At 34.8% G+C, this 72,089-nt stretch overlaps 3 protein-coding genes across 3 annotated transcripts; all 3 read left to right on the forward strand.

Moving 5' to 3' along the window:
- The first annotated feature begins 20,036 nt into the window (after positions 1-20,036).
- On the forward strand, positions 20,037-28,865 carry METAP1_2 (Methionine aminopeptidase 1). Its single transcript, XM_051219459.1, has 5 exons — positions 20,037-20,276; positions 21,792-21,878; positions 24,628-24,798; positions 26,391-26,494; positions 28,460-28,865. The coding sequence occupies exons 1-5, from the start codon at positions 20,075-20,077 to the stop codon at positions 28,598-28,600; spliced, it is 705 nt and encodes a 234-aa protein (XP_051065552.1). The 5' UTR covers positions 20,037-20,074; the 3' UTR covers positions 28,601-28,865.
- Positions 28,866-42,139: 13,274 nt separating this feature from the next.
- Positions 42,140-49,393, forward strand: METAP1_1 (Methionine aminopeptidase 1). Its single transcript, XM_051216920.1, has 5 exons — positions 42,140-42,416; positions 43,931-44,017; positions 45,697-45,867; positions 46,651-46,754; positions 48,722-49,393. The coding sequence occupies exons 1-5, from the start codon at positions 42,215-42,217 to the stop codon at positions 48,866-48,868; spliced, it is 711 nt and encodes a 236-aa protein (XP_051065553.1). The 5' UTR covers positions 42,140-42,214; the 3' UTR covers positions 48,869-49,393.
- A 3,360-nt stretch (positions 49,394-52,753) lies between these two features.
- MS3_00008586 (uncharacterized protein) lies at positions 52,754-60,535 on the forward strand (the record flags this gene model as incomplete). Its single annotated transcript, XM_012944932.1, has 5 exons — positions 52,754-52,880; positions 54,512-54,734; positions 56,841-57,066; positions 59,002-59,506; positions 60,465-60,535. 5 exons carry the CDS (start codon positions 52,754-52,756, stop codon positions 60,533-60,535), a joined length of 1,152 nt encoding a protein of 383 aa, XP_012800386.1.
- Between the last annotated feature and the right edge of the window lie 11,554 nt (positions 60,536-72,089).

Here is a 72,089-nt window from a genome sequence, read left to right on the forward strand (position 1 = left end):
TTAGTGTGCGTATACTTCAAAGATAATCACCAACCGCAGAAATCATATTACCTTATGTACTTTCAAACAGGTCTCAAAATTATCCCAACATGTGAATCGTCATGATAAAATAATGTCATTGAAGATTCTTCCTATATCATGCACCATCACGATAGCATCGTTTTCGTTACTTGAAGGATGGACGTTATCGGACATAGTATGGCTAAACTCAATTCAAATCTCACGACGTCTTGATTTAACCGCTACTGCAAAACTTTACGGATTGTCGAGGTGACGCATCAATCATTTTACGATGATTTGACCTTCAAGTGCTCAGCAACCTCCTTCAGTGGGCGATACCCCTGAAGCGTTACAGTTTGTGTGCAAATGTCCTTTGGTGAGAGACATTGGTTCCCCGTGTATTTAGATGCATGGTAGATTAGTCGATGTATATTTAAGCAAAAAGTAGATAATTCAGTGTGTACTTAGGCGAGAAGTGAGTAATTCGGCGACATTTCAAACGAAACGTAGAGAAGGGGGGATTTTGCCTAATTTCCCCATGGCAGGCCAAGGAGACTTTTTGCGCGTCCCCCATTTATCCCTTCCTATTAGCATTTGTTCCCTCTTCGTTTTCTTGGGAAGGCTCACACTTTATTGACTATGTAATATATGATACGTAGGAACTCGATCTCTCAACTTCAGAGCGAATTTCTCCAATTTAGGGGAGGCTCCATCAACAATTTTAGAGACATTCTATGGAAGACGTAGTTAGACACCTAGCAGTCCCTTTTTGTCTACATATCTCATGAGGTTCCTCACCATATTTGCAGACTTCAAGGTAACCTAAGGAATTTGAGCTAGTTTAGAGGAAAAACGCTTTTGTGATCTTAATGAAAACCCCATGATGCACCGTATGCTGAGATTGGAAAGTAACTGATATATGTTGACATTAACCGTGAACCTTCATTGTTCGTAAACACATTATGTAGACCTAACCATCATCCTAATTTACTTTGATATTTCTACATAAAGTGTATCTTGTCTATCAGGTTTATAAATGTCAACAGTACCTTTTTAAAAGTTTCTAACATGCTTATATCCTATTTAGAAACGAGTTCCTGGTTTCACATCCTCACTCTCCTCCACTTCAAAAATTATAATACCCTTCCAAATAAACTCAGTTCTGTCTCATTAAGTTCAAACATGCTATAGTGTATCATATATTTGTCCATAATCAGTTGTCTACTCGTACTTCGAAATCTTTTCTTAAAATTTTCATGGAAAAGTATTATCTCTACTCACGTTTTTGACAGACTGTAAGTTCCAAGTGTAGGATCTGTGCAGACATCGCTGTACTAGTCTTTGAGCCCTTATCGTTTTATTCAATGTTTAGAACAGCAGTTGTCCTTGTGGTTTGCTTTTTTCTTAGAGTATTAGTGCTCAAATTCAATGATGGTTACTAATTCGTTCCAGAAACTGCAAAAAGGCACGTATGTACGACAAACGTGTGGGTAGAACTAAAGGTAAAACAGAACTGATCAATAATTGTACTCACAAGGGCTAGGCAATATCTCATGTTTGCACGAACCTTGGTAAGCATAATGTGGATCCGCTTAATGGGAAGTTCTTGGTATTCCAGTTCTCACAACCGTTTGACACCTACTTGAAACAATTTGGCAAGTTACTATCTAAAATCTCACCAAATATATATATATATATATATATATATATATATATATATATATATATAAGGGTCTCTTCCCCTTACATTCAAGTCAGCTTTATCATACGTATACCATTTTCTTTGTTCAAAAAATTTGTCTTCTAATAATTATTAGCACCACTTGGGGAATCCAGACAATATAGTTCGGTTAAACTAAGGGGCTAGAGTACACTACCTGAGTCTGTAAAACTAGATCTACGGGCACGCTAAATAAACTCATGTGGGAATAAAGGTTTCTGTGTAGTTGCCTGGGCGGAGTTATTCTCCAGTTTTATCTAAGATCCTATCCAGTCATTAACGTAATTGGCAAAACTAGGTTGATAATCGAGAGAGTTGCGGATACATTTTACTAGTTATTTGGTAGATAACAATCACATGATTACTCTTGTCATTAAGTTGGAGAAAGACTTGACATACAGTCAACAAACCTAGTATTGTTCACGCTCAAACTCAAGTAAAAAATATTGTCATTTCACCTATGGTGTAACGTTGTATGCGCACAGCGCTTTTGTGTATAAATTAATAGTACCATGTATTTTAATGTTTTCAGTATCACATTGAAATAGTGCATAGTACAAATAAAATGGAAAACATTTGTATAACTCCATCATGTGGCAAACCGTCTAATCTAAAGTGCCCTGTGTGTCGTGATTTGGGGATTGAAACATCATTCTTCTGTTCACAAGTATTTGTCAAGAAATAACAATATTTTCATGTGTTAATTTCGAGGAATGTTTCAAACAGTTTTGGAAAACACATAAAACAATACACGTTGTCGGTGCCGGTGAGTAAACAATAATTCAAAGCTTACCTCATTACAGAAGATACGTGCGAAGATGTTCGTTTCAACGGATATAAATTTACAGGTCAATTACGACCTGCTAAAAAAGTAATATTGTTTGCTTCTATACACAATGCTTCCAGACACCTAAACGAGAAGTGAAGAGTTCCATTGAATTCCCAGACTACGCCATCACAGGTATTTGAAGACTGTTTGTTTACTTTTATCTTAATCATGTAGGGATACCCGTTTCAGAACGCCAAGCGAAAAGTTCTCATAGTATTGTTGCTTTGGACGACGATGAAATTGAATGCATGCGTGTTACAGGAAAGGTAATTCGCTATTTAAAATGGAAACATATCCCAGTAAAATTTCAGTGCTGAGTTGCCTAATACAATGTATGCGTCTCAACTAACTTTATGATACTACAAAAAGTTGAGCTCCAATTTTACTAAGAATTTGTCAATTGTTAGATTTCTGTTTCGAGAATGTAGTTTTGCTTGTTTTTGTATTTTTATGATATTACCGGTTATTCATAAAAAGCCAACCTATTCATCAAGTGCGGGTTCGTATGGTCGATCTTAAGACACACTGCGTGAGGCAGTAATACTCTCAGACTGTCTAAGCTGAAGCTAATGAACCGGGCTAATGAAATCTCTGGCATAGTAGTTGAAGTTCAAACCCCCTAATCAGTGAACCGCACAGAATATTATATTCATCAACACACTATCATCCCACTGTTGTTTTTTATTAATCCCAATGTTTTCTAAAAAATTCTTGCTACAAGTGTTCTGGGAATCGACCAATTACCATGCATTTTACTTGGTAGTATACAAATGTAAATTTATGTCATATTTTTCACTGTTGTCATTAGTCTACTATATTTATACTATCTATTTTCATTTTTATGAAAAAATCATAAATCGGTGTATACTTAGGGTGCGAAAAATTGTTTGCTTAACAGATTACACTTCGTAATAATTCATGGTTTGGTTTCTAAATGTCTATATGTATCCATAGGTATCCAAAAATTAAAAATGGTCAGCTAGACGTTTTGTTTGATTGTACAGATCAAACTCAGTTTTTGTTGAAATAAATGGTGCCAGAATGGTTTTATATATGTTGTAAATATAGACATTAAGTAATTCTTTCATTCACCGTAATTTAGATACCTAATAAGAAATATATGTACTCGTTGAATATAAATTACAGTTACCAGTTGTTGCTTAGTACTCGATGTTCTACTATCCACTGAGGTAATATTTGACTAACACATGTATCGCATTTCAATTTTTCATCTGACGAAACAGTAAGCAATTAATATATGTATATTCATCAAACAATACGTTGAGAATTGTGCAACTTATCTGTTGATGTTCAATTAACAGTTTTTATGTAGTTGTCAGCTGATCATATTTCGTTGCAGTACTTTTGCGTTCTCGATAATAATAAAGTGTGATCTACACTTGCGTTTCAGAAAAAATTATCCACAGTTTGAAATTAGTTCTGAATATTCTTTTTTACTCAGTTTTTACAAATTAATGGTTCCCTTAGTTGACGTCTTATATTATTTTCAAGCTTGCCCGTGAAGTCTTAGAAGAAGCAGTAAAAGCTGTCAAAGTTGGTGTAACGACTGATGAAATCGATCGAGTTGTACATGAGGTAAGAAGTTAATTATAGTTTTGTACTCTTGGTGAACCATCACTTGTGAGGTTTTCACCCTTTTCATTTTCGTTTAATTTTATTACAGACATCCTTTTGAAGATAATACTCTCAGAAATCGTTCTCTAACCAGGAGATTTACTTGTTGACTTAGAATATGCAAATAATTTAGTTCTGTTCGATGATGACCATAAAAAATGCAGTCTCGTGATCTCCATGAGCATCAATCCAAGCACATTTTGAATATGCTTCTCTTTCTCCAACTCCCAAATGTTACTTTAGACCCTAGTTGTATCAAGGTATATGCACAGTTGTTTTTAACGGTTGCAAAATAATCTTTTAGGGATGTCCACCATTAGATAGATTTATTTGTCTTCAGAATAGTCTTTATTACCTGTGTGTGCTGTATATCTAAGACCCGTAATCAAAATCTTAGCAGTTTACTATATATTCACTTCAACTATCGATTCAAGAAATTTATTTTATATCCACTTACCCGAGAACCCTATAACATCAGCATCCGGTTTTGCAAACACTTGTTCCATTGAGCTCGTATAGAGGTACCACTAATTGACTGGATCCAAAATAAAGGTTGTAATTTGCTATTAAATTAGAAAGCCTCATCAAATCGAGAAGAAATTAAGTTTCCGTAAATTTCTTGAGATATACCAGTCAGGAAATTTTACGAATCTTGAGTAAGGACTAGAAACTCTGGTCTGGGCATACTTATCAGTTGGAACCAAAAGCTGCATCTAGCGGCTGCGTGAGGCTCTTTTTTTTCTCGCTCAAGCTACTGACAGCAAAACATGTAGTGTCTGTGGAACGATTCGATGTTGGCACATCAATTAGTAACCTCCAAACACTTCTTGAACGCTTGGTATAGCATTTCAAGGGACAATCTAACCAACCTGTTGCCCTAGTAATGTTGTTCATACTGTTCTGGGCTTGTGATTACTGATTTATCTAATGAGGTCGACTTCCGTAAGAAATTAAAGCCTTTAGAGCCTCACAAGTCACGTGACCCAGAATACTTACTTCAGTTTTTTTTTATGGTGGTGGCAAACTTTTGGCAAATAGACCAATTGGTTTGTTTGGGAGAATTTGGAAAACAAAGGGTGTTCCATCTTGGATTGGGGCAATTGTCATTCTCATCTTTGAAAGTGCCCTACGTAATATATACGAAAACTACCGAGCCATATATTTACTTTCGATTGCTTCCAAACTAGAGGCTTCCATCATACTCCACAGGTTACACAGAACCCGTGGAAGGTTCACTTTGGTCAGATTTATTTCTTTTCTGGTCATGGATGTATTAATCGCATCCTCAATCCCTATCCCTCTGTTGGCCAACACTCGTTGTATTCCCTGATATCAGGGCCGCCCTCAGTTAATTGAGTAGTGCTGCGCTTTAAGGCTGTGCGTGGCTCTGTACACAACAAACGCTTCAGGTAGAGTAAGGACGTATAACCGCCTCCCTCCATTGTTTCGGTCTAGTAGTATGGTTGAAGAGGGTTACGTAGTCCCACGATTCCTGCCCAAGTTTTCTGTCGACATTATTCCTGGCTGTAAAGGAAGCGCGTTATAGTGATGGTGGTCTGGATCTGTTATTTGGGAAAAGACTTCGACCTCGAGTTCGTAGATGACATTTTCCAACTGTGCAATGATAATGTGTCCAAATCGCACCTAATTAGTTGACCATTAGTGATCGTATATATATAAGCTATATCTTATGCTTTCAAAATACAAAACACTGTTGCAAGATTGCCTGGAGATCGTGCCTACACCTATTCTTTATTGTGAACCACTAAAAGTAACGGAAAAATCCTTGTATCCGGTTTGCTGTCAGTACTAATGATGGCGTGGCTAATAAAACCAAACTGTGTAGTGAAGGCCAAGACGGCTTATGTCAATATATATTGATTTATTCTATCATTGATATTGAGGATCAAATTTTGTCATGTCTTTATCGGCACATGTGGATATCCTACGGATTGCTTTTATGTGGCTATATTATTTTAGGTTTTATAGAATAGATAGATTTTGGCTGGTTCCTGAGGGCTATGATTCTCTTTTCGTCCCGTCAGTTGGGTTAATGTTCATACTGAAACTCGAACCCAATACCTCTCGTTTTGAACGTCCAATGCACTATCCACTGAAATGTTACAGCTACATCCAGCTGATCAAACACCCAACTTGGATTTGACTGCTAGTCACAACTCATCTGTTCTTTATCGTCCTAATTTCACTTTTAAGACTGTATTGGCTAATTATTCTGTTCTCGCATTTTAAGGCATGCATTGAACGTGAATGTTATCCTTCTCCACTAAACTATTTCAATTTTCCGAAGTCATGTTGCACGTAAGTCTGCAAAATTATTGTAATCCTAGTTTCTCGTTTGCTTTATTTTTTCAAGAATATTGGATACTTTGAATAGATAAACATATAGAATAAAATGTTTCAAACATCAAACCAAGTCATAGGATGTAATATTATTTGCTTAAAAATTATATCACGTTTTGGACTAACAATTTCGATTATATCACCAATTTTAACTAAAAAAAAAACTTTCAAAATCCTCAAGAATAACAACCAAAATCTTTAATGAATCAGTGTTATTCACCATATTATTGTGTTTTATAGTGTAGGTGTTTTGAAATCATTCATTTTTGGATTCTTAGCATTTTACGTAGTGAATACATGATTTATGCTATTTGTATTATTTCCAGCAGATAGAATAGTATTATTATTTTCTAAGTGTCTGTTCAAACGTGTATTCATTCAAAAAGGATTTCAACCAGTTTCATCAAATTCTAATGATAATGATACTTTTACAATTGATTGATCATTGAGCAGTGACCACTGTCATATATGTCAAATCCTTAGTGTTGATCGTATTTTATCGATGAAGTTGTCGTTTGACTACTAGTGACTCAACATCACACGCACTATTTTAATAGATAGGGTGGTAGCCGACGAGAAACCGTAAACCTAAGTTTCGTGCTATTTAGCACTTGTGAACAAGATTTGCCTGTAATCCTGAAGCGAATGATGCTCTCTGGTGTATTTCGACCTTGTGTCACCCTACAGCAGATCAATGGCGGCTAGAATTGATCTGTGTCAATGTCTCTGATTTTGAATCTGGGTGACTCGAGATCGGATTCGTCAGGCCTCTGACGAGTGTCACGTGGTACGATAATGATACTAACTTGGTCACTTCAGTATACCTTTTTGTGTAACTATTCATCGGGTATCCGAGATTTTTGCTTCCTTCGTATGAAAATCTTCAACATTCACATATACATTCATACATACCTACAACAGCTATTATTCTGTTTTATTTTTATTATCAATATTTCAGATCGGTTAACGAAGTGATCTGTCATGGAATACCAGATATGCGACCTTTGCGAAATGGCGATATTCTGAATAGTAAGTTTTTAAAAGTCGCACAAATTACTTGCTCAATAGGTTTTTATTGTGGTTTTTATCTGGATATACCTTCTGTAATCCTCTATTCGCTGTTAATATCAATATGTTTACTATATTTGGATTGTTTACCAATAGTGCTATTCTTACTAGGAATATCAGTTCTTTGAAGCTTGTGTAGGCACCTTACAAACGAATACCAATTAACATGAAATTTAGACTCCATGGGCTTCCACCCGATTATCCTAAGCCATTTAACACCAGATATACTGCATTATGATCTTAAAGTTGAGTTAAACTTGTTGCCATATCTTAACTTAAGCGACAGGTTTCAAGCAAGCACTAAGATTTAGATTATATATGTAATATCAGCAACAGTAAAAAAGATTAAGTATGAACACAAGGATACGAGATGAAAGAATGGATTTGTGGCAGAAAAGTACAAGACAAATTTGAAACTCATGGACTACAGTCAATCAGATCAACGGACTGATTGCCTTAACTAATTAAGATACAATTAGATAACTGAGACTGCCATGGACTTTAATATCAACTATCCCATTTATTCTTAATTAAATCTAAATATTCATGATACTTCTTTCTGCTTAAACGTTTATAACAATAGTTTCAATAAAATTCCCGTGTTCTCCCATTGGAGCAGTATAATTTTAATTGTTTTCAAATCATCTTTGGTTTATGTGAATCACACTTGAAATAATTCATGACTCTAGGAACGTGTGGGTTTATGCATAGAAATGTTTTATTTATTCCCACAATGGTTTCATGAATTCACATGAACTTTGACAGCTATAAACATCAGGAATTTTATTCGGTTGTCAAAATACAGTAAAATTGCTTAAGCTACAATTCGAACGCTCATTTTAGCATTTTTGTATATCTCACCAACATATCGTTCATGCTAATTCGTAAGTAACAACCTCTTGTTAGCCGAATGATCAAGTTTCTCATAATATTTCACCCCCGAATTTCGATTGACTTACTATTGTACTTGAATGATTTTGCCATGACTCAGTCTACTGCACTTCATCTTATCTATTCAGATAGTTTACATTCAAGAGTATACGTAGAGCAATGTTCATTTATCATTTTTCGATGTGTGACAAGATATTTTTTGTTGGCTTTTTGTTATAATGGTTGGTTTTACTTCGTTTATATATATGCACGAATGGGATGTTAATTTACCTTAGACGAGTATCTACACTAGATCCCCTTCCAGTGTCTATTCTACAGGACTTCAACACAACTCAGGTCAAGAACACGTGTTTAGCCTGATTAGAACGTAAATATATTTCCACACCAAAACCCGACACGATCCAACAGCAATGAACAACCAATAATAATAATTATAAGGATAGGGGTATATAACTCATCTAACACCTGTCAGACTATCTACATGTCTGACTAAGCAGACACCTAATCATTATCATTCTCGCCCATACATCACTTTTTCTCATCAAAATAATTTCTGATGTCCCTTTTCTCTTGACTGTAATGTTTCCTCTAATCTGTTCCTAACCTTATCAAAAGTTCTAAGACATATTTTAAACATGCTCAATCTTATGGAAACTAACTACATGATTAAGTTATACGTAAAACCTGCATATGAGGCACTAATATTGCTAAGATATGTGAAATACATTATAAACCTCAATTCATTAGGTGCTTACGATATCTACGGTGTTCATATACTATTAACGAAGAATGCTTACTAAAATGGATATATATATATATATACTACAACATATGAAAAGCTGTAACAGCTAGTATTTGAGTGGAAACTCCGAAATAGCAATGAAGGGGATCGAAAATGGGAACTGTTACAGTAAGATAAATGTCCAACGAATACACTAGTAACTTGCAAGTATTAGTAAGATGCGATTACGATGAACAATTGGGATGTTATCAATTTGTGTAAATGCTTAGACATATTTCACAATTGATATGTATAATTTAATAGTTGAACTTGTGAGTCAATTAAACTAGATCACTATGGAAAACTTGGAAGCACTGATAATAATACGCATAATACGATATTCACTGAAAAGTTATTATAATTGGAACTGATTACTGAATATTAGTCAGTAGTTATTTATGTTTATTCGAGAACAAATATTGGTACAAGTGGGCACCAAATACATATGCGCCCCACAATAATGATGAGGTTATGAAGAGATAATTAATGTAAACTGTGTATAATGAAAAGAACAACAACGAACAGAAACTAGTGTATGAGAGTGAAATAATAATAATAATAATAATGGGAGAAACAGTTCAGTTAACAAAAATAAAACCAGAAAAAATTCCAGTTAACGAAGTTACGTTCACTTTTATGAAGGGTTACAGCAGAATCTCCTCTCGCTTCTATTCTGAGCCATGTCTGATAATGTCTTAAGCCATCGTGTTGTACCATCTCTAGGATCCCAACCAGGGAGTCGTGAAGGACCAACAGCTTTCTTTCATATCACGACACCAAGTGTGCTGACCACCTCTCCGTTTTTTCCAACCGTTCCCAGTGTCAGAAAATAATGCATGATGTGGAATTCTCTGAGATGACATTCGTAGAACATGTGCAAGCCACTGAAGTCGGTGTTTCAAGATGGTGATACCAGTTGTATTGTCGTCACTGTGTCTGAACACACGATGCCGAACCTCCGTACTAACATAATGTTAACATTTTTGGAGACAATAAGGGTCGAAAAAGGTCTCCTGATATCCTCAATTCGTAGAGGCCAGATCTCACAGGCAAACAGTAAATCTGTCACCGATGTTAGTAAACTTCTTAAACACACCCCTCTTCAATAGACAATCCCAGAGAACGAATCGAAGGCAGCCCTGATGTCAAGAGACACTACGATTGTTGGCCTTTGATAAGTATGACAGTGTTCTAACATTTGGCGGAGAGTGAAGATATGATCAATACATCTTCGACCAGAACGAAAACCAGCCTGCTCCTCGCGAGTCAATCTTTCTCAGGTTTTGAACAACCTACGAAGTATGACGGAAGCCAATAGCTTGAATGCAATCGGAAGTAGACTTATCCCCGATAGTTGTTACAGGAACGACGTGAACCCTTTTTAAAAATAGGGACAACTATCAACTCATTCCACGATATCGGAACACTTCTATTCCCAGACAATTTTTAACAACTCGGTCAGTTCCTTAACCAGAAGATCGCCACCACCTTTAAAAATGGCTCGAGGTAACTCGTCTGGGTCTGATGATACGTAACGCTTCAGGAGTTGGAGTTCCTTGTGGATTTGCATTCGTTAGGTGGATCAGTCATCACAGGCCACGGGAGGTAGGACAGTCTGATCGATGTCGCCGGGGTAGATGACCAGTTGAATTGCTCTTGGAAAAACTGGTCGTCGTCCAAGACGTTGGTGAATCTTATTGATCGGCATTCCATCAGCTTCACAGATTGTGTAGCTCACACCAGACTTCTTGCTGCCAGTGATCCGGGTGAGTTGAAAGAGCTTCCGTCTGTTACCAGATGCCGTGGCTGCTTCTAATTCATTGGCACGTTCCGACCACCAGGCTTCTCGGTCCCTACACAAGCTGTATCAAATTTTATTACGCAACACTTCGTTTGTGATCAAACTCGCGGTCACCTGTAGTAGACCAACGGGCTTCAATGAGTTGTAGGGAGCCTTTAGAAACCCAGTGTTTATAAGTGGGACGTTTTGCGAAGTCACAAGCGACTTTACTAACCATTTTCATTGAGTCGTGCAGTTGCAGGCAATGCCCATTTATACTTTTCGGTGGGTTGATAGCTAGTCTTGAACGTAGCTCGGTTTGATATTTAGTTGCAACCAAAGCTGCAGCCAATTTGCTTACATCGATCCGTTTAGGGCGGTGATTATGTTGGCCACTGAAACGTTAGATCAGGTTAGCTCAAACAAGGTCATGGTCAGAGTTCGGGTAAATACTCCAGAAGAAGTGGTAATCTTGTACACAGCCACACCAGCCGTAACTGATCACAAGAAGTAATCTGAGTCCAGATTCGCGATACAGAAGCAGGATGCCAAGTAGCACATCGGCGATGACTGTACCAATAATTAGTGCTAACCTGAAACAGGTTTTCTGCACAAAGTTGCAGTACACGGTCACCGTTATCCGACCTGCTACCAACAAGTCCCCACCGGCCACCTAGACGAATCTCCTGTGCTATTTGTTTCCTCAGGACCCTATATCCACCATTGATTTGGATTCAGGGTTCCTCAATTCCTCTCGATGGATCCTCCATACTCACCAACCCAATCAAGACGTCAGACATTCTCGTTATGAGGACTCTGTATACACGAAGCCATGGTATACGCGAGTAGTGTTATATAATATACAGCAATAATGTAAAAAAAGTTAGAGAATGCCAACAAACTAAATACTTTAGGCGTGTTTGATTTGCTATCTTATATGTATTTAGAACACTGCACTTGTTACATCTAATTCCTTAGACACAGTTTTATTGTTTCTCTCTGGGTATCACATTCTTGTCTTTCATTAATATCGAACTGTGTGCATCATTTGTGCGATGTAAATTCATATTACGTTTGTTTCAAATACTTTCAATTTTTTCTCTTGGACTCCAGACATAAAATTGGCTAGCAGTTTGTTTATGATCCCAATAATGAGTACTATGATGAAAAGATTAAATTAAATTTAGTAATGATACAGAATTACTCAAGATTTTCTATAAGTACATTTGAAATGAATGCAGAACGAAATCGAAACACCTACCAAGTATATTTTCATTAACAATCAATGGTCGCCTTGTACCGTAAAGAGACCAGGAGAAAATGCAGTAATTTGAAGTACATTTCATACCAAACAGCTCACAACCACATTATAAACAAAATCAACATTTAAATATGATTGAACTATTGTGCTCTTTTAGTGATATATATGTATAATTACTGGATAGCCTATCTTAGTAAAATTATGTAATCAAATCTTGACAAAAATTTGTATTCAAGATGTTTATTTTAATCTATAAAAACTCTTCTTTTTAGTTGATATTACCACATACCACAATGGATTTCATGGTGATGTGAATGAGACAGTGTTTGTAGGTCAACCAGATGATCGTTCAGTTAATCTAGTGAAAAATGCTTACAAATGTTTGGTTAGATCTATGGATGCTGGTAGGTTTATTGATTTTTTGCTATAGTCACCTTAATTACACATTGCTTGGTTATATATAGAAAAAAAGTCTTTTGATTTCTTTGTTAATATTAAATAGGTTCAAGCACCAAGATAAATAAATCATAAATTTGTAGTATCCCAATGAGTAGAAAAATTAGATTTCTGACGTTTCGTGACTCAGTGTAAACCACTTCTTCAGAGAATAAATAACCAAATCAAAATTATCCAAGTTTAAATAGTACAATGGAACAACAAGAATATTATTCTTGTTTGGTTTGGACATGTATTACGTATACCCATCCACTGAGTACCTTGAATGGTATAGAAATAGTTTGGAAGAAAGCTAGGGGTGGGCAAACCAGTGGCACTAGTCTACGAAGACATTGACTGTTGAACTGAGTCATTTAGACTGCCTGGTTAAGGCCTACGTGGTTATCATATTCAGTGGTTAGAGGCTTTGGGCGACATGTTTCAGAATCCTTCGCATTGGCGCGGGTACTTTGACTTTTTGTCTTCCCTCAGATCCTAAGTTTCTAAATTTTCTATGATCTTTTTGTGGTTCAGTAATTTATATTTTTTCTAACTTTATTTGGGATATCCAACTTTCCCTATTACCATTGATACTGTTACTAACTATACTAATCCAGGATTTGCCGTGACAGTTTCATCTCGTTGTGCTGATGGAATATAGCAACTTGAACCAATGTACACATGTACCAGGTTCTAACTTTCGTATAACTGAATAACTGATTGAATAGAATGTAGTCAGTAGATCGAAATTTTTGTGTTGGAGTGTAGTTTGTCATTCAGTTAGTAACTAGATTTGTACGCAAATTCATCTACTCGAAGCATGTTAACAGGGTGTTTTAAATACTGAGGTATTGATTTTCCAAAGAGTATGGTAAATATCTAGCATACTAATCATATGTAATTGGTTTTCTGCCCCTATGTTTTGTCCAAAATGAATTAGTCATCATCACTGGCTTTGGACATTTATCGGACTATATCACGAGTTAATCGAAGTTGGAAATGTGTACCATTGTACTCTAATCTACTGGTTTTAATGGTTGCGTTTGCTACGTGGCCCATAATTCTTGGATTATGATTATGCATCACTGTGGGTTTCTAACAGTAGGACGGAATAAATCTTCAGTGACAACGCTTATGTGAGAAATATCACCTACATATTCAAATAATCTTCACTAATCCTCTTCGTCTAAATAAAATGGAATTTTTGGGTTTTTTTTTAAATTTTTTTTTTTTTTTGGATGTCTACATGGTAATTTTTCCTTAATTAAATAATTTTAACGGTTACTATTTTCATTATAATTTATTCTGGTTGGTATCATTCCATTCTCAACTTTACAATACAGTTTTCTATCTCCATATCAATACATCTGGATAAATATTATACTGTCAGAATAGAAAACGCTTATGTTTATCCATACCAAAAATATAACACTATTAAATCATTGACTAGTTGAATATCGTTAGACCTTCAAAATTAATGGCTAACAACTTAAAAATGATAATATTTAAAGTCTTCAAGTCTAACAAAATACAAATTCATTTGTTATTTTATATCTTGTTGTGATTAGTCGATACTTGAATACTTTTCTTAACTCCATCTTCAAAATTGTCTTGATTAATTTCACCACTATTTCCTAACTCCTTACTTATTCTTAAAATCATTATTTTTAAGGAAAGATGGATAGTGGCTAGCAGTGGAATCCAGAGACTCGTCAGCTTGATGTACCCACATCTCAGAATTGATGTTCACTCTGGGACTCGGATCCAGTACCATTCGCTTCAAAAACACCATTGCGTTATCCACTCAGCTACTGAGTCCTGATAATCGCTTGCTTGTGCAATGGAGTGGATTTTGAATTCGCTTGGTATTGTTTTGCTTGAATCTTCCCATCGAGGTTTAAGACTGCAATTGATCAGTCTGGTACATCCAGCTGACGAGTCCCAAATAGGACGAAATGCGCGTCCTGGATTCCACTGCTGGCCACTATCCATCTTTGCCTATAAAGCTTGTGAATTAAGGCAATATAGAGGCAATATACACAGTATGCACATACGCCAATAACAGACTGATCAGTTGAAGTCCTAAACATCAATTGGAAGATTAAAACAAACAATACCAAGTGAATTATTATTTTTATTTCACTGTTCTCCCATTTTATCAATCTCTTTTCAATGAAGTAGTACGATTTACTCTTATATATTATCTCATTTTCTATCTATTTACCAAAGTGGTCTTATTAATGCTATTGTTTCCTTCATGAAATAATATACTTGTAATCCCCTTGTCTTCATAATGTAGAACACTTGATGAATGTAGAAAGTTTCATCAGTTTTGAATGATTGATGATTCTTGACACTATATAGATGTATTATAGGTATTAATTTAGTTTACTTACTCTTTCATCTTTTTATCTTAACATATTAGTTCTTCCAGGTGTTAAATATCGTGAAATGGGAGATATAATTTCAAAAAATGCTTCACTTGGTGGATTTTCTGTTGTCAAGACTTATTCAGGTCATGGAATACATCGGTTATTTCATTGTCCTCCAAATATTCTTCACTATTCACGTAAATTCACTTTATCAATAAAAACATTTTTACTGTTTCATATATAAAGTATATTTGTAAATTCATTATAACTATGCAAGAATAGGTGCTTATTTTTGCCGTATTCATAACGATAGATTGATTCATAAATCATCATTGATGTATAAACATTAGGAAATGTATTAAAATTAGGGTTTTGTCATTCCATTAACCATTGGCACACACACACACACACTGATCTCTTAATTTCATCAGGAGATTATTGAATCAGATGAAGAAAAAAATTGCTTTTTACTTTTTTCTTTAAAAAAAAGAGATACAAATCAAACACAACCACAAAACTAATTGATATCATGCAAGAAAAACTTTCTGTTCAATGAAAATTCTGAAAATATCAAATGGTCATAAATTGTTCATCTTTGTGATACATTGATAACATTTTGATGTAGTACATAGTACTACTGATTGAATTCCAATGAAGTAGTAGTAGTGATACGACAATCTTAATTATTATGTTCAATTTTATGTATTAATAATTTGCGGTCAAGGTTGTGAGTATTTTTGTTGTTTTCTTTCTTATCGATGTTTAGTCATCTCCTTGGCAGACACCTCTTTGATGTCTGTTGAATCGTCATTTCCTGTGTAAGAACATACTTCGTTTTAGAGATATATTTTGATGATAATCTACAGAGACTTCTGCATATCGATATATATATATATCGGTTACAAATGATGTAAAATTGAAATACAATAACTCATTCAGTAGTCGTCCATACCTTTCAACCTCAAGTATGTTTTTGTAGCAGTCTCAAAATTACTCAGAAATTTCCGTTTAACTTAAAGCAACTATTGTTTGACGAGTTGAGTATTGTGGTACACATATGATTTACTAGCGTCAATCATCTGTTTGATTGTATAAACTACTGATCATCTGTGTACAATCCTCTTACTACATGCTCTTGCTCTCATTGTTAATTCATGATTTTAACTTAACTGAGTGGGCCAAGTATTAAATTCATATCTATCGTTGAAAATAGTACTTAAATTGTTATACAACACGTCGTTTAAATTCACTCATATTGTAGTATAATTAAATAATAAACTTTTCAATATTTCGGCTTTTTTCTTTAATACGTTTTAAGGTAATAAGGCAGTCGGTGTTATGAAACCGGGACATTGTTTCACTATTGAACCAATGATAAATGAAGGCGATTGGAATGATGAATTATGGCCAGACAATTGGACTGCAGTAACTAGGGATGGTTTAAGATCAGCTCAATTTGAACATACTATGGTTATTTCAAAACCAGAATTAGCCACATCGAATGGAATGGCAATCGAAGTATTAACTAAACGTCGTATCAGTGGTGCTGATCCATTAAATGGATGTAAATTCAATGAAGAAGATGCTTTACATTTTGAACGTTATGGTAGACCTTATTTTGTAGATCAATTGTACAAATTAGGTTTAAATACTGATTGTACAGTGTTTAAAAGTATGTCTAAAAATTAGACAATTTATAAAACTTTCAAAATTTGAAAAAATCCATTCTCTTTCATATTGAGCGAATGCTTTTACGCTTTTTGTGTACGAATGATCTTAGTAGAAGAAAAGAACTGTATTCAAAGATGATACTTCCGCTTTTGTGATATTGATTCTTGTTTCATTTCTATTATTATATTATTAAGTTAATACTCGATAATCTATAATAAGACGTTAATATTATATATTTATACTGTCTAAGGTAGCTGTAACAGTAATATTATCGATTTTAGAATTTGATGGTTACATTTTAGACTACGCGATGATACGGATAACGAAGAGGCTACAGGACATTCATTAAATTCAGTCAGTCATAGACAACTTAAAATCTAGAATATATCTGCACCGGTCCAAGTTCCCACACTGCAATAACAAAACGAAGTGAAACTGTCAAGATAAATACCGAAACATTATTACTATCGGTGGTTGTAAAAAGGATTAGGTTTAGAGAATATGACTGAAGAAGGAAGAAATTATTCGTAGGATGAAAAGTGAGGAGTGGTTCTGAATTTCAGGTTATAAGAGAACACAAAGAGTGCACATATGTGAACTGCATGACACAATGTCTCCAACCATTCATAACCTCAAATGAACAGTCTACACACATTAACGCGGTTCAGACATATGGTTAATGATTTGGTGCTGTGATGGGATATCTTGATTTGGTTCTCCTTATTTGTGATTAAATACTTGCAGCGTATAAATATATATATTCCCGAAATCACAGGTCTGAAATTACTCAGTTTTTTTCACTTTAGTAAGCGTCATTTCGTAGGATTGAATGTATGCTATCCAGATATATGCGTATATACTTTGTAGTGAGTATAAATTAATAAAATTCTTTGTAACACCAAGTAACATGCATAACTCAACTTTGTTTTACTTCTCTGTATTGATCAATGAAATAATTTGCTTAACAATTGAACAAAGACTTTTAAAATACTTCTGTATAAAATAGATGACCTAAATTGGAATTATTTAAGCTATGTAATGGCATAATTTCAACCAAACTTTTAGTTGTTTTATTTACAATTATTTAGATGCTAAAAAATCTTTTATGTTTTTGAATTTTTTATTTCAATGTTTGTAGTTTCAAAAGATTTCAGAATCACTTACGTATAACTGTATGATTGTATGTCGGTGACCGGTATATATATATATATCGGTGTACACTTCGAAATCTTTCCATTGAAAGGCCGTGGATGACGGTTCTCAGGCAGTTGTCCGTTGGGCTCTGCGGTCACGCTCTCAATTCACTAAGATCACCACTACTCAGGTCATTTGTCAGCTGGAAGTGACAGCTGCTCTCACACCTCTAATAGCACCTGATATCATCTTGTACACGAACAAATTCATTCTTCACGACACCGCATTCTTGCATATCTCTGTCGCCTCCAGTAACCAATGCTAATAATTTGAGTTCACGAAGTGCTATTCCTGGTCCCCTGAAATCACTCTCTAAACCACATTTTGTGGCTTACAATGTTCAAACTTCGTTTCAGGTAGAAGGACAGGCTTTTTTAGCTAAGTTTCTAGAATATCGTCCCTTCTGTGTATGCTTCCGCGCCGGAACGCATAAAGATGTTCTAAGTACGGTCATTCACTTGACATCAAGTCGAGACCCTACTGCCACTTCTTGTGACCTCACTGGTGTATTATTAGAATTTGGTTCAAATGTAGAATAGGCTCTTCTAGACTGGGTTGTAATATATTGTAGCTTGTGGGTTGTTCGACTAAATGGGACAGTAATTATTAGGAAGCGTAAAGGTACACTCCATCGCCTCTCTCGGATGCAGTAAAAGAAAACTGCTACGGGAAGCTATCCAACCTCCTCTGATATACTAAACCCTTGGATGTAATAATAGTAACATGTAATTGCAATCCCCGCGCAGATAGTCTAAAGCAAACCAAAAGTCACAGCTCAGCGAATAGATAATGGCATCTGTCTGCTGCAACTATGCTCAGACAACCGCCTATTCCCGGTGCATCAACTTCGAGCATGAGGAAGAATATCGTTCGTCGTGATAACCCCACAATCGACTCGACGATGGACTCAAATAGACTACATTATTGTCAGTTAGCGTAAGAGAGGTTTGATAGACTGCCGCTCATTTCGGAGCGTACTTTACTAGATTTAGACCATAGGTGTCTTCGAAGTATCGCTCGTATATTTTGGCACCATCGGTCTAACAATTTGCAGGTTAGACGCATAATACAAGGTTGGCAGAAAAAACCAACTAATTAGTTAGTGAATTTTTACTAGCAAAACCAAAACATGGTGCCAGTCCATGATGACACCGACCGTTGAACTGAGCCATGTCAACAGTTGCAAATTACTTGAATGGGGTTTTTGTGATTATCGTAACCTATGTTGGAGACGGTACGATAACTCGATATCGTATCTTGGATGCCCAGCCTGTTTTACTATTGCGGTATATGCTCCTTACATCGACAGACATAATTAATATGTAATGCCACTCGAAAGTGAAAAAATATGGCAGTAGAAGGGTAAGAAGATCGAGTTGAACAGAATAGAAAGAGAAGTATAGAGGGATTGTGGACTAGAAGAATCATGCAGAATGTGAAGGACAAATGATGGAAATTCGCAAATGAAGTATTCAGCGTAAGGTTTTAATATTTTAGCAAGATATTCTGTAATTTTGGTTGTTCTCCACTTGTAATCTCGTTCAGAAAATTACCACCAATACTGCTTCTACATCTAATACTTTGAGGTTAGTCGTGCCAATTTCATCTTGCTGTGGTAATACGGTGTGGCAAATCGAATTGCTGTATACACGTATCAGTTTTAACATAATGTTTAACTGACTAACGGTCAAATGTTGCTTTGATTACTCACGTATTTTTCGAGGAAATCTTTCCGATCAACTAGATAAGCGTCAATGTGCCAATCCAACTAGTTAGATCTTTACATTTCAATTTGAAACAATCAGATGGATGAGAAAATTGATAACTGACTTGTTAAAACCACCATGTTCTAATCTTGTGAATGAATATAGCATATGACACCTTTATTAAAATAAATATGATAGGCCAATCGAATTTCACCTGAAGATTTTCTAATCAATGTAGTACATTTGACTGAATATTTTCTACGTATTGGATGGTACTATTTTCTGCATAAAGTGAAGTGTATAAAAAGTAAAATATGTACAAAAGAGAATTTGTTGGTTACCAAAATCACGATTCTATAAATATAAAAGAATGCGCTCTGGTCGTGCAGCTTGGATTGGATTAAATACAGCCTCATATATATGTGAATTGGTATTTTTGGGTTTGGCAATTACAGTACAAATATCCACCGATTGGGCTGTTTACGACGTTACGTACATTGGCCTTATTGATGGTTATAATCAATTAAGTCGCTCTCGTGGATTATGGAAGCAATGTATTACTAATCAAATAGGTAAGGTTTCAGGTGAAATATCTTTATTAATATAGTTTATTATCAATTGTAACCTACTGTAAATGAATGTATATAATTACTCTCTTGATTGTTAGCGTAATCGTTTGTTTGTTCCTGTGACCATACATCTTATAGACTGAAATCAAATGAAAGACGAATGAGTGAATTCCAATGTAAATAGTAGAAAATTGAGGAATTGATAAAGGATTGGGCACATTCTAGGATAGAAACCTCAGACAACAATATCACTAAAATTAATTTTCCAATGTACAGATGAACAATCCGAAATAATTGACGATTTATGTACGAATCGTAGTGAAGAAGTCTGATAGAAAACGCAATTGAGGTTAAAATATACAATCTGAAGAGGCTATTCATAATCATAAGAATATTATAACAGTAATTTTAAGAAAACAATGTGTTGACCTATATTAATTATCTAGAAACAATGGATTGCCAAATGTAGATGAGGTCATAATTTACAGGTGATCATTGAGTGATTGTGAAGTGACCTTGTGAAACTTCGACTAATTATTACTCTCAGTATAGGGTTATGGGTTATTATGAGGAATGAGAAATAAGCTTTTTAAGTTTGAGCTAAGAAACAGAGTCAGAGTTGTCATCACGAACTGACATCGGGTCTAATATGAATAATATTCAACACTTTTATGATATAGATTAAAATTTACAATTTTAATAGACAGTTCTATAATGAATTCCATTTGTGATTGTTTTGAGAAATATCTATTTATGAAATATGCATTATCAAATCGTGGATTCAGTGTGCATATCTGTTGTCATACTGAACATTGAATGTCCACAGCATCTCTACAGCATCCATAGTCTAATTGAAAACTTTCTAACTAGTTTAATAACAAGTACGACTGCTGGCACATTTTTAACGCGAATGATATGAATTTTAATCTTGATCATAACGGCTTAGATTATCCGTAACGTTCTCAATGCTCAGTAAACAATTTCCCATCCATCGCTTCCGACCATTCTTTCATTCATTAAATGGATGAGCGAAGTTTATTGCTCACTACAGATTTCATCTTAAATATATGGAGTTATCTGCAACCATTTCCCATACATATCCTGGTAAATAGCAGTCCATAACACCAGATAGAAAGAGAAATGTTGTAGAAATGAAACTTCGAATGGAATCTTTGGTAGACAGTACTCATCCACTGGATTGACTGAGAAATCACCCAAAGCATCGAGTCCGCAATACCTATTGGATATTATAAACGTTACGGTAAACTTCATCAACCAGAGTTGTTTATTTACTATTGACACTGCTTATTTGGTGTTGAACATGAGTAATTGATAAATAACTCATGATTAGAAATTAGTTTCTACTTTTATACTGTTGCTTTCCAAATCAGTACATTATTCAATGAAAGCTAACATATTGTCTTTAATAACACATCGATTGTTTTAAACAAATGAACACATTGATTTGATGGAAGAGAAATCCATTCACTTCATTTCTTTCCTTATATGTATTTTTAGTAAGTTCACCATACAATGGTCAATGTTATGCTCTGGAAACTAGTACAGAATCTGGCAGCTACAATGGTAATGTTCAACCAATATTATGTAAGTCGGTAAAGTGTTTTCTAAAATATATACAGAACGATGGGTGGGAAAATATATTTTGAAGTGAACATGAAATTCGTCACTAGTATAGGGGAGTTGTGGATATTGTTAGATTTTATAGTTTTACATGATGGACTAATTATTAGAGATCAGGAAGCATTGGACAACTGATCGTCGACGAATGAGAGAAATGAGGAGTGCTCATGAACGACGCCACCGATAGCCGACTTCACAAAGTTCAGATGTCTAAATGAGTGCGTATCGTCGGGCAACTATGTTGACATTCGACTGTTGACAATTTGACCTTTAATCACTTCTCGATATTGGTCTCATACCTGACACGGTTGAACCTCACTAATCATGGCCTCCGTCACTCCTGTGAGTTAGTGATGCAAGACTGTGAGATATTTCATTTGAGATCTGGTTAAACATGAATTCATAATTATCTCACTCTATTTTGAAAATCTTCAGTCATTTTAGATGAGGAAGACTACCATATGTTAAATTTCAACGAGTTAGGATAGATTCTCAGAATTACTAGACATTACTAGAATCGTAGTAATAGAATAGGCTCGAAAGATAGCCATTTGAAAGTTGTATATCATGTGACTTTACTCTTGACAACCTATTTGTGCAACATTAGAACTCCAAAATGATGTAAATATGAATCATCGGATTCATCATGGTAGCTGAGTGAACTCGAGTATTTAATGAATATAATGGTTTTGTGATTGATATAAGATCGGTTTCGTGAGGATTTTTGATCCATCATGGAGATGGGTTCAGCAAACGACTTGATCATCTTGATAGGAGACATTAACTTGGGTCACTGTGGACGACACCATGTACGAAAACACAGTACGGCTAAATGGAGTGGAAGAGACGAACGAGAATATTCATTGACTACGAAGTTTTTGTGCTTTCAACAACATATGTGTTGGTGGTACTGGTTTCCCACACAAATTTTTACACTGTGCTGCATGCGTTTTAGTGGACTACACTATATGTGATGAGAATAATAACTAACATATCAATAAATAATTAGTGGGTCCCATGGAAGATATGATAACAAAGAAGGGAGATAATTTTGCTTGAGATTATCACCTGGTGGTATTAAACCCAAGACATATTCTAAACAAGCATTGATAAATCAGACAAGCAACACAACAGAGTTAAATACAGCCTCATTCGAGACACCAGCAGACTCACTGAGTTCATTGCAGATCTCAGGAACAAGCTCCGTGCCTTACGACATGTGATAGAAAAACAGGAATCTACTATGGAGAAACACTGGACAGGGACTGAAGTAGTAATAACTTCAGCATCTCCAGATTAGCTGAGCCGCGAGAAGTTTCCGAAGAATGACTAGATCTCTGAAAACGCTTTGAGCAAGATTCGAGAAAAGAGGGATACGAACACATTATTTAATAACAGTGGAACAAGAGTAGAGAAAGTCATGGCACAGGTTGAATACACGGGAGCACACAAGAGAGTGAAGAGGAGCATTAGAGCTGACAGACAGAAATATGTGGAAGATCGAGCAAGATAACGAAATGTGTGACACGTATATGATACTACGAAGAAACTGGCAGGCGAATTCAGTAAACCGGAGTGAACTGTCAAGAAGAAGCAAGACAAGTCAATCACCGACATTCAAGATCAACCAAACAGGTGTGTAGATCGCTTCGATGAACTCTTGAATAGACCAGTCCCACTGAATCCATCGGACATCGAAGCAGCACACACAGACCTTCCTATAACTCTCATCCCACCTGTTATGTCCTAAAAGGACGGCTTATTATCATGTGATCTATCCACCAATCGAAATACGACTTATTCAGTCTGTGCTAAAATATTGACGTTCGACCCTAATGGCAGCCTAGTTTCCTTATTGGTCATTTGTTCGCCTAGCCCGTCCAGTTAAATCCAGAACTCCAATAACAGCTTCCACTATGTCACTGATCATTGCTGAACAATCGATTAGATGGAACCCATCTCCATACATCAACGTGCATGACTACGAGAAAGCACCTGACAGTGTGGATAGGATAAGCTTATAGAACCCTCTTCGGCACTTTGGTGTAACTGAGAAGATTGTCAACATCATACGGAATTCATACGGCGGACCACAATGCGAGGTCGTCCATAGAGGGCAACAATTTTTCTGAATCACTATACTTTACATTTTCTGACATGGTCAAAGGCGTTGTGAGTCAGCTTTCCCTCCCAAAACGTTCTCGTATGGCCACGCGTATATACCATTGCCAGGGATGTCCTACTCACTGCCTTATTGGTGTAAAGGGTGTTGTTTATGAAATTTCGATAACGAAAAGCGAATGGTCGGCACCTAAAACCGGTTGTGGGTATGAAGGATCTGCTCAATGCAGTAGGAAAAAACAGGTACTGATCCGATGGTGCACATGGGCTTCAGTTTCCTGGGGAGATAAGTGGTATACGAACCTATTTTGTGTTCCATGAGATCGCTTCTCTACTGCTTTGTTTATTAAATCTCTTGGCCAAAGCTTCATGATGTAGCCCCCTAGGAAAATCAAATGCTTCATTTAGGGAAATCGGGCAGTATCCCAACTATCACATAATGTTTAGTGGCACATGTATGTTTTGGGGATCCTTTATATAAATATACATGTTTTTAAATAAAAAAAAACAGATTAGAAAATTTAATATTATCTATAAATGGTAATCAATAAACCTTAACTCAGAAAATGTTATCGAATTCATTTTTTCTTAGTTATGAGAATAGCTATAAATTCATTACAAATCGCTGCAATCATTTTGGTTTTCATCATCATCGTTATAACGTGTGCCTTACTTCTCACGGCATGTATGAGACCACATAAACTCAGATTTCGAACAGCTCAATACACAGCTTTGGGTGGAGGTGCCGCATTATGGCTTACAGGTAAATTTGTTTCATGCATATTATGTCGTCATGTAATATAAGTGAAACAGTCGTTCGATCCTAAAAATATCGAGTTCTCAACCAATAGATCTCAGTTTGAACTCACTTGGCATCACTTCAGTTCGGGTTTCATGGATAATAATATTGCTACCATTTGAACAATGATTGTGAATAAACACCTAGTGCTTTAATCTGTACTAGATAGATGAGTTATGTTGTCATATACGTATAAGTATATTCGTCACAAACAATCAATCAATCACAGACTCACTTTAAATATTTGTGAACATTTTTCTACAGATCGGTAGAGCATGCTACGTTCACACATATGATTACTTATAGATTTAAAAAGAACTTTATTTATTAAACAGTAAACATATTTGCTTCATGATCAACATTTCTGGTTGTGTTAATTATGCTTACCCCAAATCATCATCGAAACTAATTACAAGTAGTTGCATAAATTCCCAAAAACCGATTCATTACTTTTTGAGTTCAAGTAGTATCGAGCATATATAGAAGTTTCTGTATGAAGTGACACAATTGAAGTGTGCATATGTTAAAAATCTGTGACACAATCAGTAAACTAATAGCAACAAACCTACAGAATGTAGTCATCATTCTTCAACTTCAATAGACATGAATTACTTTTGGTAAAACAGAATAGTGTGGTTTAGACATTTAGAAATGATGAGATTGATGTTACGACAAGTTTACTGTAACCTATGTATATTAAGAGTTTATCGGTGTCATCACGGAAGATTCACTTGAAAGATCCATTTGAAAGAAAATGGCCATTGGAAAGACTGTTATTATCAAACATAATACATTTGTAATATCTCGATGAGTGTAAGAATGAAATTTTCTGACGTTTTGTGGCTCAGTGTAAGCAACTTCTTCAGAGTATTATTATGGTTATGATTATGATTATTAGCACTATCCCTACTGGCTGTATTCAATATTATATTTTTGGGATAATATAGAAATCTCGGTACAAAGTATTTCAACAAGTTTCCTTTACAAAACACTCAGCGACAAAACCGATAATTGCATACATATATACGAAAACTGAGTAGATAAAATACCTGGAATTGAATGAGGTGGCTTTTTGAAAAGAAAATTTGAATCTGTACGACATTTCAATTGTAAACATGTTTAGGGATATGAGTTATTGATTAGATCAGGATAAAAATATGAATGAGGTGAATGGTTAGTATGTGATGAGATAGTATGTGACAGGAGTTTGCAAGATTTTAGATGACTATTCAGAAGAACGTCGAACCGATTAATGTACAGTGAGTTTAGTAAAATATCAAGAAACTTAACGGGTTTGATAAACCAATATCATCATGTAATGCTGTGAAATTACAAGCAATTACTTGTTGTGATCAGTTACGTAGAACTGTTAAAATAAGGATGAATCTTTGTTTGTACGATGTATAAACACAAATATCGTGTTAGCTCCAAATTGCTTTCTCACCAATCTTCATTCCTAACTATTCACTATGAATTTCACGTGAATGTGTGTGCTTATTTACAGATCAAGTTTCAACGTTTTCGCTCATTGAATTTCATTTTCTTGATCCAAATAGGTTTAATTTATTTCATCAGTCTTCTAATATATTACGAAGATATGACACAAGAAAATTATCGACTAGATACTAAGCTAACATCAGCCAGATCTGCATGGACAACGGTAAGATTGAAACGATAAGTAGATAGCTTTGTACCTGTTTACTATTGTCAATAGGTTGTAAAATATTGTCAAATATTTCAACACATACTACTGAAATTTCATATTGAATTCCTCATTTGAGTTGTGTGCGTAAGTTTGCAGGCATCGAATACAATCTGTTATGAGAGATCACTGACGATATTTGTTACACTCTCAGATCTACTCTATTTGTCCAGATATGTAATATTCACTGCAACAGTATGAATGTGACATTACTATAATAGTCCTTTCATTAAATTTATGATTTATGATAGTGTTCAGTTTTTCGTTGAAGCAAACTTCAGGAATCCTACTTACCATTTAATTCTCGTATAAGACATCCAGTATTTTGTCTTAAATATTCAGATGTTTATTGAATGCTTTCAGACTAATGCCAAAATTTATGCATCAATTTGAAACAGAGTTCAGCCAGATTTTATTTTGAGATTACTCTACGTATTGATAGACAAGGGACATTCGAAGTACTGGAATCATGTTGCGAGATTTCGAATATTGAAGTTAAGCACAAATCTTAATGTGGATGAAATGAGTAGTTGTAAGGAGTGATTTCAAGTTCTTCAGTTCAATATTTCAGTCTGATCATTGGATGCCATTCTACCTACTGACTTGATAATATGAGTGTTCGATAGTGTTCTGACTATTGTCCAAATGGTCTTTATGCTAATCACACCTTGTGATGATCGATCGTGATATCATTAGCTAATTGCGATGTCTACTTTCACATCCTTTAATCTGTGAAAATTTCTGAAATACTCCAATTATCATGTGAACCATATTTGTTGTAAGTTTTGCATTCATCAAACTGACGCTGTGACATAACAACCAATTGCAGCACAAGAGGAAACTACCTATACAATCTCACAGATTAAACAGACCACTCATGAGATTTTCATGATCCGACACACAAAGATCATGCTAACAACGTTCAATTGCTTAATGCATACAACATTTTCAGAGAATACGAAACAAGATCCTTCGTCTGAAACATTTAAACCAACATGTGATTAGTTAGTAATTAGTTATGGGATTTACATTGCATTGATGCCTATGCGACACATCATGTTACGGATGCATATATAGATGTAAAGCCTTTCTGTTTATAATGATCATATGCTCACCAGTGACTAGCTTCAAGAGGCATTTCCTGAAGATCTAGTGAGAATCCGTGGCCAGTGGAGTTCAACCGGGTCTGTTGTGAGATAGTAACTCACTGAAGGCATTGGTGGATGTGTCGCTCAATTTCGGGAATTAATTGAAATCAGACATTAACACCATTGGATGCCGGCTCAGTGGTCTGAGGGTTGTCTAGCTTCAATTAGCTCATGATTTTAGCTTTTAAAATTACTATAATACTCACAAACACCCCGTTTGATATAATTAGTGTGACGAATGATGGTCTTCAATTGAGTGGATGGGTTCGGATAATTGGAAATTATTGAGTATTTTTGTAATGACCGGTCACACTCTCTAGTTGAAAGCTACTAACCGTCACATTACATTACGTTGCATTACACAAATACATCATTTCTTAATTGACGGATCCACAAATGCATTACAACAATCAAAATTTGATGTCGAATGACGTTTTACTGAACTCTTGTGGAGAGCGATTTCTGAATTCACATAAAATTCACAAACTACTCACATTATACAAATCAATCAATCTAATCATCATTGGAAGACTTGAACATTCTGTTTTCGACTTCGTTAAAAGTTGAATGTATAAACAGTGAGAGTATTTGATTGTAGATTATATGTATCTGTAAATAAAACTATCTCCATATAGCTGGTAATTAACTGGCTTGAAAGATGACAAAGTGTACTTATCAGTGATGATACTGAGATCTTAAATAGGCAAATATTTTCTGGTATTATATATGTTTATGTTATAGAATTTGATTGATTTATAAATTTCTGCTTACCTAGATTGTTCGTGATAATACGGTATATTCACCTGGTGGTATGGTACCTATGGCTTGGTCGGCTTGTTTACTTATCTATGCCGGTAGTATTTTTCAATTGATGGCAAGTGTTTTTGAACAACCATTAAAAGAAGAAACTAAATAATATGTAGAAACCGACGAAGAGTATTGATTCGACTTTGAAATTGAAAATACCCCTTTATAATCTAATATATTTTTGTGTATTTCAATTAGTTTCTTACTGCCATTGGATATTATTTCCACATGTGCACATGTGTAAACAGTGTTGCTTTCTATCACTGATTCCAATTTTTTCCTTTTCGTATAGTCAACAATAAGTTGATACTCTTTGAACGGTTATGATTTCGAATGTAATTGACGTAAATTATTATTATTATTATTATTAATAACACGATATATTCTGAAAATACCAATTACAGAATTCATACCAGTTTACAGGCATAATCAGCTTGATATAGATCGTGTAAAGGATAGATATGTGATATTAGGTTGTTTTATGTGTTCTAGAACAAGATATATAAACGTCAAGTATTGTTTTCCATTAGATCCCCATCAGGCTTTACTCTAATATACAGTAGTATTTACATGCATATGCAAAATTAAAAAACCAATCAACGCAGTTTATGAGTCAGTGATAACAGTGGAATAGATTACATAAATAAACATAATAAGTGAAAAGTACAAGTTTGTAGTACGATGACAGGTCTACTAGTTGTGATAAGAATAACAAAGTCTTGAGTCAGTGTTACATAATGTGAATTAGGTCAATTATTAAAATAATGCAGACACTGAAAAAACATTCACAAAAGCTATAAGATCATGCAATAAAAAGCGTTCAGATAATTGGACCATGAAACGTATATTGGAGAAAAAAGTAAAACGTGAGAGGGGGTGAAGAAAAATAAACGAGGAAAGAGTATAAATGGTCAGTGGCTAGAAGTGGAATCCAGGACGCGCGTTTCATCCTATTTGGGACTCGTCAGCTGGATGTACCTGCATCCCAGAGTTGATGTTCACTCTGGGAAGAAAGATTATGGAAAATAATACTAAATAAAATCATTTATTAAGGTCAAGGGAGAGATAAAGGTGTTACAAATTTCCTATGAACACAAAGAATTGGAGTGTTGGCTCAAATAGCTTCTGCTATATGTAAGAGACGAGATTGAACCCCATAAGGAAAACTAGTAGGAATACGATAAATAACTTTAAATGGCTTATTTCTGTCTAATATGTGACCGCTATCTATCAAGTATGATAGAACTGAGCTGCGTATTGTCTTTACAGTACCTTTTCCTAACCACGAATGGATGTGTTTACTAGATTTTGGTTTATTTGTCTGGTAGTGCGCCCAATATAGTATAGTATTTCGATGAAAAAGGTTAGACTACGTTTAAGTCTTCTCTTCTTTAAAGAGTCGAGTTCAAGTTCATCACATCTGTATTTATAATTTAAGGTGCAATTAGTGCCAACACTGTGAAGTGTAAGCCGTTCCTGAATAGACTTTAACTTTACCAGTAAGATATATTCGATTGTCTGATATGAATATTCGTAAACTAATCATACCGACTAGTTGATTTTGTTTTTCAACATGTTTAAAATAATCTGAACACTAGCCTACTGTCTGTATTATCAAAGTTCTCTCTATGAATTAAGCCAAATAACATTTGTGACACAATGTGAATGTGTCCGAAAACTGATCAGATAAATTACGCAGTAATTGTAGAATGTTTGAATAGTTTATACAAACTTTGGGAATGAAGCCAGTGATAAACATATATTTTGATGTAGATAAAATGACAAGTGATTTGGTAAAGCTCACATAACAAAATAAGCACAGTTAAATAATAATAATATGTGGTTTTTAGTAGTTATGTGAATTTACAAGTGTAAATGATAACTTGATAAGTGCCTCCTGCTAAAAAAATTCGATTTAGGTTTTCAAATGTTAAACGAAGAGTGTCTGCTTCATTTTGTTTGTTGACAATGTGGAAGGATTGGCAATGTCAACATCAACTCGCTAAAACCTAGATGTCGAGCTATTGCACTATTTACAGCTTTTAAACTATTTAGTATCAATTATATGGAACGTGTACCACTCTCATTGTGTTTTCACTTGTGTGTTGCTTCAAATACATGTACATTGGTAAATGCAGTTGCATTTACTGACAAAAGGAGATCCTTCAAATTTTGTTTGTCTTAGAGAGCAGTTCGTTTTTTGGTGAACCCAGGTTCTAGATAAGCAATCTTCACTTCTATCGTCATTAAATATTTCAGTAATTTCGTCTTTTCGAGAGCTAAAATGCAGAAAGGAAGCTTTCTTCGCATTAGTTTCGACATACTTCTCGATAAATTTCTGTAAGTATCCACTTCCACGTAGATAACTTTTAATGAATGTAATCACTTCTTCTACTCGCTCAGTGGTTCAAAATTTGTGGGCACAGAGAAAAAGTGTTCAAACAATCCCTTTTGTAGTTCACTGGATAACAGGTTTATTCGATGGCTTTCCTTTAGGTTGCACGATGATACGGATTGATGGATAACGAAGAGGCTACAGGACATTCATTAAATTCAGTCAGTCATAGACAACTTAAAATCTAGAATATATCTGCACCGGTCCAAGTTCCCACACTGCAATAACAAAACGAAGTGAAACTGTCAAGATAAATACCGAAACATTATTACTATCGGTGGTTGTAAAAAGGATTAGGTTTAGAGAATATGACTGAAGAAGGAAGAAATTATTCGTAGGATGAAAAGTGAGGAGTGGTTCTGAATTTCAGGTTATAAGAGAACACAAAGAGTGCACATATGTGAACTGCATGACACAATGTCTCCAACCATTCATAACCTCAAATGAACAGTCTACACACATTAACGCGGTTCAGACATATGGTTAATGATTTGGTGCTGTGATGGGATATCTTGATTTGGTTCTCTTTATTTTTTTTCCGTCACACAACAACCGACATAATGCGTCGACGTAGGTGGTTGTTAATACTACGTAATAAATGTGGCAATGAGTTCAATTGATGAAGACTCAGTACTTCGTGAACTGGTTTGCCATTTGTGCCCAGTGCTGTACGTCTAATATAAACACTGATTATCTTATGATCCTAACATTCGTGATTAATGCTCTTAAGGTATTTGTGATTAAATACTTGTAAACTATGAATATACTGCACTTTTAAAGTCTTCATTTTGGAGTTAAAAAGTAAAATAGAACGAACTGTCACATTATAACTTACTGTTTGTTTTATATTCGTTGCTGTCTTACTGATTTGTGTTTCATATCATGACCATAACCGATCTAAATTATTACTCGAAATGCCCAATTGTTACATCAGTTTATGTCCTTCTTTAACAGTGACGTACAAATAACTAATAATTCATAATTCAATGATACGTAAAAATTGCTAATAACAGATTGAAATTAATATAATCCTAGCTACGTTTGAGAACATTCACATTTCATCTTGTTAACTTTTATTTCATTTAAACTAGGGACTAATGTTTCAGTATATCTTCGATATAGGTTAATTATCAACCATTTAAAATCTTTAATTATTAAAAAATCACATTTTATTCTCTGGTTGAAATCGTGAGTCAATTGAAGTTAGACCACCATGGAAAACCTGGAAGCACTGGATAGCCGCATGGGACTCCTCAACAGTACGCATCCACGACCTCGCCCCCTGCGAGATTCGAACCCAGGACCTACTGGTTTCGCGCGCGAGCACTTAACCACTAGACCACTGAGCCGGCATTAAACCGTGTTAATGTCAATTGACTCATGATTTCAACCAGTGAAATTTCTAAAATCTCCACAAAACCCCTTCACATATTCTACTTGAAATGTAGCGTCATTCTATTGACGAACTAATATTTTTGGAGTGTCAATAAAATTACAATAAAATCATACGACAATCGATTTTGTTTAGTGTTAGCATTATCATCTATATGTAAACGTTTTACTGGATACATAAATTGAACATATTTTGTTTTGATAGAGTTTTGTTCTTTGAGCTAGAAGGTTTGAATCGAACCATTCAGCTCAAAGAACAAATCTCCATTAAAATCATCCACCAGAGTTATTAATCTTCTCCACCATCTTGAATATATTTGTCTTAAATTACAAAGTTTCCTTATATTTATTCAATTTTTCTTTTCATTATAATAAGTATCAATTATTGTAAGACAGAATGTATACTATTCAGGTATATATCTATAAACATATTAGAATGTTTTGTGTCGTAGATATAAATCAATAACAGTCTTTGTAACACCGAGAAAATATGCACAACTCAACCTTGTTACTCTTCTTGGTAGTAATCAATAAAATAATTAAATTAATTAATTAATTAATTATTCATTTGTTTATTTATATTATCATTCATTTGTATAAAATATACCCATAAGAAGAAATGAATAAAAGTATTTATGTTATGTATGGCATGATTCCAATCAAATTTATAATTTATATTATTAATTATGAATTAGATACCAAAGAAAAAGGAACAAAATCTGTTGTTTTTGTTTTATTTTTAAGTTTTTCATTTCATAAGATTTTAGAATCATTTGCACATATAACTAGATATGATCGGTAATCGATTGATAGTAAATAGTTTACTTATTTTTAGGCCCTCAAATGCCCTGGTACGGCCGAGAGTAGGGAGAGTCCGCGCGCTCTCTCTCTCTCTCTCTCGAAATGCTCTCACATGGCCACGCGTATATGGCTTCTGCCGGGGAAGTCATACTCATTGCCTTCTTGTGGCATTACTGTTGTTTACGAAATTGAGAGGATGAAAAGCGAATGTCCGGCGCTTTAACCGGGTTGGTGGATATGGAGAGTCCATCTAGGGGAGTTGAAAGACCGTGATTTCAAACCAATGTTGCACATGGGCTCTAGTATCCTGAAGGAATAAATGGCATATGAACCAATCGTCGGTCACCGGCTACCATGGGACTGCATCTCTTTGCGATGCTCCATTGCCTTGTGGATCAGACCTTCAGGTCGAAGGATCCGGGTGTGGCCCCCTAAGAAAACCACCTGCTTCGGTTTGGGCACACGAGCTGTATAATAGCCCTCACACATATCAGATGAGGTCTGTGTGGCGTATATGTATTTGGTGCCTCCTTGTACCAATATCTATGTGTTAAAATGAATAAATAAATAAGTAGTTTTCAGTAGGTTATGTTTTAATCAGGTTTTTGAAGAAACAATGGTTTGCAGATTGACTTTTATAAACTGAGAAATTCTTGTGTTTTATGCATGAGCGATAAACTTCCTTGTTTAATTAGCTCTATTTGTTCATTTGCTCTTGTAAAGTGTACTGAACGCTGATAGGGTCCACTTTGAATAAATCTTGCAGAATATACTACAGTGTATTTCCGTAAAGATGATGATAAAGAGATTAGGTGTTCAATCCTGATCATTTAATCAACTAAACTATACGATGATTTTAAGGTTGTGAATAGCATCCATACAAATCTACCAAGATTTCTTCTTTTTTTATAACTACTTAAAACAACATAATCTTCGAGGATTCATAAATTGAAGCTGAAGCGCTGTGAACAAACGAAATGTCCTATCATCCGAATTTATCTATGATTTTTATTATTATTATTACTATTTGCCTACTTATATGTTTAGGGATGCTTCATTTCACCTCAACTATTTTCCAAATCTTCTTGATGGTAGTGTCATGAATAATAGGTACCTCCTAACAAAGTTAGTCGTTCGTTGGTGAAATAAAAAGACATTAATTTGAATCATATCACTCTGTTAACATTCTCATCTACTATTAGTTTGTTGATTTCACACTCCGTTCTTTTTCTATGAAAATCCTATAAAAATGACATAAGTTTATATTTTTTTATCATTTACACTATATGACATAGTAGTACAGTCTGTTTACTTATTGGTGAGAATGATTATTCAGTGTTGATATTTCCTCTTTTTGGACCACCGAGTGTTAATGCTGAGGTGATGCATTGGATTGAGTGCTAGATAAATATGACAAATTGGATAGTGGTCAGTAAATATATTATATATGCCGAACCACTGTTTACCTCTATGTCTAATGTTTCCTGATACTGAAGTAGGTTGAGCGATACCTAGAAGCAGCCTAAACAATATGAGTCATCAGTGCATGAATTTGTTGACTCAGAATCAGTTACAATAATGAATTCCGAAACCACTTTACACTTTCTCCTCTTTGATTCATTCATTCTCCCGTTTTCATACTGTTTATCTTTGATCTTCCCCTTTGTTACTAGTGCTACTCCTACTTTTACCACTCTGAGATGTTTTGATAATCCCATCTGGTTTCAGTGATTTGTTGTGATATATACGCAACGTTATGTATCATGTATCCCTTACACACTTCCCAATCAAACTTCATAACTGATATCTTTCAGCAAGTATATACTTAATAGTTATATCTTAATTCATCAGAGAATTAGTCACTGACTTTAATTTCCTACAATCGACATTTTTCATGTTAATTTCGTTATTATATTTTGTATATATTAGCATTAATCATTCATCTGGTTAGCGATTTTATCGTTGATTTTTAATTACTTAGAGGCCCAAATGAATTATACGATCTTGTGAGATCACTTGGTCACTTGATAACATTATATCATTACCTTCATCAATCGATTAGCATATTATTCATTGATTTTAACAATAAAAATTTCGTATCATACTGAGTAATCATTTCATTGTAAGAACATTGGCATTCATTTCCACTAAATCAAATGTTGTCGAGAAAAGAAAAGAAAAAGAAATACAGTCCATTATTCATTTTCAAATACTCAATTTAATGTTTTAATAGTTGTCTAAAGGGAAATTAATATTTATTGAAAATCAAACTGAAAGATGTTGATATGGATTAACATTTTCCAACTCTCTAGTTTAGTGTGAATCACTTGGACATTTGATATGAATGGTGTCGATACATTTCTGAAGTTACTTACTTACTTACTTACTCCTCTTACCCCCAATGGAGCATAGGTCATCGACCAGCATTCTCCAACCCGCTCTGTACTGAGCCTTCCTTTCTAGTTCTATCCAACTTTTGTTCATTCTTCGCATGTTTGGCTTTCTCCATTTCTCGACATAATGTGTTCTTTGGACTTCCACTTCTCCTTTGGCCTTCAGGATTCCATATGAGGGCTTGCCTTGTGACACATTTCGGTGATTTCCTCAATGTGTGTCCTATCCACTTCCAGCGCTTCTTCCTGATTTCTTCCTCCGCTGTGATCTGGTTTGCTCTCTCACACAGTAAGTGGTTGCTGATAGTGTCTGACCAACGGATCCTAAGTATTTTGCGTACACAACTGTTAATAAACACTTGTATCTTCTAGATGATGGCTTTCGTAGTTCCCCAGGTTTCCGCTACAAACAGTAGAACTGTTTTGACATTTGTATTGAAAATTCTATCTTTGGTGTTGGTTGGCAGTTGCTTCGAGTTCCAGATGTTTTTCGGTTGTAAATATGCTGCTCTTACTTTGCCGATCCGCGCCTTCACATTTGCATCAGATTCACCGTGTTCATCAATGATGCTACTCAGATATGTAAAGGTTTTTACATCTTCCAAATCTTCTCCGTCAATTGTGACTGGATTGGTGCATGCTGTGTTGTATCGGATAATCTTGCTTTTCCCTTTGTGTATGTTGAGACCTATAGCTGCTGAGGCTGCCGCTACATTGGTCGTCTTCTCCTACATTTGTTGTTGCGGTTGCGATAGAAGAGCCAGATCATCTGCGAAGTCTAGATCGTCCAGCTGCATCCTAGATTTCTGCTGTATCCCGTGCTTCCATTCAGATGTTGACGTCTTCATGATCCAGTCGATCACCAGGAGAAAGAGAAAGGGTGATAGTAAGCAACCTTGCCTGACGCCGGTCTTTACTTCGAACGAGTCTCTCAATTTTCCTCCATGAACGATTTTTCAGTTTAATCCATCATAGGAACAATTTTGAAGTATTCATATTTAATTAAAGTAAATTTGTAATTAATTTTATTTTTAAAAGAGAGATAATTTACTCTTAAATGGAGGACGATAGAAAATGGAAGAAACATCGGAACCTAACTCTTCATTTTTAACTAATGCAATTCCATAACAATACACTAATTTATATTGGGAATCAAGGTTTATAAGTTTTGTAGCTAGTAATTGAATTCGAATGGACACAGCACTGTATTACAAATAACATACTTTCGAATCTCTGGCCTAATGATGTCTTACTGTCTTAGTAAGAGATGAATTTCATGTATTTCATCCAGCATCATATCTTGGTCTCTTAGCATTCCTAAATTACTATAGAACAGTTGTCCAATCTTTTAATTATTGTTAGACAAAACAACCATCTTCATACACAATAAAAATTTTCATAACATAATTCATGTGGTTACTCTACTAAATACAAGACCAAGTAAATCTAGCCAATACAGATTCCTTTCAAGGTTACTAACACTGTGTTTAGCCGACACAACTATTTATAACATTACAAAATAATTAGCAATTAATTACAATAAATTGTCAACATCTTGTGTTTAATTGGAATCAATATTGGAGTTTGTCTTCATAATGATAAACTACTAGTTTCAATCTTTATACACTGAATACTGTAATCCCTATTTTCTTCTTTTTACTAACATCTGCTAATCCCAGAAACAAATCTTAAGCTGATAACCTATATTGGAGAGAAGCTAAGGAAAAATCAGTTAATCAAGTTATTATGACGCATAAATACATTTACAATGAGCTTGAGAACTGCAGGGAAATTTAGCATAATAAAAGTACGGTGAAGAGAAAGTGATTTTAGGTGAAGTGGATCCCATGGAGAATTTCAGCACAGAAAATGAAAATAAAAAACAAAACAAAATATTGACTGATTAGATTATTTCTTTTAGACGATTTCAGCATTTACAGCAATCACATTACTGAACTCAATGATTAATGACTGAGTCGTAAATAACTATGAGCTTTTAGGACTTCTGATTAAATGTATAGGTCGATGTGAAATCACCACCATCAGTTTCGATTTCGTGAGAAAAAACTGTTTCATAAATGCTGTAATCGAGCCTCACTAATTATACTGACATATGTACTAATATTTCATGAATCAGCATATTGTTCATATCAAGATTAATGTTATTTAGGAGTATTTTATTACGGTTGACACATAAAAAAATGCAAAACTTTCTAGATTCATTAGCATTGTTTGCTTGAATCTTTCCAATGATGTTCAGGACTTCAGTTGATCAGAGTTATCATTAACTCTGGAATGCAGACACATCCAGCTGATCCGTTGCAAATAGGATGAAACGCGAGTCCTGATTTCTACTGCTAGTCACCTTCCATTTCTACTTATAAAACCTTTCAAATTACTCACCATTGATATTCTTGGGCGTTGTGGATTATCCCAGAGTATACTGGCTCTAAAGTTCAAACACAACGATACGTCTGTTGTAGAGTCGAATTCTCCTCATTACAAACGTTTTCATTAGACTATAATCATCAAGATCCTTTATATGTTGAAGCTGTTCTGTGATATATCTCTACTGAATATGATTTATTTACCATTCTTTTTCACTTTAGTCCTGAATGTCCAAAAAACAAATTCTGTAAGAAAGATATATTTGGTGAAGATCCCAGAACAGTTAATTTACATTAGAGCTAATTCAATTACATAACAATTAAGTTTAATGATTATGATAAATTAAAGAAGTTATGGCAACTTGGACTGATGTATATATATGCCTGCTCCTACGTTGCAGATGACTGACTGACTGACCTTAAAACACAAAATCACAGTTAATTAATTGATACAATGAAAATACATTGAAAGTCAGTGAAAAGAATTCATATTAAATTAATACAAAAATGTGTTGGACGGAAATTACATTCAAAATGAGCACAGTTTTACTATGCAAATATATTCACGGTTGAAAATTGTTAATTTATCCTATTAATTACACTAGTATGTATTGCATAACATTTAAGGTATTCTGTGTACTTGTTTTTGGTTTAAAGTCAATTAACTATATTCCAGCCAGATTGGTCGGCAAAACCTTTTCTGGGGAGGCCTGTAGGCCTTTATGGAATGGATTACGTATTTTCAAGACTCATAAATCTTCCATATGGATATGATTTTGTTAAGAACTGCGCTCCCGCAGGTCTTTGAGTGTATGTAGGTCTTGCAACAAGAAGAGCAAGTGAAAGGTTTTTGACGTTTTCATTTACACTGGATAGATATAGTCTACATGCATAATAGTTAACACAACGATTCTCATCCGAGTATTCTTTTGCATACATAGAGGTATACTTAGATTGTGAGCAAATATACGTTATATGTACACCTGTAACGCACAGGTTTTATCCCATGCATCCCAAAGAATACATATAGGTATATTCACTCACTTGGGGTGTTAGATGTTCACTGCTCCCTTTGAAACGTATTCACTACAACAGACTGTCACTTACACATAACATGTATATCATTCAGCCCATGGCTAACTCTCCAGTACATCATGACACACACATAAGCATAAGCATCTTCTCAGGGAGGTTGTTGGTAGCCTCTGCGTAGTCTTGCTACTATTTATTATTACTATGACTTCGACCTGAAAAATTAGGCCGCTGATTTCATTAGATACAGAGCAGGCAATATTTCAGCTGACGATTCCATTGTACGACACCATACGCATGACCTTTGAATATACCTACATTAATGAGCTACATAAACCTGAGAACTTTTTCAATTCTTATACATAAGCGTACAAATCAAGTAGCTCGGTGCCATTAAGTGAGCCCCAAGTTGGAACCCGAGTTAATCAAGGATACAACGGAGTGGATTATTCGTCCGATCTCTATAGACCGCCTAAGTTGTCTCCCTATCCAGCAACTCCGAGAGGAAGGCTTAGCTCTGATCTAAATGCCTTGATGTTACTCAAATCTCTGCCTGTAGCACTTCTAGTATTACTGTCGGTCCCAAGCTCGGGTAAAGGAGGAGGACTGAACATGATATTAGCAACACAATCCCATAGAAAATAACCTTGCTAATAAAACGCTAACCAGAATAAACAAATTAATCCATCTAAACTCTGTTCTCTGAGTTGAAGGATCTTCATCCATGATGAAAGCCGAGATTTTTCGGGAGTCAATAAACCGATACCCTTTCTAACAAATGGAGAAACAACTTTTATAAGCACATAGAATGTCTGGACAATGTGGGGGACGAAAGGATCCGTCAAACAGCTGATAAAATGAGCAGATACAACTTGATGGTGTTTGGAATCAGTGAAAATCATTAGACATAATCTGGACATAAAAGGATAAATTCGAAAGAGATGATTCTGTGCTTTAACCACGAAGACGAAAATGCGCACACTCAAGTTGTTCTGATGCTGTTCAATGAATCACGTAATGCACTTATAGGATAGGAATCTCATGGGTCCAGAATCATCAAAACATCCTTCAAAACAAGGAAGGAGGAGATTACAACGAATGCTATCCAATGTTATGCACCCATCAATGATGTTAACGACAACGATAAAGATCAGTTTTATGAGAGGCTAAAATTGATCATGGAAAAGCGTTCAGGACATGACCTGACCATCCTGATGGTAGATGATGGGAGAAATTCATGTCACAAACTGGATACACAGAAGCAAACAAGTGAGTGAAGAGGAACATTGAAGCTGACAGACAGAAATATGTGGAAGATCGAACAAGATAACGAAATATGTGACACGTATATGATACAACGAAGAAACTGGCAGGCGAATTCAGTAAACCGGAGTGAACTGTCAAGAAGAAGCAAGACAAGTCAATCACCGACATTCAAGATCAACCAAACAGGTGTGTAGATCGCTTCGATGAACTCTTGAATAGACCAGTCTCACTGAATCCGTCGGACATCGAAGCACCACACACAGACATTCCTTTGACTGTCACCCCAACAATTATCGAAGAAATCAGTAAGGTCATCGGACATAGGAAGTGTAGGAAAGCAGAAGGACCTGAAAATATACCAACTGAAGCTCTCAAGTCAGACATAAAAGTAACCGCAAACATGTTCCACGTTCCATTCAGGAAGATTTGGGAGGAAGAACAAGTGCCACCGACAGACTGGAAAGAAGGATCACTCCTCAAGATACCAACGAAACGAGATCTGAGCAAATGTGAGAACTACAGAGGCATCACGCCACTATCAATACAAGGAACAGTTCCCAACGTGATGTTGCTGAACCGAATGAAAGATTCCCTAGACGTCCAGCTTCGAGATTAACCAACCAGACTTCATTCGCATCCATCATTAACCGAAAAATCGTGACACCACTGATCATTGATGAACAATCGATTGAATGGAACTCATCTCTATACATCAACGTAGATCCCTACGAGAAAGCATTTGACAGTGTGGATAGGATAAGCCTATGGAATCTTGTTCGACACTCTGGTGTAACTGAGAAGATTGTCAACATATGGAATTCATACGACGGACCACACTGTAGAGTCGTTCATGGAGGACAGCTAATAGATGCATTGGAAGTGCGGACTGGTGCCGGACAAAGTCGTTTACTCTTCTCCTTTCTCTAACTTCTGCTGGTCGATTGGATTATGAAGACCTTTACATTTAAGGGGAAGCACTGAATACAATGAACAGCTTGAATGCAACTAGACGATTTGGACCTATTTTATCTACCGCATACAGACCAGCGAATGCAGGTGAAGTGAGTCTGTGTAGCATCAACCTCTACAGTAGTAGAACCCAACATGCAAAAGGGGAAAAGTAAGATCCTGAAGTGCAACACAGCAGGCACAAGTATTCATAAAGAATTGTCTACGTAAGATACTCAATATACGTCGAATGGATATCGTCAGCAACAGCCTTCTGTGGGTGAGAATAAACCAGCTTCCAGCCAAATAGGAAGCTGGGAAAACACGTTGGATCTGGAAAGGACATAAACTACGGAAATCATCAAACTGCATCACGAAACAAGCGCTAACTTGGAATCCTGAAGGGAAATTGAAAAGAAGAAGGCCAAAGAACGCATTGCGCCGAGAATTGGAAGTAAACATCAAAAGGATGAATAGTAACTAGAAAGCAATGCCCAAGACAGAGTTCGACGGAGAAAACTTGTGGGCAGCCTATGCTCTTCGACCAGGAGTAACAGGCGTAAGTCAGTGAGTAGGTAAGTAGGTAAGTGTAGAGGCTAGTTTCCTCTATATCTGACTCCAATAAATAATATCCCGTTAACTGAGTATGCAGGTTAAATTTACTAGCAGAATTATGGATTTAGTCGAGGTTATTCAAAAGCCTGAACACCAGTTATAGAGATAGTTTATTGGTAAAGATTGTTAAAATTCGCAAGCATGGTGCTGATTAGAATTCATTGGTGCATAACAGTAGAAGATTCTTGAAAATTGACGGTTATGCATTTCGAAAACGAACCCAGTCGATAAATCGATCACTACTTAACTAAAAATAAAAGATTAAGTAATAAATACACTAATGTACAGAATATTTCTAAAAAAATTTGTCATACGCCAATAGAATTTTACGTAAAGATTGTCTAATCAGTGTTGTATATTTAATAGGTCACAAATGTTCTAAATATTGGATGATGTGCTCATTCGGGTAAAATGGTAAATGTATATAAGGTGAAATTTGAATAGAAGAGAATTTGTTAATTGCCAAATTCATTATTCTAAAAAAATAAAAAAGAATGCGCTCTGGTCGTGCAGCTTGGATTGGGTTAAATACAGCCTCATATATATGTGAATTGGTATTTTTGGGTTTGGCAATTGCAGTACAAATATCACCCGATTGGGCTGTTTACGATGTTTCATACATTGGTGTCGTCAATGATTATAATCAGTTAACTCGCTCTCGTGGATTATGGAAGCAATGTATTACTAATCAAATAGGTAAGGTTTCAGGTGAAATATCTTTATTAATATAGTTTATTATCAATTGTAACCTACTGTAAATGAATGTATATAATTACTCTCTTGATTGTTAGCGTAATCGTTTGTTTGTTCCTGTGACCATACATCTTATAGACTGAAATCAAATGAAAGACGAATGAGTGAATTTCAATGTAAATAGTAGAAAATTGAGGAATTGATAAAGGATTGGGCACATTCTAGGATAGAAACCTCAGACAACAATATCACTAAAATTAATTTTCCAATGTACAGATGAACAATCCGAAATAATTGACGATTTATGTACGAATCGTAGTGAAGAAGTCTGATAGAAAACGCAATTGAGGTTAAAATATACAATCTGAAGAGGCTATTCATAATCATAAGAATATTATAACAGTAATTTTAAGAAAACAATGTGTTGACCTATATTAATTATCTAGAAACAATGGATTGCCAAATGTAGATGAGGTCATAATTTACAGGTGATCATTGAGTGATTGTGAAGTGACCTTGTGAAACTTCGACTAATTATTACTCTCAGTATAGGGTTATGGGTTATTATGAGGAATGAGAAATAAGCTTTTTAAGTTTGAGCTAAGAAACAGAGTCAGAGTTGTCATCACGAACTGACATCGGGTCTAATATGAATAATATTCAACACTTTTATGATATAGATTAAAATTTACAATTTTAATAGACAGTTCTATAATGAATTCCATTTGTGATTGTTTGAGAAATATCTATTTATGAAATATGCATTATCAAATCGTGGATTCAGTGTGCATATCTGTTGTCATACTGAACATTGAATGTCCACAGCATCTCTACAGCATCCATAGTCTAATTGAAAACTTTCTAACTAGTTTAATAACAAGTACGACTGCTGGCACATTTTTAACGCGAATGATATGAATTTTAATCTTGATCATAACGGCTTAGATTATCCGTAACGTTCTCAATGCTCAGTAAACAATTTCCCATCCATCGCTTCCGACCATTCTTTCATTCATTAAATGGATGAGCGAAGTTTATTGCTCACTACAGATTTCATCTTAAATATATGGAGTTATCTGCAACCATTTCCCATACATATCCTGGTAAATAGCAGTCCATAACACCAGATAGAAAGAGAAATGTTGTAGAAATGAAACTTCGAATGGAATCTTTGGTAGACAGTACTCATCCACTGGATTGACTGAGAAATCACCCAAAGCATCGAGTCCGCAATACCTATTGGATATTATAAACGTTACGGTAAACTTCATCAACCAGAGTTGTTTATTTACTATTGACACTGCTTATTTGGTGTTGAACATGAGTAATTGATAAATAACTCATGATTAGAAATTAGTTTCTACTTTTATACTGTTGCTTTCCAAATCAGTACATTATTCAATGAAAGCTAACATATTGTCTTTAATAACACATCGATTGTTTTAAACAAATGAACACATTGATTTGATGGAAGAGAAATCCATTCACTTCATTTCTTTCCTTATATGTATTTTTAGTAAGTTCACCATACAATGGTCAATGTTATGCTCTGGAAACTAGTACAGAATCTGGCAGCTACAATGGTAATGTTCAACCAATATTATGTAAGTCGGTAAAGTGTTTTCTAAAATATATACAGAACGATGGGTGGGAAAATATATTTTGAAGTGAACATGAAATTCGTCACTAGTATAGGGGAGTTGTGGATATTGTTAGATTTTATAGTTTTACATGATGGACTAATTATTAGAGATCAGGAAGCATTGGACAACTGATCGTCGACGAATGAGAGAAATGAGGAGTGCTCATGAACGACGCCACCGATAGCCGACTTCACCAGATGTCTAAATGAGTGCGTATCGTCGGGCAACTATGTTGACATTCGACTGTTGACAATTTGACCTTTAATCACTTCTCGATATTGGTCTCATACCTGACACGGTTGAACCTCACTAATCATGGCCTCCGTCACTCCTGTGAGTTAGTGATGCAAGACTGTGAGATATTTCATTTGAGATCTGGTTAAACATGAATTCATAATTATCTCACTCTATTTTGAAAATCTTCAGTCATTTTAGATGAGGAAGACTACCATATGTTAAATTTCAACGAGTTAGGATAGATTCTCAGAATTACTAGACATTACTAGAATCGTAGTAATAGAATAGGCTCGAAAGATAGCCATTTGAAAGTTGTATATCATGTGACTTTACTCTTGACAACCTATTTGTGCAACATTAGAACTCCAAAATGATGTAAATATGAATCATCGGATTCATCATGGTAGCTGACTGAACTTCGATGAACTATTGAATAGACCAGTTACACCAAATCCATCGGACATCGAAGCTGCACACACAGACCTTCCTATACCTATCATCCCACCTGTTATTTCTTTAAAGGACGGCTTCTTGTCACGTGATTTATTCACCAATCGAAATACGACTTATTCTATCTGTGCTAAAAGAATAACGTTCGCCCAGTATAAGCAGCCTTGGTTAGCATAATCGATTAACAAGTAAGTTTCTGATTCAGCTGTAAATGCACAGATTTGCGAAATAAGGGCAACATTCTTACAGTTGAAGAATACGTGGAACTGAAAACATCTGTGAGCCATCACCAGAGTCATTATTTGAATTTGAACATCAAGATAGTACCACTGAGTAGAGCTGAAACATGGAGAACTACTACAACCATTATCAATAAAGTACAATTATTTGTAAAGAACTATCAACCCATGATACTCTAAATCCGTTCAACAGACAGACAATGACGAAATCATCAAACTGCATTACTACGTAAGCCTTAACTTGTATTCCAAAGTATATTGAAAAAGAGGCAGACCAAAATAACCTTGCTTCAGAAATTCAACACACACATAAAATATAAATGAACATCACTTGAAATTTGAGACTGGAACAGAGTAATTTAGTGATTCTTGTCGGTGACTTACGTGCCATGAGGGGTAACAGGTGTAAGTAAGTAACAATATAGGATTCTCAGCGTAAACTTCATCACTAGCATCAGAATCAGAATCAGAATCAGATACTGTACAACATAACGGAGAAAATGAAGTTAAGTAATTATGTCGCTTAAATAAATGAAATTTAGTATATAAATATGTCGATTACTATTTTTTTCATTATTCGCAAAATGATTGACCTGACAAAGTACACAGTACTGTTGCATTTATAACGCTGGTGCTTCACGTGATTCGTTGTCTATTATTAGTGAATGATAACATAAAATTTAACTCGGAAAATGTTATCAACTTTTTTTACAGCAATGAGAACAGCTATAAACGCACTGCAAATCATTACAATCATATTGGTTTTCATGATCATCGTTATAACGTGTGCCTTCATAATCGTGACATGGAAGAAACCAGAGAAATTCAAACCACGAACAGCTCAATATACAGCTTTGGGTGGAGGTGCCGCATTATGGCTTACAGGTAAGTTTGTTTCATGTGTATTACGTCGTCTTGTAATATTATAAGTGGAACAATTCTTCGATCGTAAAAGTATCGAGTTTTCACCCAATAGGTCCCAGTTTGAACTCACTTGACATCACTTCAGTTCGGGTTTCACGGATAATAGTATTGCTACCATTTGAACAATGATTGTGAATAAACACCTAGTGCTTTAATCTGTACTAGATAGATGAGTTATGTTGTCATATACGTATAAGTATATTCGTCACAAATAATCAGTATGAATTTCAGATGTGTGTGCTTATTTACAAATCAACTTTCAACGTTTGCGCTCATTGAATTTCATTTTCTTGAACCAATTAGGTTAGCTTGTATGTAAACTGCGTGTGTTTGAAATATATGATTCATACAGTGTAAGCTGGGATTGTGTTCTGAACTCAAATTCGTAGGGTAAAGCAAGAAGAACGAATAAAAACTCCGAGTTAACACCATGCAGCTCGTACTGGTTAACGAGTCATTAGTTTGGCACAGTGCCAAGGTCATATAAATCGATATTCTAATTGACGATTTAGTCAGGTGATCATTGATAGGTCAAAAGGACTAACAGAACTATCAAGTGCGTATGAAGCATTGATCATACAATGTTGAAGCAACACAAAAAATATCATGTTAGCTCCAAACTGCTTTCTCACCAATCTTCATTCCTAACTATTCACTATGAATTTCACGTGAATGTGTGTGCTTATTTACAGATCAAGTTTCAACGTTTTCGCTCATTGAATTTCATTTTCTTGATCCAAATAGGTTTAATTTATTTCATCAGTCTTCTAATATATTACGAAGATATGACACAAGAAAATTATCGACTAGATACTAAGCTAACATCAGCCAGATCTGCATGGACAACGGTAAGATTGAAACGATAAGTAGATAGCTTTGTACCTGTTTACTATTGTCAATAGGTTGTAAAATATTGTCAAATATTTCAACACATACTACTGAAATTTCATATTGAATTCCTCATTTGAGTTGTGTGCGTAAGTTTGCAGGCATCGAATACAATCTGTTATGAGAGATCACTGACGATATTTGTTACACTCTCAGATCTACTCTATTTGTCCAGATATGTAATATTCACTGCAACAGTATGAATGTGACATTACTATAATAGTCCTTTCATTAAATTTATGATTTATGATAGTGTTCAGTTTTTCGTTGAAGCAAACTTCAGGAATCCTACTTACCATTTAATTCTCGTATAAGACATCCAGTATTTTGTCTTAAATATTCAGATGTTTATTGAATGCTTTCAGACTAATGCCAAAATTTATGCATCAATTTGAAACAGAGTTCAGCCAGATTTTATTTTGAGATTACTCTACGTATTGATAGACAAGGGACATTCGAAGTACTGGAATCATGTTGCGAGATTTCGAATATTGAAGTTAAGCACAAATCTTAATGTGGATGAAATGAGTAGTTGTAAGGAGTGATTTCAAGTTCTTCAGTTCAATATTTCAGTCTGATCATTGGATGCCATTCTACCTACTGACTTGATAATATGAGTGTTCGATAGTGTTCTGACTATTGTCCAAATGGTCTTTATGCTAATCACACCTTGTGATGATCGATCGTGATATCATTAGCTAATTGCGATGTCTACTTTCACATCCTTTAATCTGTGAAAATTTCTGAAATACTCCAATTATCATGTGAACCATATTTGTTGTAAGTTTTGCATTCATCAAACTGACGCTGTGACATAACAACCAATTGCAGCACAAGAGGAAACTACCTATACAATCTCACAGATTAAACAGACCACTCATGAGATTTTCATGATCCGACACACAAAGATCATGCTAACAACGTTCAATTGCTTAATGCATACAACATTTTCAGAGAATACGAAACAAGATCCTTCGTCTGAAACATTTAAACCAACATGTGATTAGTTAGTAATTAGTTATGGGATTTACATTGCATTGATGCCTATGCGACACATCATGTTACGGATGCATATATAGATGTAAAGCCTTTCTGTTTATAATGATCATATGCTCACCAGTGACTAGCTTCAAGAGGCATTTCCTGAAGATCTAGTGAGAATCCGTGGCCAGTGGAGTTCAACCGGGTCTGTTGTGAGATAGTAACTCACTGAAGGCATTGGTGGATGTGTCGCTCAATTTCGGGAATTAATTGAAATCAGACATTAACACCATTGGATGCCGGCTCAGTGGTCTGAGGGTTGTCTAGCTTCAATTAGCTCATGATTTTAGCTTTTAAAATTACTATAATACTCACAAACACCCCGTTTGATATAATTAGTGTGACGAATGATGGTCTTCAATTGAGTGGATGGGTTCGGATAATTGGAAATTATTGAGTATTTTTTTGTAATGACCGGTCACACTCTCTAGTTGAAAGCTACTAACCGTCACATTACATTACGTTGCATTACACAAATACATCATTTCTTAATTGACGGATCCACAAATGCATTACAACAATCAAAATTTGATGTCGAATGACGTTTTACTGAACTCTTGTGGAGAGCGATTTCTGAATTCACATAAAATTCACAAACTACTCACATTATACAAATCAATCAATCTAATCATCATTGGAAGACTTGAACATTCTGTTTTCGACTTCGTTAAAAGTTGAATGTATAAACAGTGAGAGTATTTGATTGTAGATTATATGTATCTGTAAATAAAACTATCTCCATATAGCTGGTAATTAACTGGCTTGAAAGATGACAAAGTGTACTTATCAGTGATGATACTGAGATCTTAAATAGGCAAATATTTTCTGGTATTATATATGTTTATGTTATAGAATTTGATTGATTTATAAATTTCTGCTTACCTAGATTGTTCGTGATAATACGGTATATTCACCTGGTGGTATGATACCAATGGCTTGGTCAGCTTGTATACTTATTTATGCTGGTAGTATTTTACAACTGATAGCAAGTACTCTACAGCAACCTCCAGTTCGAGAGGGGTATGGATTATAAGATCATTAACAGAGAAATAATTCGACTTTGAAATTGAAAATACCCCTTTATAATCTAATATATTTTTGTGTATTTCAATTAGTTTCTTACTGCCATTGGATATTATTTCCACATGTGCACATGTGTAAACAGTGTTGCTTTCTATCACTGATTCCAATTTTTTTCCTTTTCGTATAGTCAACAATAAGTTGATACTCTTTGAACGGTTATGATTTCGAATGTAATTGACGTAAATTATTATTATTATTAATAACACGATATATTCTGAAAATACCAATTACAGAATTCATACCAGTTTACAGGCATAATCAGCTTGATATAGATCGTGTAAAGGATAGATATGTGATATTAGGTTGTTTTATGTGTTCTAGTTGAAAAATAGTTTTTGTAGTGCATTTATAACATTTATTACAGCAATGAAAGTGTTCAAGTTGGAACTCTTAATTCACTTTAAGTGAAAATACAATTCATATATCAACGGTGCATAGAAGGTCAATTTCTGAGTTATAACCAATCGATATCATCACTACAACATGTGAGAAAATAAAATGGAATCAGCGAGCACGAAACGACTAAAGGGATAATTACTACGATAGGTTAGTGAGTCGGCCAGCCGGGGGTACCATAATAAATGTGTCAGGTTATTTTGTGATAAACCATTCATATTACATATTATTCATATTATCTAAGGTTATCAGGAACGGTGTTAGTGTTAAGTATCTACACGTAGGGAGGTTTACTTGGTGGGTTCGGTAATAAAATGATTAAACGTTAGAAATTCCCATAATCTCACTTGTGGAATGAGATATACTTTCAGGTGTAAGAATATTTAAAGCATTTTAGAGGAGAAGTAGGCATCGATGCAGCGAAAAGATGATGGCAGTGATTTTATTCCACGGACAGGTTGTGGTTAATTATTCCAGAGTCTGGAAAATTTAATGGTAAAGTAATTAATATGGAAAGAAGATTTAGAATGTGATGGTTTCACTAATGATTAGGAGTTACGGATGATGTGAGTTGGAGTTTCTGGATATTGAATAGCTTCACTGAATGGTTTATGAGTTATTTCGATGAAAAAGGTTAGATTAAGTTTAAGTCTTCTCTTCTTTAAAGGGTCGAGTTCAAGTTCATCACATCTGTATTTATAGTTTACAGTATAATCAGTGCCACCACTGTGAAATGTAAGCCGTTCCTGAATAGACTTTAACTTTACCAGTAAGATATATTCGATTGTCTGATATGAATACTCGTAGACTAATTATACTGACTAGTTGATTTTGTTTTTCAACATGTTTAAAATAATCTGAACACTAGTTCATTTAAGTACATAATAAACAAGAAACATGGGACAAAAATATTTGTAAATGAATCTAGTTTACTCAACTACCTGCTTCATTTTCGCCTTCCACATAAATAAATTAATCAGAATTGAGGTGACTCAGTTACCTGTGATGACTTCATCATTTTGAAATGAAGTTGTATACTCTCAGTACACATGAATCGAAACCTTTTAAATTCATTGATTCGTGAAGTAAGAAGATCAATATATTAAGGCCTCACCACTTCTGTGATTCTTTTTAATTCCATCACTAAATTACCTCACATATGCTCTCAACATTTTGATTAAGCTTTGGACATCCAGGTATATCAGTGACTTAGTCTCTTTAAAGCAAGTTGCTAGTCTTCAAAATTGGAAGTCTTTGATTCAAAATCTGGAGGGATAGGTTCTCACTACTGAAGAATTGAATAATATGGTAAAACATTTATTTAATGGTCCTTGGTTTTCAATGTTTCTTCAAGTGATATCATTTTTCAGTGAAAAAGAAACAGTCGGAAATTCAAATAATTGTACTGTATGAAAACAGGACAGATTGGTTCAGCGATGAGTTCTCATTCTGGTCAACTTATTTTTACTCTATATAGTCGTTATTTATTTGTAGTTGTTAAGAGCTTAAACATTCATTGATGAGTAGATAAAATGAATAGCTTTAGAGAAGGTTTGAACAAAGTGATCACATAAATTATTGGTATTGTGATGAGCTTAGAAACAGAAATAAGTCATTTGACGATGAAAGGCCAACAGAGAATGATACAGGGGAGAAGATGCTAACTTTGCGAAAACGATAGTTTGAGAGCATAGTCAAATAAGAGGTACGATAAATTTCTGTTGTATTCATGCTTTTGGGGATTTTTTCAGTCATATAATAAATGCTTCGACGACGTTAGGAAGACGGAAATCCACCGTTTTTGGCAAATTTCTACTTATCTTGTGGATGAGTTTATACGCTGATTTTGTTTTATCCATCAGAAATGTGTTCACGAAGTGTTCGATTATAAGACATCTTAACGATTGATTCTAATTTTATTTCAATCAAACCGCACAATTTTGTAAACTTCTTTCAAATAGGATATGCATTGATCAATCCATATATCTAGTTTCTCATAAGTAAATTGATGAATGCATATAAAAAAGGTCAGGAGTAAGAGCCTATCCTTAAGATTGTTCCTGAACATTAGTATTCTTATTTTTCCAATCTCATAATAAGAATAACACTTTTGAATTGGGTTGTTTTATCTTACCTATCTGTTACTATTCTTATTATTATTCTGAATAATAGATATATTATCTGTGTTCATTTTGAAAAATCACTATATGTTTGCGATTGTACAACTTTCAAAATAAATTCACCTATAAACAGAACTCATCTCCAATTCTTGTTTTCATCTGTATATGTTATTTACCTAAAGAATGAAGTGTTCTTCATAAGACTGTTTGAAATACATTATCAGTAATAGAGAGAGAGTAATTGTAGTTATTAACTATAAAACACTCATATATAAATATACTGTATTGAAATTCATTTTCAATAATGTAACTCTACAATATATATTTATATAATATTATTTGTGATATTTTTTTGATTGAGATCATGAACTGGGTGATGTCAGACCAACATTAAAAATCCTTGGAAGCAGTGGACAATGGTTCCGTCTTATTGTGGGACTCCTCAGTAGTGTGCATCCGCCATCCCGCTCGCGGGGTTCGAACCTGGGGTTGTTTAACATCAACCGATTTATGACCTCAATAAAAAAACATAATAATCTCTTTTTGTAAGCAATGATGGATAGTGGCTGGCAGTGGAATCCAGGACGCGCGTTTCGTCCTATTTGAGACTCGTCAGTTGGATGTACCTGCATCTCAGAGTTGATGTTCCTTCTGGGACTCGAACTAAGTACCATTCGCTTCAAACGCCATCGCGTTATCCACTTTGCTACTGAGTCGTGATAGCCAATTGTTTGTTCAATGGGGTGAATTTCAATTTACTTGGTATTATTTGGCTTGTATCTTCCCATTGAGATTTAAGACTGCAATTGATCAGTCTGTTATCGGCATATGTGCATACTGTGCGTATGCCTCGATATTGCCTTAATTCACAAGCTTTTTGTAAGCAATGATGGATAGTGGCTGGCAGTGGAATCTCTATAACCCCATACTGATATTTATGATATGCTGAATATATTTATACTCTTTAAAGTATAGTTTTAATAAATTATCATTTTACAACACAATAAATGAATACAATGCTAAAATCAATAAATCAAATTAACTTTTAGCATTGGTTACCTATATTCTTATCAATATAATTCGTCTACAATACAATACGGTAATGGTTTGTCTACAATTTATTAAAGGACACTTAATTTAAATAGTTACCCTCAATGAAATGACCTTAAATGAACTAAATTAGTTTTGTTTTGTTTTCATTAAAGATGTATCTACTAAATATTAAACAATAAATTAAACTTGGTATTTAAATTATAAGCAAATAAACAATTAAATAGAAGAAGAAAAACAAAACACCCCAGAAAACTCTTGAAAGAATAATGACATTAAATGATACTGAACAACTGAATAGTTTAGATTGTCAGGTTATATTGTCTATCAATAAATTACCATTTCATGGTCGATTTGAACATAAGGAGAATTCATGTGATTTATCTGTAAAATCAAGTAAGTTCAATATGATCAATTTGAAGTTTAATGTTGATTAATAAACATTTGAGAATATAGAAATCATTGAAGTAATATAATGGTAATATGTTATATTCTAATCTATTTTCTTCATCGCTTGATTACATTCATTGGAAAGTAAGTTCAAAGATTCTTTTTACATATAAAGACAGATTATCCTTAAGTTTCAATCTTATCTTTCATATAAATATCCAAGAAACATTCATTTCATAATAATCTATTGATCTATGGAACGTCGATTAAACATCATTATAAATCACTAAAAAGTTTGTATTTGGTTTACTTACATAATTACTTACGCCTGTTACTCCTAACGGAGCATAAGCCACCAACCAACATTCTCTAACCCAATCTGTACTGGGAATTCCTTTCCAGTTCTATCCAATTCGTGTTCATTTTCCCCATGTCTATTTCCATTTCTCGGAGTAATGTGTTCTTCGGTATTCCTCTTCTCCTTTGGCCTTCATTATTCAAAATGATCAGAGCTTGACTTGTGACGGAGTTCGGTAATTTCCCCAGAACTTCTTCCTGATTTCTTCCTCCGATGTGATCTGGTTTGCTCTCTCACACAGTAAGTGGTTGCTGATAGTGTCTGGCCAACGGATCCGAAGTATTTTGTGTAGACAACTGTTAATAAACACCTGTATCTTCTGGAGGGTGGTTTTCGTATTTCCTTTAACTATCATTAATTAATGAAATATATGTGACAGGAAATACTGACAGGCGTCTCAAATGTAGTTGCTTATTCAAATAGCAATTTGAATAAGGTATACATATGATATGTATGTCATTGTAAAAGTTAAGAGTTGATTATTTGAATGATACTTCAACCTAGTAATGCTGGATTAAGACTACCATTTGACGGAAGTTTCGATCACCACAGTGGAACACTATTCACTCTCTCTCTCTCTCTCTGCACACGTGAATTAACTCATCCTCTTGAAAATTCTTCTTACTCATGAAATACAAACTGGTTACAAGATGATGATAAAAGGTGAAACAATAAGATGGTTGAAGAGTTTAACATCTGAAGAAGTAGTACTAATTGGTTATTAAAAATAAAGAGTATTTTCAAAACCAACAAAATTAATGCAAAGCAGATTATATAAAATAAAAGTTCGATAACCTCATCCTTGTATTTATTAAACGGGATATCCGTGTGAAAACAGTACAAGAAAACGGGTATTTACCACATATTTCATAAACTACTTTACCAACAAATCCATATTTTCCTGCTTATTTTTCATACCAACAATTACCTTACACCTTTTATTCACAAGTTCTGTGGACACGATTCAAGGTTTATGTGTTTGAATTAGAACATTTGTAATCTATTAAATTCCTACAAAATACAAAGGTACTAACTATCTGGATCCAATTGCTAAGTGGATAGCACATCACTTGTTTGAAGTGATAAGTACCGGATTCGTCTCCTAGTGTGAACATCAACACAAGTGTGTATCAAGTATATCCTAATGATAAGCTCAAAATAAGTCATAAAACATGTCCTTAATTGCTATACTAGCTATAAATCTAACTCTTTTATAAATATTTGTACTTAACCTTAAGATTTTCATTCATTCTACGTAATTTTCTAAAATTTATTCCAGAGAAATACAATTTTAATAGAGAAATCAAAAGTGTATCTTCAGATGTTTGTACATTAACAAGTAGTAGTAAAGAAAAATTAGATAGAAATTCAACTAACAACATTGATTCTGAAGAGAATATCAATATCAGTGAAAGAATTCTACCTGATGAAACAAATATTATACAGACAACATATTCAAGAGATTTTCCAAATAAACAATCGTCGACTTTGATAGCATTAAGGTATGTTATTAATGATGAAATAGAATAAATTTAAGCTGAAGGTGAGAATCTCTTGTCGAATAAAAGTGTTGACTGACAAAAGCCGAAACTATTGTTACCTTAGTCAATGTTTTTGTATATATATATATATATATATATATATATATATATATATATATATATATATATATATATATATGGTCTCGAAACGGCCGCAGCTCGAGTAAACAATGGTGTGGAACTCATTTCGATTTGGTTATTTAGCACTTATGTCACCCATAATACGTTTTTAAATCATATATATATCGGTTACCAGTTGAAGGTACATATTTTGATAAAAGTAAATGATATCCTACAACTTTCAGCAAACATCATTTTCCTGACAACTTAAGGCTGATATTATTTCAGTCAAACAATGTTAAGTAATAGAAGAGTGTCAACAAGTCGATGTCTGAGATTTCGGAACTAGGTTAACCTGAGTTTTAATCCTCCTGGGAGTGCCAGTTCCCATAAAACTTCAAATGCATCTCAATTATAATTTTTAACTAAACCGAAACCGAGTTCCACGATTTTCTGTCGATTACGTCAAACCACCTAACAATAAAATATAATGAATGAGATATTATGTAATTTATAGAATCGTTCATAGAACAACTTAATAAGTAGAACTTGGTTAGCATTAAAGAACTAGATGAATATAAAACTTAGTCAATAACAACCCTAATTATTATTTGTTTACAATAAAATAAATTCCATTCAGTTCTGAACAGTTAGAATGGAACTGTTTAATTAGTTTCAAAATATCTATGAATGGAAAGGTAATGTTGTTACTAACAAACATAAAACATGAATTACAACTACAAAGAACACAAAACTCGCGATACAAAAGTCGATAGATCACAGTCTTGTTCATATCATTAAGTTAATGAAAGTTTATAGGTGTAGTAGTAAAAAATACTTTGCAAATGACATTTCAAGGTAATCTTTGTAAGCCAATACAAATTCCGTAAACAATAATCTATAAAGAACTCCAAAAGAATTCGTACTTTATAAAAACTTTCGTCTAAATTTCATCGAATAGTTTTACAGTATTTAGGCACCGTGTTGATATGAGACATTAAAGAGGAAGAATGGATTTGTAAAATCTCAGTGGATGAATTTGAAGTAAATCCAACGTTTCACCTGGTAATCTGGTTCCTTGAAAAAGCTTGGATCAGATTGCCAAACGAAACGTTGGATTTACTTCAAATTCATTCGTAGAGATTTTATGAATTTGTACTTTATTTCTTATTGTGTTTTGTGTTATTCCCCAGTGTTATTGTCTTCACACTTAGATGATACAAACATGTCATGACAAATAACTGTAAATGTTTTATCTGTAAAATTTATTGTTCCTAACTGTACACACGTTCTGTGCAAATAAGATATGTACCTATTGTCTATGCTTAATCTCACATACACAACAACCTCTATACTAGTAATCAACATGTGCTCATTAGTGACTAGCTTCGTGAGGGAATTCTCAGAGTTCTAGTGAGAAGCCGTGATCAGTGGAGCTAATCCATGTCGGGTAGAGACAGGTATCTACCTCAGTACAATGGAAGTTGGTCGCGCAGTTTCGTGGATTGGTTGATGTTAGACACTATCATCATTGGATGCCGGCTCAGTGGTCCAGTAGGTTAAGCGTTCGCGCGCGAGACCGAAGGCCTTAGGTTCGAGTCCCGCGAGCGGGATCGTGTATGCACACTGCTGAGGAGTCCCACAATAGGACGAAACGGCCGTCCAGTGCTTCCAGGTTTCCAAAGGTGGCCTAACATCAATCGGTTCATGATCTCAATTAAAAACTTAATAATCTCCACAACCCCTATGCTAGTAATATAGAATAAGCTCAACATCTTAAATGATACCTCAGATCTAATCTAAAAGTCATTTTTCAGTAAAACAAATATATCTTTTTTATTTCATAAACGTATTTTTTTTACTAGACGTCCTGATAATTGTATCGAAATTAATAATCAATAACTTGATAAGTGGTGCTATATTTTAATCATGAGTATATGTTGGAAACAACGTCAAATTGGTCTAAATAAATATCATCTTGTTGTGTTCATTCTACACTAATTTTAGACCACGATCAACTAGACACGCTTTTAGAGCTCCAACATGTAAATCTATCTCTACACCAAATACTTGTCGAAATTTGAATAATTTAGAAGTACTGAATTCAGTTGATGGTCCATATCAGAGTACTTATTTAAGAGATTATGTTGGATGCTGGACTCCTCAACCAGATTCTCCGATTAGAACAGCTACTTCAAGTGGGACAAGAGCAAATAGACCTCATCCAAGAAAGGTAAATATTGATTAGATTACATTCTCTAAGAAATATCAGTGAAGCCGACAAACTTGTTGCTTAGAATGTTAATAAACCTTTTACTCCGCTCTATAAAAATTTGTTACAACTGTAAAGAGCACATATTGGGATTGATATTTAGTTGGAAGAAAAATGTATGAATGAATATCCGAAAGAATACACATTCTGCGAATCAAAAAAGGAGTCTTTCAACGAAATAAACTGTATATTACACTAGATAGAACAATATTTCCACACAACTTCTTTAAATTATGATTATTCTAAAATTAATTATACCTGACTGATGACAACTGTTTCATTGATTGTGTTTTGATCACTGATTACCAGTGGAATTAAAGACGTGCATCCATTTCTATTCTGTACATAAGAGCTGACTGTACTTAAATTCGATTATTGATGTTTAAAAAGTGATTCAAATGCAGTATATGTCGTTTCAAACATCAATGTGTTATCTATGAGGCTATTGAATTAGAATATCCACTAAATGATTAATGGAGTATGATATGTTTGAATCAATGGAAAATAGTTTCACGTTTCAGTGTGAATATCAACAATGACATGCTTGTTTATCAGAAAACAAATAGAAGGGAATCCATATCTGTCAAAAATGAACACTTCCCATTGTAGCTAACAATATGAGAAATGCTCAGATGTTAATCACAATTGATTGATCACTGGGTGGTGATCAAGGTCATGCGTGTCTAGTCCTTATTAGTGTAGATCGAATGCTATCGACCATGTTGCAATGTGGCCATCAGTCTAGGTGACTCGACACTTCTCAGTGGTAACGTCTCTGTCTGTGAAGCTGGATGACACGAGACCGAATCCGTCAGGGAGCACCAGTTGCCTCAAGATTACAAGTACACCTTGCTGACGAGTGCCAAGTAGCACGAAACCCGGGTCCAGGGTTTCCTGTCGACTATCTCCAACCCTTATTTAATGCTTAGATGCTATCAGAGACAAGGCAAATATTTGTTTTCAATTGTAAATTTCATTGTTATAAATTAATGGTTTAGACAGCTTAAATAGACAAACTGTCTATGAGTCCAACAATTTCTATTCACGGTTACGATAAATGTTTTCTATATCAAAATCAATTCAAGTAGTAGAAATTCATACAGTAACATCAGTAGTTCTATCAATTACCACTACTATATGAATATTTATCATTATTCTTTAGTAAAATAACTTTTCTAAATACTAGTTAAAAGCACTACATTATTTATAGCTTATATCCAATTACTTTGGTCACTGTACTACAAGAAATACATTTATTCCATTCATAAAGGTGTACATCATATTTTATCTAATTGATAGGTTTCATTTCGTAAATAAAGTTTATTGACAAGAATCTTGATAAATATTATTATTGAAAATAGAATAACCGGCAAGACTATAATTTATCGACAACTTTTGAGCGATGCCAGAGTGACTTTGAGAGTGTCTACCTACTTACTAGGGCTAAATGAGGGTTATAAAGCAGTTTGAACAATAAGCATTACGATTCACAGTTGATGATCAGGGTTAGGAATTAGATTTACGGTTTTTTCATCATGAATTGACATCAGCTAAAATGTTAAGATGCTATAGTTGGCCAAATGGGTGAGTGAATTTCGCGCCAAAATCCAAGACCTATTATCCTAAATGTGATTGGTTCGTCCATAAATATAACTCTCTCATTTATATGCTGTATTCATTTTCATCACTTTGATGTAAACAAAGATATCAATGTTGTTACTTTTCTGTTACAAATGGATATTGTTTAAGAAGTTCACAAGTCACTTGAAAAGACATAGATAAACCTAACTACTTTTTATAAAAATTTTAAAAAAAAACACAGTCAACAACACGTTTTAAACACCTCGTTTTCTGCGATATTACTCAACTAATGTTTTTTGTTCATTTTTCAACAAGGACTTTTTAACTTATCGAAATGAAATGAATCAAATGTTATATTTCGATAAACCAAGCTCTCCTGTATCGACAGTTTCTGAGTCGCTGATACAAAGAGACAAAACATTTTGTCCTCACCGTCATTCAGAGGCAGATTTAATTCAGTCATTAGTATATAATCGACCAAAAGTCTTTCAAAGACTTACCAGAGAGCAATATAGTTTTTTGAATCAAATGTGCTTTAAAAGTACATATCAAGACTCTTTCAGTGTAGTTAGTCATTGTAACCAACCGAGAAATATTGTTCAAGACTCCATAAAATCAGTACATGAAATCTATGAAGGTGTAACCGGTCATCCATTATCTCTTAGTCATTTGAATTTCGCTAAACCATCATGGAAATATCAAAACAATACAACTTGTAAGGATGCTGATGAAGAGTTTATAAATGGCAACTTAAAATTAACAGTTCCCTGCACACGTTATGGTTCTAACAAAAATCATCATAAAATCACTAGAGGAATAAGTAAGCAATTTATTCACACTATTATAAACGTAATCTTCATAATCAATTTTAAATTGTTTTCTAAGTAATGTATTGTAGCAGCAGCCTCAGCAGCAATATGTCTCAATATACACAAAGGGAAAAGCAAGATTATCCGATACAACACAGAATGCAACAATCCAACCACACTTAACAGAGAAGATTTGGAAGATGTAAAAACCTTTACATATCTGAGCAGCATCATTGATGAACACGGTGAATCTGATGTAGATGTGAAGGAGCGGATCGGCAAAGTAAGAGCAGCATATTTACAACTGAAGAACACCTGGAACTCGAAGCAACTGCCAACCAACACCAAAGATAGAATTTTCAATACAAATGTCAAAATAGTGCTACTTTATGGGGCGGAAACCTGGGGAACTACGAAAGTCATCATCCAGAAGATACAAGTGTTTATTAACAGTTGTGTACGCAAAATACTTCGGATCCGTTGGTCAGACACTATCAGCAACCACTTACTGTGTGAGAGAGCAAACCAGATCACAGCGGAGGAAGAAATCAAGAAGTGGATAGGACACACATTGAAGAAATTACCGAACTGCGTCACAAGGCAAGCTCTCATCTTTTGGAATCCTGAAGGCCAAAGGAGAAGAGGAATACCGAAGAACACATTACGTCGAGAAATGGAGACAGACATGAGAGGAATGAACAAAAATTGGATAAAACTGGAAAGTAAGGCCCAGTGTAGAGTGAGTTGGAGAATGCTGGTTGGCGGCCTATGCTTCGTTGTGAGTAACAGGCGTAAGTAAGCAAGTGAGTGTCTTAAACTAGCATTATAGATTCATAGTGAAAATAAACTTCAACTACAAAATGTTGGAAAATCAAACGGAACAAAAATAAATCAACCCTCTGTTTTTCTAAATGTTAATAAGTATTTCAAAGACTTCATAGAAATCTTTATTCTATTCTTTATGTTTAGTTCCGAAAAATAACAAACCACTTCAGAGTCGATTGGTAGGCTCATTTTATGGAAACGTTAACCATGTGTAAATATAAAATATGTTAAATCTGTTAACAACCATAACTTTCTTAAATTATCAAATGACCACAATATAAAAGAAATCCTAGTTTGTTTATGACTAAGAGTAGTGGAGATTGCTAGATTTTCACACTTTTTATCATGGACTGAATTTAGACAACTTTTAAAAACCATGAAACACTCAAAATCTATTTTGACTGAGTATTGGACTCCTTAGCAGTGCATACTCATTACTCTGTCGAGGATCGAATCCAAAACCTTCAATCTCGTGGTGTAAGGAAAGTTGCAAACCAATTAACGGTGGACATATGCACAACTGGGTCCAAGCTCAGTGTGCTAGAGTTAAGCATTTTAACTTGAAATTGAGGGCTCTAAGTCATGAACATGCACTGTTGAGGAGCCCCAAACTAAGATGAAAAATGTCAAAGCTTTCTAATGTATATATATATATATATATATATAAACTTATGGATTGATTACTTGTTAGTTAGCAAATAATAAAAAAGAAGATTGCAACATCTTTGACATATTCTTCATTGAGAATCTCCTGATTGATTATTTTATGCAAACAATACACGACGCCATTCTAGTATATAGATGACTAGGAAAATCTTGGATTCAACATGTTCGGTTTCTGAAGAAATAATATCTGTGTATTTTATGGATTAGGCTTCACTGACCTGTTAAAAGTCTAAAAATAAAACTTAGTAACTGGTTACAACAGTCTACTAGAGTAACTTGTAGAACACTTACACTCATAACCACCAGTCCATTGCCAATCGAATTCGTGTCTAACTTCAGTCACAGCCAGTAATATGAAACGGTGAGGTGGTACTGAATATGTTCAACATATTACACAATCTAACCAAATTGGTTTCTATTCGCCTAACGTAACAAACCGCAAAGAAATACATAAAAGGTAAAACAAAATATTTAGACGAAGGCGAAGATAGTGGAACGTGAAACTTTTAATGTGAAATGGCGTCATATGTGGGGCTGTTCTGTGACGTTGTTAAGATTCTTAACTGAACACCTTCTGTAATTAGTGTCTGTTAAATTAACAAAGCATCAATATTGAATGGTTATAGAGCTTTTTTGTTTAGGAGAGTTAGTTACTATCACAGTATTATAGAAAGCTCAGTTACAAACCGGTAATCTTTTACATTCAATTTTCTACTGAAAAATTTGTTTACAATTAAAATCTAAACAGAACCAAGTTTGATGAACCATGAGTCATTAAGTCATTAGTTCTACATATAAAATCTTTTAGTAGATTATGTGAGAAAATTATAATGTGATTCAGCAAACCTTCTGAAGACTACATATATATAAATAATTTTCAGTTTAGATGTGACTTATACTACTATACAATAGTGAGTAATATAATCTGATAGCCTAAATATATATTTTGAACATTATACATGATACAATAAGGGAAGCTGTGTTGATAATTGCCTTAAATTAAATCGTAATAAGTTCCTTCCAATATGATGTATCTTGTTAGTAAGCCCAAACATATTATACTTATTGTACAACAGAATATTTTATCTTCTAGTAAATAAACACATCACCATGTTATTTCGTTAAACAATGTTTTTTTTCCTATTTTGTTTCTCTATCACAGTACCTACTGTTATCACGACAACCTAGATTTGTGTAGATCATCATATGTCCAAAATTGTCTTTCATGAACAAATGTACAGATTGTAAGAATCTTCCGTAACTTCTTATATAAATATATATTATCAATACACACATAGATGTTATTAGTACTTTGATAAAGTGAGTATAGATGACGTTGAAATTCATTCTTCACTTCAAAAGTTGATGTTATGTAACCCATTGAAAATAGACTACTTTTATGGTTAGTAATTTAAGTATCCTGTTGTGAAACCAACTATCGATACTCATCTCATATAATGCATGCTGTTTATATTTATTAGGTTATGCGTTGAATGATGAACGAGCTGAATGTTAAAAATATAGATTCTACGTAACTTCGTATATATTTTGTCAAGTGATCACATTAATACAATGTAGATAATAAGAGTCGAATACAAAATATGTTTGTATATACGTATGTTTAAGGCATTCATTTACAAAGATATTTGACAACCATGAAGATAAGATTTACTGGCTGCTCTTATTCATAAGCATGCTCCATGTTACACATATGAAAGCAGACGCCATATAGAGTACTACTAGGTTTGAGGGACAGGCACACGTGTATATAAAAACCATCAAATATAAATGTCATCAAGAAGACCACCTAAAAAAACATCCACTTCACTATCTAAACTGTATTGAAGTTAAATATTACAAGTAAATTAGAAATACTTACCCGAAACGTTTTAACTTATCGCATGTATTAAACGCCACAACCGATCCTCTAAGTTTTCAATTTTTTTCACTATCATAAGTAAAGACCTTAAAATGAATAATATATTTTGTAGTAAGTTAGTAATAGGGGAACAACTGCAATGTCTACATGAAGGATGATAAACCGTCTGTTTGATACTAAACTATAATATAATCATAAGGTGGAATTTAGTGAAATCATCTTAAATCAAAGAACTTACTGTATAGCAGAATCGATTACTTTTCACATTTTTGATTATCATATCGTTCAAAATTTCTTACACTGTCTTTATTAACTCTCTCTTACATCACTGATGTATTCATTTGATATCCTCGATGTAAGCAATGATACTTTGTGTCAATATGTTTCGCAGTAATTTTAGTATTCTATGATCGATGATAGAGGGGATAGAATTCTGAAAGTTTTTTGCAGAACCTATATTATTTTGAATGACATCTGACTTCTTTATTACCACTCCTTCATAGAAACTGTTCCGTACGTGTTTTCAATCTTAAGACAACATTGCGGTACGTTTGAAGTTTGCGTTACGATAACATGGTGTCTAGTTTATATTGTTCGAATATCGTCGGATCCTAGTTTATAACTCATAAACAGCTTTAAAATCTATACTTAAAGCTATATGGGTCGACTGTCAAAGAAACAAGCCGGGAAAAGCCCTAATACCTCAGATAATAACAATTCTGTTATTACCTATTCCCCATGTTCTGCTACTCCTTTTGAAGCTGATAATGTTGGGAGTGGTCTTACACCACACCAGCTGCTGGATGACTCTGTCTCTAATTTAATAATGAGTTCCACCTCAAGATCTGAAAGTATCGATAATATTAAGAGTGAATTAAACACTATCTTTAAGCAACTAAACGACATGCGTTCTAAAGTTGAGTCACTTGCTAGCTCTTTATCAAAGCATGATGATCTGAAAGAAGAAACAAAGACATTATCACTCCTTAAGCTGCTTCTGTCAAAAGATATCGTTCCTGCGGAACTTCATGACATCATAAAAGCAGAATCTGTTATCGACTTTATTGCTAATGAAGTTACCAAGCGAATAGTCTCTCGTAATAACGTGATTGTCTATAACACACCTGACAGAATCCCCATTAAAGCTGTAAGGAATTCGATAGTGAAAGCATCTAACCTTCAAGACAGTCCATGCCAATGTATTCGACTTAATAAAAAGCACCAGAAATACTCGTGCCCGGTCTTGTTCAGATTCGACTCTCATATAATAGCTGAACAGTTAAAAGAATCCGAGCGGCTAATCTGCGCAATTACGACATTTAGAAACGCTCGTATAGTCTCAGATAAGACCACCAATCAAAGGCTTATGCAAAAACGTACCTTGAACGAAAATAAAGGTGTTGAGATCACAACAAATCACGATGCACCAGCTGCTGGATCAACTGATGCAGCTACCCTATCTCATGTTCTCCACTACTCTAATATACCAACGAAGAGTGCTAATTTGCCTGTTATGTCTGTAGTGACATCTGATAGCCAATGTACATCTAATGACGTCACTAATCCGATATTACCCAGTTTACCATTAGAAGCCCATAAGCAAGTACATAGTTCTAATGCTACAACTCTTAAAAACACTGTCAGGATTAAAATACCTATGCCACGTAAGAAGAATGTAAGTACAGAACCTTCTGGTTCCAGACCCAATATCAAAAATATTACGATGACCCTACCAAATAAAAATAAGACTGTACTTCCCGACACCATGCTTTACCTTACGCATCGTAGAGGAGGTTATAAGGGCAGACTTGATTCAAATGTCTCACAAGATGGCCACTGCAATCATTACGTAAGCAGGCCTAATATTGGACAGACCACAATGAACCAACGCACCCTACGGTTATCCTCAAACGTTTTAAATAACATACCTGTAAGACGTAACTATTCTCAACACTTTCCCATTGGGCAAGATTGTTTACTGGGTTACTCAACATCAAACGCTCTGAATAATAAACCTGTAAAACGCAACTATTCTCAGTACTTTCCTATTTGGCAAGATGGATTACTAGGTTACTCACCATCAACCCAACCCCAACTGGCAGGTGCCTGTCATAACTGTCCGCCTAGTAAAGTTCAACAAATTAATCCACTTTATCAAAATAATGATTTTTTGGCCTTCAGAAATCCCTGGTCCCACTAGAAATACAGTTTGTTCAAACGATAGCCCACACGATCAGTCAAGCATAACAAACCACAGTCTATGCAAATCCAAACTACATAACATCAATAGGGAAGCTCTCGGTTTTTTAACTCCCTTTTTAAACTTATTACTTATCAATGCACGTTCACTTCTGAACAAAATTTCAGCCTTGAGAACATTAGCTTTTCTAGCCAAACCTTCTTTCATACTTATCACTAAACATGGTGCTCTCACGCAGTATCTAATTCAGAATTAAATATCCAGAACTATCGACTCTATCGCTGCGACAGAGAAACTAAGCGAGGAGGTGGTTGTATTATATATGCTTTGGATACCCTAACAACTAATAAAGTTGAAGATAGTGTCCTGAATAGTTTACCAGAATCAGTCTGGATATCAGTCAACACCCTGAATCATAGTCTACTCCTTGAATGTATATACAGAGCTCCTGATAGTTCTGATAATGGGAATGATCTTATTATCAATGCATTCATACATGCATCTTCTCTAAACTTTAATGCTAAGGTTATCACTGGGGATTTCAATTATCCTGGGATCAACTGGAGTACCGGTAGTTGTCAGTCATGTAATGATGAGTTCTCGGCAACTATTAACATGCACTGCTGGTCACAGTGGGTTCGTACCCCAACTAGAGGCGATAGTATACTCGATCTAATATTTAGTAGAGATGTTATCCCACTATCTGTAAAAGTATATGATGAATTTGAAAGCCGTGACCATAAGGTAGTAGTCTGCGCTCTCCCTATCTATCTCTCTTATAACCGACTCATTCAAAAAGCCTGTCAATATAGAGACTATAAGCATGTTGACTGGGACCTCCTGCATTCACTGATCAAACTTTCAGACTGGGATAACTTTTTTTCATGTTATAGTCTCATGGATGCTATCGACGAATTCTATCTGATTGTTAACTCTTGTTTAGATTCCTGTGTACCTCTTAAAACGTACAGGTTTAGTAAACCTTACGAACTATATATACCAGCTAAATATCGTAATAAACTAAGACGCCTACAGAATCGTTATTTTAAGTTAAACGACTTAACGGCAGTTGCAAAAATAACAATAATTTTTAATCAAATTAAAGAGAAACATAGGTTAAAAGCCATTAATGAGGAGATACTAACACTTAATACTAACTCAAAGGTACAAAACTTAACTCTCCTTTTCAATAAACGCACTAAAGCAACTCGAAATGTTGATATACCGTGCATTAAGCATAATAGCACTTTTATATACGACTCTAAAACCATGGCCGACCTTTTCAGTAGTATATTTGCGAATGGTGGTCCAGATATTCCACTTCTTCTTCTAAAGCTGTTTACATTCTCTATGGAAACCGGTTCTTACCCTTACTGTTGGGAAACCGCGTACGTCATACCACGTTACAAATCTGGAGATAAGACTGACATGAACAATTGTTGGCCGATAAATATTACTCCAGTTATTTCTAGGATTATGGAAAAAATTATAAGTGATGAACTTTCCAACTATTTACTTGCTGGAAAATTTATCAATGATACTCAACATGGATTTCTTAAAAATCGTTCTTGCATGACATATCATTTTGACTTCTTTAATTTAGTCTGTTCTCCACGTAGCCAAGGATATCTAGTCTTAGTGCTATATCTGGACATTTCTAAAGCCTTTGACATGGTTAGCCACCAACTTCTTACAGGTAAGCTCGCATCTTATGGAGTTCAAAATTCTTTGCTTGCTTGGATTGATTCCTTTCTCAGCAATCGACATCAAGTAGTTAAAATTAACTCTTCATTGTCTAACGCTGTCCCTGTTAGAAGTGGTGTAATACAAGGTAGTGTCTTAGGCCCTTTGCTATTTTTAGCGTTTATCAATGATATTTGTGAAAGTTTCTGTGTGAGTAAACCCCTTCTATATGCAGATGATCTTAAAGTAGTATATTCATTTTCTCCACATGAGCTGAAAATTATGCAAAATTGCATCAGCATGGAGCTTAAGAAGGTAGCACAGTGGTGCTTAAAATGGCAACTGGAGCTAAATACGGCTAAATGTGGATGGATATGCTTCGGCGATACATCACTCAACCGAGACCTTACCATAAATGGAGAAGTCTTATCTAGGTTACATACAGTAGTAGACTTAGGAATTAAATACTCCCAAGACTTGTCGTTTACAGAACATATATTAAAACAGACCTCTAAGTCTGAACGTCTAATAGGTTACATATCTCGAAATCTTTACAACACTGAGTCACGTATTCTAATGTACAAAGTTTGTGCTCGACCTCTTCTAGAATATTGCACGTTTATTCTTAGCAATGAGCTCATAAATGATAAATTAAGGCTGGAATCAGTACAGAGACAGTTTACACTTCGTATTCTTGGAGCTGATTGTACCTTAACTTATAATTCTAGATGTAATAAACTTGGGCTAGACCCTTTATGAAGGAGGAGACTCAACCTAAATTTTATCTTTTTCTTCAAACTACTTCATAAACTATCCTTTATATTCGATCACGTGATTCAATGTGCAGAGACTTCTCATTATGGCATCCGTAATTCCTTGGCACTAGTGAAACAAACTTATTCTAAATCATCTCTTTATGAGAATTAATTTACCTGTAAATTTTCAAGACTCTGGAGTAATCTACCACAATCTATCCATACGATAAAATCACTCCCATTATTTGTTCGCTGCATCGATGCATACAGCTCCTCTGAAAATGTATTGAATGTTCTAGCACCTGTAAGTGTATCTCATTCCACAAGTGATATTTTAGGAACCTTAAATGTTTAGCCATCTTTATTAGTGAATTCCCTAAGTAAAGCCACCCACTTTCTGTCAATATGTTAACACCGTCCCTAGCAAGTTTAACTAATTCGAATAACATTAACAGTGTATCACTTTGTCACATTACACACGCATTTAGGTAGACCTGATCCATATATTTTGGTAATTACCGCTTTGCTTCTCCGTGCTCTGTGTTGTCGTTTTAATTTCTCTAGTTGTAGATAACTATCATTAATTCGATCTGGCACACGAATTGACCTTAATTACTCTCCGTTCATAAATCAACAGGCTGTCCATTTAAGAAACAGTAAGAATTCCCGGCTGATGTATTGGATCTCTGTAATATATGTACAACTTAAACAACTACTGAACTAGTATACTTAAAACTTTCTTTTATCACATGTTTGTTCTGCATGTCTAACGTTACTATTTATATCAAATTGATCATGCCTGTAAACTGGCGTGAATTCTGTGATTATTATTATCAGAATATAAATTATTATATTATGTTATACATCCATATGAGTGTTAGGAAACTGACGGCTGTTGATTTTTAGAGTAGATGAAAGTTTATTTACCTCTTTAATCATGAGCTAATAACATAGAATAAAAGATTAGTAAAAAATTCTTTAGGTTTCATACCTTAAGTGATATCGATGTGCTTCCTCCCGCTAGAGTCTTTTAAGATTATTCAAATGTCTGCAGAGGTCTTGATGTCCTGAGATCCTTACTTAAAAATCTGAACTACAAATGAACTGCCGTCTTTTTACAATGTTCACACGACTTTTATCCTAAGGCGGCTTGGTACTACTTATCTCTCCCCAAAGTCAATTTTATTTGAATATATATATATATATATGCGCCTCAGCAGAATGGTGTACGGAAGAGTCCATCTTGACCTACAAATCTGATAAAAACTGTGGATAGTGCGATCTGTATGTATGTAAAATACCCCGACTTCTTGAAAGCTTTTATTCAGGTCAAACATGGTTATTAATATAAGGCCCAGTCAGATAACTACTGACAGACGGATTTTAGGCGAACTTTGAAATTTTTTTGAAAGGGCGAAAATAAGAAAACCTTGTGGAACACCTTGAGAATACCTAAAGTCTAAGACCATGATTTAGTACAAATTTTATGAAAAACTTCTGAAAACACAGGACCAGTAGTATTTAGAATATTGGAAACACGAAGGTGAACTCATGGTTCTCATTAACGCAAAAAATTTTTCTGTGATCCTTTGAGGTACTGGATTAATGTCAGTCTTAACAACAAACCTGGTGGGAATCCTAGCAAGCTATCCACTGTTGTTAAACACACATTTCTGTTAGCCCCAACCGGATGCCGATTCTTCCTCTCAGTCAGGACTGACGGCCAAATCTTCGAAGAGAACAACGGTTATTTAAATCTATACAGAACAAAATTCAAACATTTGAAACATTACAGTGAGTCATTCTTCAGGTTCCACATCACTGACTAGAAAGACTCATTGCCTATTCGAATCATCAAATCACTTTTTCGGTAGACAACTACAATAACATACGTGATTAATAGTGTCAAACCAAGGCTCAACCACTCAGCTATAGATCTGTATCCGTTAGGCGCTGACATGTGTCAGTCCAGACGAAGCTGACGGACGGAACGGAAGGCAGTGGCGGTGGTTATTAGGCAGTTATATCCAGTCTTCTAGAAACCGACTCAGATCGATAAGACAAATAAGTGGTTGCCTGACTGATAAAGTACACTTCAGCGCCATAAGACCTCGATCAACAACCTATGATACAAGGCAATTGTAATACAATAACGCTGACTGGACTGGCCACACAGAAGAAACCAATGTCTGCCACTTCCTGAAGGGCTGGCCAATTTATTGTACACCACAAAGTATTCAAAACCCTCCAAACAGTAGTTCCCATTGGGGAGCATTGATTAAGGCTTAACAGGGATGTATAAATCACCAAAAACATGGCATTAGTGACTATGGTAATGTCATATTTAACGCAGCCAAAAATTGGGTACATCAGGGAGACGAGAAAGTCTCCCTCCTTAGCCACACAAAGGTAGACTACACGACCATGATAGAACGTATTTGGAATTCCCCATGGCCACTACAATGGTGAGGGCTCATATTTAATCACTATCTCGAGATGATTGGGAACATTACTCAAATATATTGCATCACACAACGTACCACAAGCAAAATGACACATATTCTGACCTAAAAAAGACATAGAATGTCTGCTAAAAGCAAAGAGAAATATAGGGAGAAATATTTTCCGAAAGTAACAGTTCGATGCTACAAGCGATATCTCCAAACCAACTTAGCAGCTGAGGTACAAGCCCACACAAAATATCCTATTACGTTAGTGACCAAAGTAAAACTTATGGATCAAAGTAGCTCTGCTCCCATAGGGCCCAAAGGTAGAAGTTTTACAAACATTTTGACGGCGGAAATCTCTATTGACAACTCTATAATCAACTAAACTAATAGACCGCAAGTGCGGAATACTCTTGGATTTCATTATCACATGACGATATGGGAAATATCCATCTAACTTTCAGATTACTATCAAGGAAAATGATATCCTTGTACTGGGGAAAGTGTGGCATTTGTATGTTCTAATTATTCCTTTGTACTTGATGCCCGCTGATTACTGATTCATTTTCGCCCACCTAGTTCAGCTTGATGTAAATTGTACTATTTCAGTAATTTCCAGTTATCATATTAGTTCGAGAACTTCTGATTGTTATAAAAATTTGCAAAGATGTGACAATGTTTGCCTCATAATCCTGAGACAGGGAACGGGTGCTGTTAGTAAACCAGGACGTGAACTATCTAGGCACTAACTAGAGTCCCATTAACTTCCAAACGAATGAAAATAAGTTATTAACTTCATAATCTCAGGTGGAGAAAGGAAATATCTGCCCCTTTAAAAATCAGGCGCACTGTTCCCATTACTATATAAAGGAAGGGATGGACTTGTCCACAAAAAATGAGAAGAATTCAACAGAGCTCAATAGAGACCTCATAACAAAAGAAGAAATGGAAACAGACAGCAAGCTGGGAGTTTACCTGTTACAATGTTGTGCCAATAACACCCAGGCCTGTGGGACGCAAACAAATGACATGCTCTATCATAACCCTCTCCCTATTGTTTCCACAGAGCACTGTCTAGGAATATTAACAACAAACAAAACAAATACCAGCTTAAACAACACTGTTGATGCACCTTGTTCAGAGGAAATTTAGTACCATCACCTTGAAATTGTTTCCGACGCTCTCTAAAACATACGTATCACGTCACCTTGAACTCTCCTTACAAGAGGTATAAATTACCAAGACCAAGAACAGAGACAGTCGACGAAGCCCCTGATAAAGTTGATGAATAAATCTCTCGAAGATAGACTCCGGCACTGACATTTTATCACTGAGTTACTTAGTGATAAAAGGTGACCGGAAATATGGCGTTCAACATACCATGTACGCCAATTATTTCAAACTTAAACTTTTTACCGAATCCTCACTACCGCTTTCCTCCAATTAACCCACAGAAACTTGCATATGAAAGAGTAAAAACCTAAGAACCATCCAAATTTTTCTCATCAGGAATTGTCCTTATTTGATACGCATTCAGCCTCAGGGGCTAGATCCAAGTGGAGACTTCACAAAGGCGTACCAAATCATGGATTACTATCCAAAACTCGAACGGCTTTTTGGTAAATTTTGCAGAACATATATATCAACGCCTTTATCATATTACGTCAGTTCATTTCTATCTCATTTCTTGCCGTTTCCACATTCCATTCATGATTACTATTATTATCAGCTTTATTCAATATTATATTTTTGGTACAATATAGAATTCTCAGCGCAAAGTATTTCAACAAGTTTCCGTTCCTTTCTTCTTGGTCGGTCCTGGCGATAAATATTGAGTGATCGCCAGTTAGATGTTAGCAGTTTAGTAAGTGAACATCTGAATAATGTGCATTCTTTTGGTTGTATATTGCCAGCAACTACATTGTCTCATTGAGATTTTTGTAACTTTGACAACGAAAGGTTGTACACTTTTCAGAAACGCGGCAGAATAGTTTATGTGATTAATAAACACAATGATATATTAAAACAAACAAAAGTAGATAACTTGTTGAAATATCTAAATGGCAGTAACAGGTAGCCCAGATGCTCAAATTCACAGTATTATCAAAAAATTATCCACTTATTCACACGAACAGTTGT

The sequence above is a fragment of the Schistosoma haematobium genome, chromosome 6 (genome assembly GCF_000699445.3).
Source record: "Schistosoma haematobium chromosome 6, whole genome shotgun sequence".
Taxonomy (NCBI): domain Eukaryota; kingdom Metazoa; phylum Platyhelminthes; class Trematoda; order Strigeidida; family Schistosomatidae; genus Schistosoma; species Schistosoma haematobium.

Coding starts and splice junctions, on each gene's coding strand:
- METAP1_2 (XM_051219459.1), top strand. CDS start 20,075: ATGCGCTCTGGTCGTGCAGCTTGGATTGGATTAAATACAGCCTCATAT. Junction 24,799..26,390: donor TGCCGCATTATGGCTTACAG/GTAAATTTGTTT, acceptor TGATCCAAATAG/GTTTAATTTATTTCATCAGT. Junction 26,495..28,459: donor CCAGATCTGCATGGACAACG/GTAAGATTGAAA, acceptor CTGCTTACCTAG/ATTGTTCGTGATAATACGGT.
- METAP1_1 (XM_051216920.1), top strand. CDS start 42,215: ATGCGCTCTGGTCGTGCAGCTTGGATTGGGTTAAATACAGCCTCATAT. Junction 42,417..43,930: donor ATGTATTACTAATCAAATAG/GTAAGGTTTCAG, acceptor ATGTATTTTTAG/TAAGTTCACCATACAATGGT. Junction 44,018..45,696: donor TAATGTTCAACCAATATTAT/GTAAGTCGGTAA, acceptor CTTTTTTTACAG/CAATGAGAACAGCTATAAAC.